The sequence below is a fragment of the Sprattus sprattus genome (assembly GCF_963457725.1).
Source record: "Sprattus sprattus genome assembly, chromosome: 6".
NCBI lineage: Eukaryota > Metazoa > Chordata > Actinopteri > Clupeiformes > Clupeidae > Sprattus > Sprattus sprattus.
In genome coordinates, this window is record NC_137925.1 from 32,929,940 (window position 1) to 33,001,088 (window position 71,149).

The following is a 71,149-nucleotide window of genomic DNA, read 5'->3' on the forward strand; positions in this document are numbered from 1 at the left end:
TACGAAATTGATCAACACGTCTTGCTCACAAGAGTCAATGCTGCTCCTGGAAAGTATTCCCTTCTCCATCTTGAAATATTCTGAGCGGTATTATTCCAACACTCACCATATAAACAAAGACCATACCTGTACATTATCTCCTTGCACATCTCACATCTCACATCTCATTCTGAAATTCCATCACTATCTTCCAAAAGCCATAGTTTTAGAGATTTCCACTGTTTCGCATTTTTTTGCACGTGACAAACATGTAAGTTGTTGTACATACAACTCTATGAATGCTGAAGCTGACAACCTATTTCTTACATGTCTTAAACCTGAATCACCAGCTCAACTACATTCACATTTAACAGTATTGGTTAGGGCAATAAACACCTGCCCAGTATTGTACTTGGACCGATGCTAGAAATGACATGCGATTTCAGAACCACTGTTTTAAGTTGCTGATATTTTCAACCTCAGGGTGTAACACTAGGAACATATCTAAATTAGTCCAGCAAAGCCAGGAACTTTCATACATTAGTCCTGACTCTGAATGTGTCACGCCAGCTTGAGATCCTGAACCTGCCACTCCCCCTCCAACTCGCTCAGCGGCACCACTTCCACAATCACCTGAATACTAATGACCAGCACCTGTCACGACCTAACTTAAAACCCCTGACTCCTTTCACTCTGTGTCTGGCCTCGTTCTAAAAACGGACTAACAATCCCGCGACAAGCAAGTTCTGGACATTCCAAGCTCCTCTAAGTACGCTAGTCCTGTCTTTTGTCCTAGTTCAAGGTCGATATTATACCCTACTCCCTTATTCTGCGCTCCTGCGCTTTGTTATTCCGAGTCATGCGCCTATAGTCAGTCTGAGTGTTTTTGTCAGTGCTATTTTGAGTTTGAGTTATTTCCAGCGCTTAAAGCCTGTGATTCTGCTCTCTCTTCATCCTCCGCCATTGTGGTGACAAGACAGGGGAGACGTAATGTCGTCCCACAAAACCTACAGAATCAAGCGCTTTCTCGCGAAGAAGCAGAAGCAGAACAGGCCAATTCCCCAGTGGATCAGAATGAAAACCGGCAACAAGATCAGGTACAATTCCAAGACGAGGCACTGGAGGAGGACAAAGTTGGGTCTGTAGAGTGGCCCATGACACTCTTGGCATCTTCTGAACCCTCAGCAGGACCACCAACTCGAGCCTGGAGCAAAGCCACAAATTGTAACAAATTAGTGGCCTACCAAGTTCCTTATTGTGGAAGTGGTGGGATTAAATACAAATTGAATCAGAGAACAGCATTTGAGTTGAAATCCTTTGAAACATCCGCACCCATAGCCTACAACTCATAATAATAACAGTCAACCAGTTGTTGATAATAAATCCAATAGGCACATTTTGCTTAGTTTATTCTCATTGAAAACAAAAACAATGTAACCTTACAATGAAAAACGAACCTAGCAAGTCTATCTAAACTTCCCTAAGCATCTGTGCTTTATAAACAAAACAGCATGACGAAAATCAAGTGTGTAAAACCAGGCGTCAGTGAAACAGTGAATAAAACAGCATAATATTCACGTGACGTATGGTGAGCTTGATTGGATGTCCAGCCTCGCTTTCCTTCAAGTCGCAGCGAGACGTTTTTCTCCTACCGGTGAGCGAACGCTCTGCAATCACTCACACGTACTGTTTATACAGTATCTAAGCAACACCACCAGAGCAGGGGATTGAAGTGTTTGGAGTATATGAAAGACGACGCACAATAAGTGGGTTACTGCTATCTGAGCCTAGTAAGAATACCGGCAAACTCAACTTAGAGTGGCTAGCGAAGTCATTAAATTAAACTTAACGAATAACTTACTATATATATAGGCAGTGTTGTACCTGTGATTGTGGTGCAAAGTATTGTGTCAAGTAGTCACATTACGTAGCGTCTGTTGTAACGATAGATGTATCTGTAACAGTTACAATACAACTCTTTAAATCGAATTAGCGTTAGTTTAATAGCATATAGCTTGCACGTTTTGTGCTGGTTTTCCTGCTGTAAAGTGTACGTTTTATTGGCTAGCTATCTTCAATTTGTTTTGAGTTATTCTACCAAATGACTAATATCACCTTACTTTAAAACAGCTGGTCAAATCATGGACAGTGGACTATCCCCATCAATGCCCAATCCCCGTGTTCATGTTGAGAGGACTTTTGCGGTGATAAAACCAGATGCTGTTCACATATTTGATGAAATAGAGGACATAATTCTTCAAGCTGGATTGTGTATTTTGCAAGTAGGTCACCTTTAAATCCGCAGATTTTCGAAACTGTTGTCAGATTGTTAACGTCGGTTTACTTTTTCAGGCTTGCCTTGCCACTGACCCTGCCTGACCTTTCACAACCAAACAGCCAGGCTTAATTAACGTATCGTAGCGTTATTTAAAATCACATTAATTTGATTTACTATTTGTAAAATTAAAATAACTGCACGATGAAATGGTATGAAAATGTGATATCACTATCATGGTGACCAAAATGATCACCATTATCAATATTATCACATTAATAATTCCAACAAGTTTTATATTGAAAAAGTTTGCAGTACGCATAGGCATAACAATAATAAAATAAACAATACAATTGATCTTGATTGACCTTGGTGTTTCCATCGGCCTGCAGTACACCTACCGTGTACCATCCATCTGCTCATGATCTGCGCTTTTCCATTGCTTTTCACCTGCCTCCTTTCTCCAATCAGCCTTTCTATTTTAACTGTCATCTTGACTTGGCTTGGCCTTCTTAACTGTCTTACAGGTCGTTTACATGGACCTACATAGAAACTACACATAGAAACTACATATCTATATCTTTCCATGCCATAATTATAGATTACCTCAATGAGATTCAATGTATTCTCTGCTGTACTCTTCAATCCTTCCCAAATTCAATCAACTGATGCAATTCCATCCCTTGACTTCAGAGGCCCCTGGTCATCTTGCCTTTGGTTTCTGCCCACTACACGTTTCCTTCTTAGTCTGCTTGGTTTGTCCTTGCTGTTCGCCAGCTGCATGACGCCCACTATTTCTGTGCAAGTGTGTGGGGTTCTCCTACCGCTGTAGCAGGGGCACTCAGATCCTGTGGTCTTTGGTGCTCAACTCGCTACTGACTTCTGCTACTTTCCTACAAGTAGTGCTCAATGATCAAGACCTTGAAGGTACAAACATTTGTAGCCTACTTTTCATGTAGTGATATAAAGAATGGATCATAAGGCCAAACAAAAACAAACAACTTGGAACCTTGAACATTTGGACACTTTCATTTTTTTAGCCTTTTATTCTCCACATTTGCCAGTTCTCTGAGGGAATTGGCATCAGCTTCTGTCTAAACCTGCCTTAGCCAAAAGCACAACTCAGACTGTCACAGCAGCGCTGAGCCCTGCTCCTGCGACGCCCCTCCTGACTCAACACACCTGCCTCAGTTACCTTCCCAATCCCCTGATAGTGTGTTTACCCGCTCCGGTCACTCCCTCCATCACTTTATAAACTGCTCACTCCCTTGACTCCCTTGTCTGGCCTCGTATAATTAAGGACTGGCAACCTGACCACTCCATGAAACAGACAGATGAAACTTCGCTTCGATTCATATCCCGATCCCAACTTCCAGGTAGCTCCTTATTTGCCCCTAGTTTTCCCTTGTTGATTGTGTTTGAACTTTTATCTTCTCTGCGTTCCTGTTTGGACTGTAACTACTTCTGAGCTTTTGTATCCTGTGTTGTTAGAATGCAAACTAGGAATACATTCTGGCAGCAGCAAAGGGTCAACCAGTGCACCCTCTCTGGGGCTTTTCCACAGTAGCCCCTATAACCTTCTCCCTGCCAACTTCTACTCCATTTGATCGTTCACGTGGAGGATTTGCCGCATTAAGTGACATCCCAAACCAATTAGTGGGGAGTAGAAGTGGGTCGAAGAGAAGTGGACCTACATAAAACAACATTTTTGGGTATACATTTGACAAAATATGGAGTTAGTTAAGCTCCACACACACATAATACAAATGGTTAAGAGGAAAGAAATCCTATATTTCCCTGGCTTCCAAAACATACAGCCTATTTTATGGTATTGTATTTATTTATTTATTAGGTTCATTATTTCAATGAAAACGAGTCTGACATCAATTCATCATCAATTTTCTTTTTCTGCTGCTACTATATCACACCCTACCCCTTCATTATGAGTGCCCTCTGCATGCACAAGTGTGTCTACAAACAGCCATATAAATAGAAAAAGAAGAAGACAAACAACGACAAGCATGCTGCAAGCATGTTCAAATGTGTTCAACGCTTTTAAGGTGTAACTTTCGTTATGTTGTTACTTACAGTCCTCCCATTTGGTTTGTTTTTGTTCATTTGAATTAAATGTTTTTACAGAAATGTCTACAGACACACATTTTGTACTAGTCATAGTCTCCTTCTTTATATCTCTCTGTATGTGTGACAGAAACGGCAGGTGCAACTGAGTCCAGAACAATGCAGTGACTTTTATGCTGAACAGTATGGAAAGCTGTTTTTCCCAACTCTGACAGCTTTCATGAGCTCTGGACCAATCATTGCCCTTGTGCTGGCCAGGGAACAGGCCATTGCAGTGTGGAAGGCGCTGATGGGCCCAGTCAACAGCATCAAAGCAAGAGAGACACACCCTGACTGGTAATGTTAAAATATTCATTTAGGCTTTTTACTACAGCCATCTGTAAGGGGTGAAAGATGGGCTGGGATGAGTTCAAGGAGATGATCCTTAGCCCAGTCATGTTCCACTTCCAATAACTCTGTGTGGTTGCCATGAATTCAGATTTACAATTGTGCACTTGGGCTTGAGTGTTTAAATGTTTGTCTTAGATTTAGACTTTGCATAGGATATGGATTGACAAATAAAAAAGTTGTCCACAGATTTTTTTTTTTTAAGTATCTATCTATAAATCCAGGAATCTCTGTGTGTCAGGGTGTCAGTCTGTCTAGGGCGTATCTCCCTGACGGTAGTTACGTTAGTTATGAGATTTCGCATGTAGCTTACGCATGTCATGAACCTGTGCATCCTTGATTTTGAAGATTTTTGAATGTACAGTTTGCGAGATATTTGTATTTTACCGTTTCCCATAGGAAACAATGGGTTATCGTTTCCCGTCCCGTCGGCACTATGGGTAGTGACGTCACAATCAAACGCGTAGCGTTATTAAACTATCCTGCCTTCACTCAAAGTTCAGAATAGCGTTGGATATGATACAGATATGATACAGGAGGATATGGATATGATACAGGAGGTTCGCATTCAAATTCTTCTTGGTGAACAGATACAGACTTTTGCTCAGGTAATCTTAAGACAGTGATTGATTTTATCTATTCGTTTATTTTTAAGCTTCTTTATATTAAGTTTCAAAGTAATGTATGTTGTACAGTCATCTAACAGACAGGGAATAGTAATCCATCAAAAATATTCATATTGTTTATTAGTATACCGTTTGCCGTGCATTGAAATGCATTGGGTTTAGCGACGCGATTTCTAAACCCAATGCATTTCAACGGGAGCCAATACATTGTGACATTGCGATTGCGATTTTGGCGTAAAATGTCCTATAGTGTGTAGGCTATTCATGAGGAACACACACTTCGATGAACACACACTTCGACGTCTGGAGTAGGCCTGCTCATCTGTAAGTAAATTTAACCTGTTCACGTTAATTGCTGTGAAATTAGCTAGCCTATTGACGTGCATCGAACGTGCACTGTGCACTGAATTCGGGTGGGGGATAGTAACGCCATCTCCAGTCAGCGCAAATCTCGCTGTAAATTATGTTGGCCCACGTTGTCATGTTATCCTCCCAGTCCTGCACTGAATTCGGGTGAGGGATAGTAACGCCATCTCCAGTCAGAGTATTTAAACTGTGTTCCCATTGTAAGGACATTTATTAGCTTACGATCTGTCTGAGAGTGGGCTGTCAAAGCTAGCATCATCGAAGTCATACAGTACAGTAGGCTACATACATTCAATAAAATTAACCTACATTTGAGTCCAACTGCATGACCATTCTTACCCTACACTTACCCTTACAATAAAGAAGTGATCCTATTTCATGACACTTTATGACATTTAGTTTATAGTTTAGACAGCAACGTTGACATCTATATTCAACTGCATCCACTACATAATCTCAAACTTTATTTGTTGGTATATCTCCAAAAAGGCTAACATTAAAACATTTCTTAATGAAAAGGAAACATGCATCACAATAACACTTCAGTGTAACCTGTAGCCTACCTATGTGGAGTGCAAATATGTCTTGCTATTACACTACCCAACAGCTACACCTACGTCTGCTAACACTACAGAATGCATAATTCCTACGGGCACTGCACTAGTCTATCTATAAATCCAGGAATCTCTGTGTGTCAGGGTGTCAGTCTGTCTAGGGCGTATCTCCCTGACGGTAGATACGTTAGTTATGATATTTCGCATGTAGCTTACGCATGTCATGAACCTGTGCATCCTTGATTTTGAAGATTTTTGAATTTATTGTTCGCGAGATATTTGTATTTTACCGTTTCCCGTAGGCCGTAGCCACTAATGGGTTATCGTTTCCCGTCCCGTCGGCACTATGGGTAGTGACGTCACAATCAAACAATATACGCGTAGTAACTATCCTGCCTTCACTCAAAGTTCAGAATACCGTTGGCAGTGTTGCCAACTTAGCGACTTTGTCTCTATATCTGGCGACTTTTCAGACCCCCTTGGCGACTTTTTCAAAAAGCGACTAGCGACAAATCTAGCGACTTTTATTTTGGTCATTTGGTGGATTTTTGTGTTGACAAAGCACTGAAAAAGCATCTCACATATCCTGTTCTGCAGTTCATGTTACAACTGATCTCACGAGAGCTGAGAACAGCGAGGGCTGTCATGGTCTCCTCTCCAATCACATAGCGCAGTCTGACGAAATAACAGCAACATATTAGAACTTTGTATTCGCGGGAAAAATATTAGTGTTACCCCGTCAGAATTGCATATTGTGCGCATCCGCAGCTTATTTACATATTATGCAAATTAGTTGATTACGTCATCTAGCGACTTCTGGCGACTTTTCAGAGAGCTTACAGCTACTTTCCTCACAGAAAAGTTGGCAACACTGGTTGGATACGATGAGGTCCGCATTCAAATTCTTCTTGGTGAACAGAAACAGACTTTTGCTCAGGTAATCTTAAGACAGTGATTGATTTGATCTATTCGTTTATTTTTAAGCTTCTTTATATTAAGTTTCAAAGTAATGTAGCTTACGCATGTCATGAACCTGTGCATCCTTGATTTTGAAGATTTTTGAATTCATAGTTTGCGAGATATTTGTATTTTACCGTTTGCCGTACGGTGCAAACCCATGTCACCGTTGTAGCGGTGTAGTACTCCACTCTTGCGTTGTGATTTTGATTGGCACCCAGCCTTTTATTCATACACTCTGACAGGTTTAATGAACACAGAGCAAAGGCGATCACACACAGTATCTTCCGAATGACAGCCTCTCCCAGCCAGGGTAAATGCAGACTGAGGTTTATAATATTGTTAACCTTTCCTGCACTGTCCGTCTCTGACCGTAGTCGGAGATTGCAGGGGAGACTGACTGCTCCAGGGCCGAAGTATCAACTGTTTATAACTTCGGGGTTAATTCCCGTACTCTTACTGTCTGCTGCTGGTTAGCAAATAACGCCACTGTATTCTTTGTTAGAGGATTTATTCACTACACACCGAAATAACTTTACAGCACATATGTTTTTCTCCGGTCGCTCACACAAAAACCATTCCACAAAATCACCTCTCTTCTCGCTCTCTCATCCTCGCTCTGCCACACCCACCCTGTACGTACGGCTCTTAAAGGAGCCGCACCATTTTACAACAATATTGCAATAATGAGAAAACAAAGTAGGCCTACAAACGAATTACAACAGATACATCGGGACACTTTTTTGTGAATGATGTCATAGTCATAGAACAGTCGTCGTCATAGATGTTACCCCCTACGGGCACTGCACTAGTACCTTATAAAAACTAATCAAATCTTTACATTATGTGTTTCTGTTACAAATGAATATCGGCTGATATATCATTATTCGATTTTTTAAATCTTCAAATATTGAAATTTGTATTAGAAATCCTATGTCAGTTGGGCTTTACCAACTACCAATACCAGTTTTTAATATAAAACATTGCAACCTTCATAGAGCATTCAGAATGTCGTAATTGAAAGCAAAAATCCAGAGTTCAGATCTTTAACTCTGCTGTTAGTCAGATCCTGTACAACAATGTATCCTTAAATAAAGGATTATTTGGTTGTGGAACTGTTTCTAAGAAAAAAGGTGGAAAAAAATCCAAAAGACAATATATTTACTATGTCTCACTATTACTGTGTTAATTACAAATGCGTTGGTTTTAGTTATGATAAACATTCCTTCTATAACGTATTTACTGATAGTTTCTAATTGTTGTCTTCACAGCCTTAGAGCCAGATATGGGACCTCTGACATTCGGAACGCTGTGCATGGCAGTGACAGTTTTTCTGCTGCAAAACGAGAGATCAAATTCATGTTCCCAGATTGTGAGTTATACATTTTTAAACACACACATGCACACACACACACACACACACACACACACACACATGGATGTTCTTGTTAACAAGTATACAGGGGTTCATTCTTATTTTTCATTTGGTGCGTGCTGATTTGTATATGGGAGAAATAACAGTACAATTTCCTTGAAATTGTAACAAATGAATGTCTTGAGTTAAACCATCAGAAGGCCTTTCACACTTTGTTGTAATGGAAAGTTATTTGAATTGACATGGTTCCTATGTTGCATTCACTCAATAGGTCCAGCAGTAGCCAATGGGGATGCATGGGGAAGTAGCTTTCGAGCTGTTATCTGAGATAGATACAAAAATAAGATTCAATTCCACTGGGATATGAAGTTTGTATTATCTCTTTGTTGCCCTTCCTTTACTTGCTCACAGCTGATCATTTGTATAAATGAATTACAGTTGTGTGAAAATAGTTGTTGTTGTTCATGGAAAAACAAACCTGCTAGATTGCCAGCAAGCTTGTCGATGTAGTAAAATTACCCATTTTCCAGTACTCCTTGTATGTACCTTGTGTCCTCTTCCCTGCCTCTCTCACAAAATAAATCCTGCGAGGACATCATAAGTGTCTCGAACAGTCAGTGTGGTTGGCGTCCATAGCCCAAAGCTATCTCCAGCTGATCTTCCTCATCTCAACACCATGCCAGTTCATCCATTGCCCTTGCTTTACTTGAGAAGCTGCTGCTGGTCTACTTTCCTCTTCTTGCTCGCGAACGAAGCTAGTTACTATCTGCCTCCTCTCTAGCAATGTAGCCCCACCCCACCCTTTCAAACTGTCACTCTGTACTTGCTTGCTTTTGCTGGCACAACACACAACCTCTTGAGCCTGGGCAGGCCATCGTTCATTGGTGATGACCCAATCTCTCCCATTGAAGGAATGCCTTCCAGTAACACAAGATCTAAATGCCTCTGATTGTCCGTATGTAGATGTTGAAGATACTCTTCTAGTTCCTCTCCTTTAACTCTCGAACTTCCCGTTTCCCATCACCAAAAGATTGTGAGAAGATGGTCCATACTTTTAAATCTTCCAGACTGGACTGTTGCAATGCACTATACTCAGGAATAAGCCAAGCATCAGTTCATAAGTTACAAATGGTTCAAAATGCAGGAGCTAGACCATTAACTAAGACCAGAAATGTGACCACATTAGACCTGTTTGAGCGGTCCTGCATTGGCTCCAAGTGAGGTTCAGGATTTATCATTTAGATCTTATTGTTTGTTTTTAAGGTTGTGAATGGTCTAGCTCCAGCCTATATTTCTAATCTGCTGACCCCTCACACTCCATCAAGGGCTTTAAGATTCTCCAATGAGCTTTTACTGGTTTCACCTTGGTTCATTTGAAATCAAAGGGTGGGTCGAGCTTATACTGTCATTGGTCCCGAATCAAGGAAAAGTCTCCCAATTTTATGTTAGATGTGCTGCCTACGAGGACACTTTTAAAACCAGATTGAAAACTCACTTTTATACGCTTGCTTTACCTGGGTTTGAGCTAGGTGATGCATTATTTTAGCTGCTTTAAATATCAAATATGATATGACCTTATGTCGATTTTGCATGTACAGTATGTATGACATAAGGCAGACTTTATGATTTGATGACTTCAATAACTGTTCTTGTGTCCTCCGTCACAGCCATAATCGAGCCCATTCCCACGGGTGTGGCAGGTAAAGATTACCTCAGTAGACACGTCAACTCAGCTCTACTTACTGGCCTAACAGAACTTTGCAAGAGAAAACCAGCAGACCCTTTTGTGAGTATTCTACTTATTCAGTCCTTGTCATTTATTTTACATTTTCTTTAGCTAACTTTTCTCTTTGTCTCTTAAGACATGGCTCGCTGACTGGTTGATGAACAACAACCCCAACAAACCGAAAATAAGCATCGGTGGAACCCTGGCATGATCTCTGATCACATCGATTTACCTGGGATTGCATTGGTTCATATCTGAGTTTTTATTCTAATGTATGGTTGTCTGCCACCTTCCTACTGTACCGGAGTTCACACTTACATATAGTAAGTATTGATTAAAGGTCTTTAATATCATTTTATTGTGTGACTCACTTTAATCAGTACAAATCTGAAACGAGGGAAGGAAAATGATGTACTGAATCTTCAATATCTTTAGTCAACCGCAGCAAGTTACAAGTTTTCATACTTTGAACTTCAGACAAATTACAAATGTGCTCTAGTAATATGAATCTGTTTTGCTGCCACACCTTAGTAAGTAAACACACATAAACAAGTAAAAAACAGTCTATTTGCAAACACCTTTAGTGTGGTTTATGCACAGTATTGGGGCAATTTCTACCTGTGCTTTGGAGTTCAACGCGTTTATAGACCCTCATGTATTCCTTAATATGGAAATAACAATGTTGTAGTAATATGCCACCAATAATGGGTTTGTTTTGGAAATTATTTTGAACAGGACATAAGTGGAGCAGGGGCTAAGCCCAATACCAATGTAGTGACTGAAGAGACCCCCCCCCCTGCCCTTCTCAAACCATTAGTTCAGTGGGTGTCAGCAGTAATTCATAAATCAATGGTGGCATTCATCAAGCTAACATGTGTGTATGGAGACGGACACAAAACATTTCACAGCATCTACAGACCCTGAAATGATACAGTATCACTGATCTACACTAGCACTACGCACAAACTCACTACGACAACAGAGTTATTCTTCAGAAATATTTATTGAAGACAGGAATCTCAGGAAACCTTTATCGTGTTTCAATGGTGACTTGCCACACTCTGATGAGGTTGGCAGTGTAGCCGGCAAACGGGGTCTGTTGTAGGGAGAGAGTGTTAATAAACCACCATGTACATAATTCGTTTTTTTTTTTCAAGATTTTACAAGACTTGGGACCTGATGTATGGAGGATGTATATGAATAAAAAGATGCTCATTTATCATCACAGAGATTCAGGATTAGAACAAAATGTATACATCATACTCAGACATTAAATGGTTAGGGCAGTACCCATAGTATGACAAGTTACCTTTCCACCTGAAGCACAAAGAGAGCCATCAGGGGACACGGTCACCGCGTTCAGGTACCCAGTATGGCCAATGTGGTTAGTCTTCAGCTTGCCACACTCTGATGAGGTTGTCAGTGAAGACGGCAAACAGGGTCTGTTGTAGGGGTAGAGAATGTAAATATACCACCATATACATATTTTTTTTCCTAAAGGTTTTCCAAGACTTGGGACCTGATGTATGGAGGATGTATATGCATAAAAAGATGTTCAGCAATTAAATGGGTAGAATCTGTATTTGACAAGCCCATAAAATAATGTGCACCGCTTTGCACCTGGGGTATTGCAGGTTTTCAAAGGAATTTGTGATTCAATGCCAAGGAAGGATTCAATAACCTTCTAAACAGAGATTCAAGTGCTGTGATCAAAAATCTGTGCCGTTTTAAGACTCCCAGTCATGACTTAAAATCACAAGAGCAGATCAATATTGAAGCAACATGATGGAGAATCCCTGATTTGAGGCACAAATGTATTAGCCATCACGTTTTTAGATTCTACCATCAGTGGCCATTCAGACGTTTACATTTTATTGAAACCAATTTAGGTAGTGTTCTAGATCCTTCATACATGAGGCCCTCAAGTTGGTGAATTAACCCATGTGGTCCCCCTCATATTTGCAGGACTATCAGCAAAGAAATTCAGATAATCAAGTGATTAAGATATAATCATAGGAGGTACCCAGAATGCACTGGGGCAATGATGAACATTATGGGCCATGAAGAGCACCACAATATTGCTACATCCAAAGTCATTCCTACAACCAAAATGACATACCTGTCCATCTGCAGACCAGGCCAGGGATGTGCACTGTGGCAGCACAGAGCCAGTACCAGTTGGGGTTGAAGCATAGATGACATCTCCACTATCCAGGGTGTAGAGGTGCTTTCCCTCATTCAGGTCCCACAGCATGGCCTGACAATCCTGTTAAACAATGTGACCTAGTCAGTAATCACAATTATTGTCCACATCAGGAAAACTTAAATAAATCTGAGTCAGAAACAGCCTCTTTATCATCACAGAGATTCAGGGTTAGAACAAAATGTATACATCATACTCAGACATCAAATTGTGAGGGCAGTACGCATAGTATGACGAGTTACCTTTCCACCTGAAGCACAAAGAGAGCCATCCATTGACACCGTGAGCGTGTTCAGGACCCCAGTATGGCCAATGTGGTAAGTCTTCAGTTTGCAACAATCTGATGAGGTTGTCAGTGAAGACGGCAAACAGGGTCTGATGTAGGGGTAGAGAATGTAAATATACCACCATACACATCATTTTATTCCTAAAGGTTTTCCAAGACTTGGGACCTGATGTATGGAGGATGTATATGCATAATATGATGCTCAGCAATTTGACGGTAGAATCTGTATTTGAAAAACCCATAAAATAATGCACACCTCTCTGCACCTGGGGTATTGCAGGTTTCAAAGGAGTTTGCGATTCAATGCCAAGGATTCAATAACCTTCTAAACAGAGATTCAAGTGCTGTGCTCAAGAATCGGTGCGGTTTTAAGGCACCCAGTCATGACTTAAAATCACAAGATCAGATCAATATTGAAGCAACAAGTTTGAGAATCCCTGATTTGAGGGCGAAAATGTATTCGCCATCACATTTGAGATTTTACCATTAGTGGCCATTCAGAAGTTTCAGTATTATTGAAACCAAAGTTTTGATAATGTTCTAGATCCTTCATACATGAGGCCCTCCAGTTGGTGAATGAACCCATGTGGTCCCCCTCATATTTGCAGGACTATCAGCAAAGATATTCAGATAATCAAGTGATTAAGATATAATCATAGGAGGTACCCAGAATGCACTGGGGCAATGATGAACATTATGGGCCATGAAGAGCACCACAACATTGCCATATCCAAAGTTATTCCTACAACAAAAATTATACCTGCCGTCTGCAGACCAGGCCAGGGACGTGCACTGTGGTAGCACAGAGCCAGTACCAGTTGGGGCTGAAGCATAGAGCGTTGATGACATCTCCGCTATCCAGGGTGTAGAGGTGCTTTCCCTGCCAATCCTGTTAAACAATGTGACCTAGTCAGTGATCGCAATTACATTGTCTACATCAGGAAGACTTCAATAAATGAGTCAGAAACAGCCTCTTTATCATCACAGAGATTCAGGGTTAGAACAAAATGTATACATCATACTCAGACATCAAATGGTGAGGGCAGTAGCCATAATATGACAAGTTACCTTTCCAGCTGAAGCACAAAAAGAGCCATCAGGGGACACGGTCACCGCATTCAGGTACCCAGTATGGCCAATGTGGTTAGTCTTCAGCTTGCCACACTCTGATGAGGTTGTCAGTGAAGACGGCAAACAGGGTCTGTTGTAGGGGTAGAGAATGTAAATATACCACCATATACATATTTTTTTTCCTAAAGGTTTTCCAAGACTTGAGGCCTGATGTATGGAGGATGTATATGCATAAAAAGATGTTCAGCAATTAAATGGGTAGAATCTGTATTTGACAAGCCCATAAACTAATGTGCACCTCTTTGTACCTGGGGTATTGCAGGTTTTCAAAGGAATTTGTGATTCAATGCCAAGGAAGGATTCAATAACCTTCTAAACAGAGATTCAAGTGCTGTGATCAAAAATCTGTGCCGTTTTAAGGCTCCCAGTCATGACTTAAAATCACAAGATCAGATCAATATTGAAGCAACAAGATGGAGAATCCCTGATTTGAGGCACAAATGTATTCGCCATCACATTTGAGATTCTACCATCAGTGGCCATTCAGAAGTTTCATTATTAATGAAACCAAAGTTTTGATAATGTTCTAGATCCTTCATACATGAGGCCCTCAAGTTGGTGAATGAACCCATGTGGTCCCCCTCATATTTGCAGGACTATCAGCAAAGAAATTCAGATAATCAAGTGATTAAGATATAATCATAGGAGGTACCCAGAATGCACTGGGGCAATGATGAGCATTATGGGCCATGAAGAGCACCACAACATTGCCACATCCAAAGTTATTCCTACAACAAAAATGACATACCTGTCCATCTGCAGGCCAGGCCAGGGACGTGCACTATGGCGGTTCAGCCTTGTGGTTTCGTGCTGATGACTTCCTGTCTCAGTTCATCAACAATGATCTTGCCCTCAAGGTCCTGTTATATACAAAAATATATACCAATATTAAATAAGGGCCGTGTTAATATAATTATGAATTATTAAGAACCATGGCTCTTTATTGAAAACTTTGCTAAGCTTTACTATGTATGCTAGAGTCATCTAAAATCCTTTAACACAAATGTTGCCGTGGTAGCAAGGATAATGGAAGTCAGGGCTCAGACTGTGAGTGATCAGTGGCATTTTGTGCAACCTGATGTTGCGCAACAAGCCTGGTAAGTAAATGGATTAATTCATGGGTAATTATGTTTAAGGCTTGCTTTGATGCCACAATAGTATAGAACTGAGATTACCTACATTTCAGACGAGCAATGAGCATTGAGGACATCGCCGCTATCCAGCGTGCAGAGGTCCTTGCCCTCATTCAGGTCCCACAGCATGGTCTGCTCATCCTGTAAAACAATGTGACCTAGTCAGTGATCGCAAATACATTGTCCACATCAGGAAAACTTAAATTAATGAGTCAGAAACAGCCTCTTTATCATCACAGAGATACAGGTTAGAACTAAATGTATTACATCATACTCAGACATCAAATTGTGAGGGCAGTACGCATAATATGACAAGTTACCTTTCCACAGTCTTCAGGTACCCAGTATGGCCATAGTCGTTCGTTTGCAGTTAGTACATCGAACCGTCATCTGTTCGGTCATTTCTGCGATTTTAAATGTGCCTCTGTAAAGAAGATTGAAACAGATTCGGTTGGAGAGACCAACCCCCCCTGTTCCTCTCACTATCAGGCATGAGTTAAAGGAAGTTCTAATCAGGAAGCACACGGTTTTCAATACTTTTCTGAGATGGTCAGGCATGCACGAACTATGGCACCATTGACAGCGCCCCCTTAAGAGTTGGAGAGTTATAAAGTAACGAAGTAATGTATTTGTATATGTTTGTGCGTACCGATGATGTTATCTCACATTAACGAATCACGATATGATATATTACATATATAGTCGTAAAATTCTTTCAAAATACCACAGCGAGAAAATCTAAGGAAGTTACATATGCGCACATCTATGACACAAAGCATTATCACCTCAATGTCTAAACCCAGTCAAATTAATTATCTTGCCCTGGAGGGTTCTACATAATAATTATAAATGATTGGCTTCAGTTTTTGCTAATAAGGCAAAAATGTCTCCAAAACTGAAGCTTAATCAGACGTTATAAGCTGTATCTTCTTTAAATACTGTTGCGCCACTAAAGACTTACAAGAGGTTAAATGACAGAATCTCCCCTTGGTTAAACCATAACAAAGTTAATGAGATTACGAGAATCTGCCAGGCAGCTGAAAGAAATCAGAACCACTATTATTTCTGATGTAAATGCAGATGGCCTCAGAAAACACCTCCACCTCATGAAGTGACCCTGTACGTACAAACAAATGTAAGCGGGAGTTTGACAGTGTTTCAAGTCATGTCCTGAAGATTATAAATACAAATCTATAAATCTCTTCAAACAGGCCTCTTCCCAGATGCCTTAAAAACAGCTGTTGTAAAACCATTACTAAAATACCCAATCTGGATGGTAATGCACTGAGCCTATAGGTTGATTTCCAATCTTCCATTCATTAGTAAAGTACTTATCAAGATTTTTCAGTGCAAATAAATTCCTTTCTTAAAGAAAACAATATCCTGGATAATTTTCAATAAGGCTTTTGAACATGCCACTGTAACGGTTCTATTGCAGTCAGGGACGGAGACGGATTTGCAGCTTTTCAACTTTATTCTGATGATAAACAAACAACGGATGACATACGAGTATCGCTGACAGGCATATTTCTTCTGTCTCGCTATATACACATTATCACACAAAAGCAAACCAGTGCACAAACAAACAATTAAAGCAACAATGCACGCATAACACACACATGTTGGCATTGGAGCGTCATACCTGATGATAAACAAACAACGGATGACATACGAGTATCTGCACAAGTGAAACAAAATAGAAAACACGTCAGGTTCAGTATGGCTATTAGTATACTATTCTATATTTAGCTAGCTTCGGAACGTGAGTAGTGGAAGGTTCCCAGTGTTCTAGCTTGCTAATCTCCGTGTGAACGATGAACCTCGTGTTCAAGAAATATTATATAATCAAACTTTCTGCCCATTAACAAACTTACATTACAAACCATCACATTACATACTTATTATAGAAAATACAAATTACATGTCGAACTTCTCGACATTTATTGCATCTAGCTATCTAAAAATGTACAAATTGTGATGGTCATTTTTCGTTATGGACCTACCGCTGACAGGCATATTTCTTCTGTCTGATTATGACAACGACATATGAATATAATAACTTGCAGACCTGCAGTACGTCACATCCCCAAAGGTGGCTCCAAAACACCAACAGTAATAAAACACGCTTATTTATGGCGAAACTCAAACTCTATTTACATTTAATCTATTTGCATTTATAACTCCGTTACACCCACCCCCTCTGAAATTCGCCAAATACAATCAGCGACCGCAAAGCATTTCCAAAGGGAAACCAGTACATTCCCTGTCAACACTAGTCAAAGGGTCACCAATTACAGGACAGCCAACCACGAAGGTATCCAAGACGGATGAAGTGGAGGAAGAGCGCATAAACTCTCCAACCAACCACTGGCAGCAGGGTGCCTTATACACCCCACAAGACCCATTTACAGTGTACTTAAAGTCAATAGCCAAGCCAATCTCCTCAAAACTATCCAGACTTGGACTACATCACATTACTAAATGTGTTTGAACATGACTTCAAACGACACTGATTAGTCATGAAATACCTGAAAGACTAACCTGCAAACAGTCTGCATGGATGGATGTGTGTGAACGATGTCTTGTCTTGACATAGTTTGGATCAGTCTGTCAACTGGCTTGATAATGCGGCCAAACCTAGATCTCACCTGTGTGGATAAACTGGGATTTTGAGACTGTGAGACAGTAGCTAAAGTGTCAATACTATGTGTGTCGGTAGCATTGTCTGTCTGTGTCACAACAGTCCGTTCATCAGTCTGTGTAGGTGTGAGCATGTCTGAGTCACAACTATCTGACTGTCCATCTGTGTGTCTAACAACATCTGTACTAACGTCAGTGTCGGTCACTAGTCTTGGGCCAGAGGTGACAGAATGGTCTGTGGGGCCTTCAGACATCTCTGGATTGTTCTGAGGGATAAGGGGGGCTGGTTCTGTTCCTCCATTTCCAACTGACTCAACTTCAGATGGTTCGGGGAATGGTGATTGAACGACCCACTCGACAGTTCTTCCCTCAGCATCCACAGGCTCTTGACCAGTCTTCCTCCGTGTTCGCTCAGATCCTGAGCTAGGAACCCGACCATCACGGTCTCCATCCATACCATCCGGCAAGGAGTCTTGTCCATTAACTGAGGCAGAGTCGTCGCTTGACTTGGACACTTGAACGGAAGGCAGGGATGAACCTGGGTCAGAGAACACACTTGTGTCGTCTACAGGCAGGAAATTCACCAACATCAAGAGGTTTCGGTGGACCACTCTTTCCCGTCTAGTGACCGTGTCCTGTATCTTGTAAGTGTGCGTTTCAGTGTTCCTACCCACCACGGTATACACAGTTGATTCCCAGCGATCAGCAACCTTTCTCTTTCCTCTCTCCCTCTTGTTGGCTACCAACACACGGTCACCAACATCGATGGTGGGCCCTTTTGCTCTCTTGTTGTAGAGCTCAGTGTGACGGTGCTGTTCTTTTGTGACATGTGCCTGGGCTATCAGCATGGCATCCTTTAGATCTTTTGTAAGGGACACCACATACTTGTCATAACTGACCACAGCTGAATCATTCAGGACAGTGCGGAAAAGCACATCAACTGGTAGACGAGGAGTCCGTCCGAACATCAAAAAGAAAGGAGCATATCCTGTTGTCTCATGAACCGTGCTGTTGTACATGAATGTCAACGTCTGAAGACGCCTTGGCCAGTTGGCTTTCGTGACAGGAGTCAGTGCACGGATCATGTTGCCTAGAGTCCTGTTAAAACGTTCCACGCTTCCATTGCCCATAGGATGATAAGGGGTGGTATGTGATTTCCTTATACCAGACACTCTGAGCAGCTCACTGATCAGCTGACTCTCAAAGCTGGCCCCTTGGTCGCTATGGATACGCTCTGGGAACCCGTACACACAGAAGAACTTGTCCCAGAGAATTCTGGCCACCTGCTTGGCTGACTGGTCTTTGCAGAGGAACGCCTGGGCCATTCTTGTAAAATGGTCGGTCAACACCAGTACATCGACCGACTTGTTGCTTGCATCTTCAGCCGACCAAAAATCAATGCAAACGAGCTGGAGTGGCCTGGTGGACGTGATGCTCTCCAGGGGCGCCCTGTCAGCAGGTTCGGCTGCCTTGCTGACAATGCAACGCTTGCAGCTGCGGACATAGTCCCTCACCTCTCTGTCGAGACTGAGCCAAAAGAATCTCTGCCTAGCCAGCCCGAGACTTCTGAATTGGCCCTGGTGACCAGCATCGTCGTGGATACCCCTGAGGACAGCAGCTTTAAGTGACTCAGGAACCACGTATTGATGACGTTTAGTCTTGTTAGACAGGTCTCTTGAAACTCTGAAGAGTATTCCATTGTTCAAAACAAGCTTCTCCCAGTGCTTCAGGTATCTTAAAGCTGTGACTGATTCTCTAGCTCGTTCTCTCCTCGAGGGTCTACGACGTCTTTCTACATAATACAAGACTCGAGAAAGGGGTCTGTCTTTGAGCTGTTCATCACGTAGTTCCTTCTCTGTATAGGCAGGGAGTGAATCTTGACCTCCTGGGATCAGCTGTGGCACATGGTGCAGAGCAGCAACGGCACGGGTTCTTGCTCCAGTCTCCCACTCGTTGTGTGACTGCAGAACAGCAGATATCTCATCCCTTCCAATGGACTGAGTGTAGACCTGTAGAGCAGCGGGCATACTCTCAGAACTGTCTGGTTGTGGGTCCCCATCACGGGCAGCAGAGCAGCGGAAGGTGTCCTGAACAGAATCACTTGTCACACCCTGGACCTCAGAAAGAAGACTTCTGAAAGGCTCTTGAACAAGTCTGAGACCGACTCCCTGCTTCACAAAGGGCACACGGCTTAGAGCATCTGCAACAACATTCTGTGGACCTGGAACGTACTTGATATCGAAGTTGTAGCCGGCTAACTTGGCCACCCAGCGTTGCTCACAGCAATCCAACTTTGGCTTTGTCATGATGTGAGTCAACGGATTGTTGTCTGTCCACACCGTGAATGTATGGCCTTTCAACCAATGGCTGAACTTTTCGCAAATGGCCCATTTTAAGGCTAAAAATTCTAAACGGTGTGCTGGGTAATTTTTCTGAGACTGAGAGAGTGACTTGCTGGCAAATGCAATGGGCCTTGTCCTGGTTTCTCCCTCCCTGATCTGTGACAAGACGGCGCCAATGCCGTCAAGGGATGCATCGACAGACAACATGAAAGGACGGGTAAAGTCAGGGTGGGCCAATACAACTGTGTCAGCCAGTGACGATCTCAGCTTCTGGAAAGCCTGTTCCATGTCGGGGGTCCAGTCAGATGCACTTAACTTCCTGCTTTGTGATCTTTGTTTATGTTTCTGTTTATCTTTACTTTTACGTTTCTGTCCTGACAACAGAGAGAAGAGGGGTTTGGCAACGGCAGAGTAATTGGGTACAAAGTGTTGGTAATAATTGATCATTCCCAGGAAAGACCTGACCCGTTTTGCTGAGGGCGTCACGCCATCTGCTTCCATGAGGTCAGCACTCGCCATCTTCATGATGCCCTCAATCTTACTAGGGTCAGTTGACACACCTGATTCATCAACTATGTGGCCAAGGAATTTTACAGACTTGCGCAGGAAAAAGCACTTCTTGGGGGCCAGTTTCAAGTTGTGGTTGCGCAGTCTGCTAAACACCATCTCCAAGCGTTGCAGAGCAGTCTCCTCATCTGGAGCGAAGACAAGCAAATCATCTAAGTAGCAAAGCAGACTCAGATAGTTTTGATCCCCAAAAATGCTAGTCATCATGCGCATAAAACTTCCAGGGCTGTTGCAGAGGCCTTGGGGCAAACGATTGTACTCATACAAGCCTGTTGGAGTGGTGAAGGCAGAGTACTTTTTGTCATCTTCGTGCAACGGCATGTTGTAGAACCCAGAGGTCAAGTCCATTGTACTGAAAAGTGAGTTTCCCCCAAGCGCCGCTAAGCAGTCTGCCTGGTGAGGGAGAGGGTGGGCATCTTTAAGAGTACGCTTGTTTAACCAGCGGAAATCGGTACAGACACGAAGATCCCCATTCTTCTTCCATACTAGAACTAATGGAGATGCATACTCACTGGTGGACTTCCTGATAATCTCTTTCTCCTCCATCTCACTCAGTACTTGGCGCAGCTTCTGATATTGACTGGGAGGCACACGTCTGAATGGTAGGCGGAACGGCCTGTTGTCTGAGAGGTGTATACGGTGGACGAACCCCTTTGCCTCTCCGCAATCTAGATGATGGCGTGAAAAGATATCACTATAGCGCACAACCAGTTCAGTCAGTTTGTCTTTACACTGTCCAGACACATCATTAAAGCTTATGTCAACCTCACTCAGTCCGACTGAATTGAGCCTTTCTTCAGCAGAATACGATTTGTTCTCAGAGGGACTTTCCACTAATGAACAACTGTTTAATGGGAGTTCTGCTGTGTGTGTGTCATCCATGTCTTCAAGAGCAATGCAGGGGAAAACGTCAGCTAACTTAGCGTTGCGTCTCACCAAGACCGGCTTGTCTGAGGTGTTAATGAGCTTTAATGGAATCCATCTGTCGCCCCACAACGACGTCACCATTCTCGCCACCAGAATCCCTCTCGGAGCTGAGCGGCATGAAGTGAGCTCTGTCATCACAGTACTACCAGGGGACACAGGAGTAGACTTGGGCAGCTTCCCCCACAACAGGTACTCACGACCAGGTTCAAGGCACACAGCTGAGTTGCTTCTGACAGTGCCTATCTTGTATGGAACCTCCTCACCTCTCCAGCGGTCCATACCAGCGAGCATAGAGAGGAACCGCTCAGACTCTGGGTCGCCAGCAGGACAAGGGGCAGATACAGCTTTCCAGTAGGCGTCACATTGCTTATACTGGCGAAGAATATGCTTGATGACGTTGGTGCCCAATATCATCTCATCATGCTGGCCTTGGACGACGAGAGTGGGAACCGTGACCTTGCAGCCATACACCTCCATCTGCAGATAGACAGCTGACTTAGGCATGACACGGCGACCACCACAGCCAATGAGGACGACATCTGTGCTGAACCGATCATGTGCTTCAATTACACCAGCTTCTCTTAGCTTAATTTCGGCAGTCTCACTGATGGTGCAAGCCATAGAGCCACTGTCTAGCATTGCATTCAAAGTCACTTTATCACCGATTGACACAGGTGTGTAGAAAAGACTGTCACTGCCACCAACTTTGTGTATGTTCTGAAAGACAACTTGAGTGTTATTACATGAAATCTTGTTTGTTGCGTAGATGATCTCTGCATCTGAAATATCTTCACAGTGGGAGGACGTTTTAAGACCCATACTTTCTCCCCTTGAATATGAGTCAACTAGTTTCCCTTAAACTGAGAGGAAGACTTGGTGGGGCATACTGTCTTTGTATGACCCGGGGCTAGACAGGCAAAACACAGCTTCTCTGACATGCAGTGGGTTACGGTGGAGTGCTTACTGTCATTACAGACACGACAGGCCTTCTCACGATTACCACTCTGGAATCTTCCTCCACGGGGAGCGATACCACGCTGCTCCACTCTGCCCATCATCTGCTCTAACATCGACATCATGCGAGAAACAATCCTTTCCTCAGCCTCTTGAGTGTTCTGTAAGATAGCTGGCATAGAAGAGTTAGAGGGAGGGCCTGGTGTCTGAGGTGAGGCATGGCTCTGACTCAGGGCAGTGATGGAGGGGGAACCCTGTGTGTGGCTCACTGGGCTAGTAGCTGTGGCAGAGGTAAGAACGGGGCACTGAGTGTCACACTGCTCAGGCAAAGTCCAACTGTATGCTGCCGGGCTACACTGGCTGGCTAATGTTGCAGTATTGCTTTTTAACCCTCCACAGGCTCTGCGGGAGGCTCTCAACTCCCTTTGATGTTCATTAATTCTCAATTGTATGTCCTGAGCACTCCACTCATGAATGGGCTTACACTTGAACATAGATGAAAGTTCAGGGTCGGGGCAATGCTTGACAAACATGCGAGCTATCTCCTCATCTGAGCTGTCCATCTGCCTACCTTGTCTACGGAGGCCTTCGTCAGCAAGGTCAGCAGCTCTGTTTATCCTCAACCAGTAGTCAACTGGGCTCTCGCTAGGTCGAGGCAGGGTGGAGTAAAAATCTGCTAATGGAAGACATGACGATGCATCACTGAAATACTGAAGGAGAATATCAAAAATACGGGTGGGGTTCAGAGTCACATCAAGAGTTTTGTCGCTACGCAAGGCAACCTTCACAATATCTCTTGCTTTTCCCATCAGCTTCCCCATTATCTCTTCAGCCTGCTCTGCCACGGGACACTTATGCTTCTTGAGATAAGCTTTAGTCATGTCAATCCAGTCCTGGACAGGGTATTTGTCAGAACCGTCACCTCTGAATAACTTAGGCTCTTTGTCTGATTTTACATGCACAGTAACGTGTGAGTCTGTCTGTCTAACAGTGCTTGAGTCACTGCCTGTGTGTGTGGGTGATGTGTTGAGAGGTGCGCCACTCTGGTGTACACTGTCTACATTAACTACACCAGCAGACAACAACCTGGCTACAATGGACTCACCAATCTGAGCACCCAACTGCCCCATCATACCTGTGAGATGGTCAATAGCGGCGGCATCAACATTGCTACCGGGTGTGGATGTGAGAGGACCCTCCCCCATGAACTGGCCAACAGGAGTACAACCTGGGTTTTGACTTAACCCTGTACCCCTACCGCTGTCAGCTAATGACTGGGAATAACCTGCCTCCCCACTGAACAACCCACGTCCCACAGCACCACTATCAAAACCTTGCCAGGCACCCAACATACCCCTCCCTTTTGGTAGAACTGGACTAGCAAAGTTATCTCCTACATTACTGTAACCTAGTTTCTCAGCCATAATGGCAAGTATCTGCGTTGTGTATTTTTTTTTTTTTTTTTTTGTAAAACGAAAATAATTAATGCCAGAGAAAATAAATTCTATATTACTGGATAATTATATAAAAACTATTTTTTTTTTATCCAAAAATTAGAACAATATATACATATCCCTACACTGCACAACCATATACAAAGTTAATTCGAACCACACTTGATCTTGCACCCTTGATGTTGGATCTCCACACAGCATCCACGGCGATCGGCGTTCAGGCTGATCTTTGAGATCGACGGGTCACGGCACCAGTGTAACGGTTCTATTGCAGTCAGGGACGGAGACGGATTTGCAGCTTTTCAACTTTATTCTGATGATAAACAAACAACGGATGACATACGAGTATCGCTGACAGGCATATTTCTTCTGTCTCGCTATATACACATTATCACACAAAAGCAAACCAGTGCACAAACAAACAATTAAAGCAACAATGCACGCATAACACACACATGTTGGCATTGGAGCGTCATACCTGATGATAAACAAACAACGGATGACATACGAGTATCTGCACAAGTGAAACAAAATAGAAAACACGTCAGGTTCAGTATGGCTATTAGTATACTATTCTATATTTAGCTAGCTTCGGAACGTGAGTAGTGGAAGGTTCCCAGTGTTCTAGCTTGCTAATCTCCGTGTGAACGATGAACCTCGTGTTCAAGAAATATTATATAATCAAACTTTCTGCCCATTAACAAACTTACATTACAAACCATCACATTACATACTTATTATAGAAAATACAAATTACATGTCGAACTTCTCGACATTTATTGCATCTAGCTATCTAAAAATGTACAAATTGTGATGGTCATTTTTCGTTATGGACCTACCGCTGACAGGCATATTTCTTCTGTCTGATTATGACAACGACATATGAATATAATAACTTGCAGACCTGCAGTACGTCACATCCCCAAAGGTGGCTCCAAAACACCAACAGTAATAAAACACGCTTATTTATGGCGAAACTCAAACTCTATTTACATTTAATCTATTTGCATTTATAACTCCGTTACACCACAGCACTGAAACTGCTCTTACTTAAGCGACCTCAGACTATATTGGGTTGCAAATAAGGTCTCAATCCTTGTCCTCTAGACCTAAGTGCAGTGTTTGATCATGATATCCTTATCAATTGTCTTGAAAAGTTAGTTGGGCTTTCTGACTGTTAAACTGGTTCAGAACATACATCAAAGGGGAGAAGTTTTACGTCAGGCTTGGAGGTCATCATGTGTCAGTAACATTTCGAATTTATTTTAAGGTCCTTCTCCTTATATACAAAGCCCTTAATGGGTAAGGACCAAGTCACATTGCAAACTCCCTAGGCAAATACTTGCTTTCAAGAACCCTGCGATCATCTCATGCTGGTTTATTGGAGGTTGCCAACAACAGCCGTAAGAAAATCGGGGACGCAGCCTTTGTCAATTACGCCCCAAAGCTATGGAACATACTGCCTATAGAAATCAAGGAAGCCAGATCCCTGAACTAAAAAAATCATCTCTTCACCTTAGCCTTAGCCTTTAACCTGTGAAAAGTTTAGGGTCTCACAGACAATTTGTTTTCCATGAAAACTCAAACTTTTATTTATCACATGAGTTGCCAAATGAATAGAAAATAGTCAAGACATTGACAAGGTTAGAAATAATTATTTTTATTTGAAAAATTCATTTTGTTCTTCAAACTTTGCTGTTGTCAAAGAATGCTCCATTTGCAGCAATTACTTCATTGCAGACCTTTGGCATTCTAGCTGTTCATTTGTTAAGGTAATCTGTAAAAATGTCACCCCACGCTTCCTGAAGCACCTCCCACAAGTTGGATTGGCTTGATGGGCACTTCTTGCGTTCCATACGATCAAGCTGCTCCCTCAACAGCTCAATGGGTTTGAGATCTGACTGCGCTGGCCACTCCATTACAGACAACATACCAGCTGACTGCTTCTTCCCTAAATAGTTCTTGCATATTTTGAAGGTGTGCTTTGGGTCATTGTCCTGTTGTAGGAGGAAATTGGCTCATATCAAGCGCTGTCCACAGGGTATGGCATTGCAAAATGGAGTGAAAGCCTTCCTTGTTAAAATCCCTTTTACAACTCTCCCACTCTACCAGCACCAAAGCAGCACCAGACCATCACATTACCTCCACCATGCTTGACAGATGGTGCAGGCACTCTTCCGGCATCATTTCCCCTGTTTTGAGTCTCACAAATGTTCTTCTTTGTGATCCAAACACCTCAAACTTTGAATTGTTTGACAACACTTTTTTTCCAATCTTCCTCTGTCCAATGTCTGTGTTCTTTTGCCCATATCAATCTTCTAAGGCGATTTGCAAACACAATGTACCATTCAAACACTGGAGGGATATTTGCTACAAATGGGCCTCTAAACACCTATGCAGATATTTCATTAAAAACCCCAGACGTTTCCACCTAGATTAGTCATTTACCACATTAACAATGTATAGTGTATTTCTGATTAATGTAATGTTATCTTCATTGAAAAAAACAGTGCTATTCTTTGAAAAATAAGGACATTTCTTAGTGACCCCAAACTTTTTTGTATATAATATATGAATATATATATATATAAACATTTTTTATTTGATTTGTTGATCTTCATGGTGATCTTACGTGATAAAGGGGTTAAACTATATCTCTGCAGTTTTATTTTATTTATTTCTGTTTTCATGTTCATTTTAGTTGATTATGTTTATTTGATGTCTATTTTTATGTTGATCATTGTGCACGTCATTTCTTTGCTGTTACGCACTTAGAGCTACATTGTTTTGTATGTAAGGTGCTATAAAAAAGTTTATTATTATTATAAGAAATAAGGACATAACCATCACTCATTGTGTTCATTGAGGCCTAATCTGTTAAATTCTGCAGACCTGTAAAAACATACAAAACAAACCAAGCACTTGTTTGAGAAGTCTTTGTTTCAAAAACCTGTAATGAAAATGAGCTTGAAGAAATGGCTTGATATAACATGCTCAAGTTAACCAAGTGCAGTCTTATACACCAGTCCAGCAATACAGCTTTGGTTAATGAAGGTTACAATATTCCGTATTAGTTTAACTTATTTAGATAGCTGTTGATTAAACTGTGTGTTAATTATGGAGGCAGCAGTTTGTAGTGCTGTTTAATTGTATTGTGTTGTTTTTTGCTTCGATTTTAAAAAAATTACCAAAAATAAGACACTGTGCAATGTAAAAACCCCGTTACTGTAACTGAAAAACACATCTTAGGTGTCCGAGCCAGTTATGTAATTTTAGCATGCTGCTACCCACAAGGTAAACAGCGATGGATTGCATCAATCACAGCCCTGCGGTCATCGTCATTTTTACGGATAGTAAGAACATTTGGGAGGTGCCGATCAGGTCAGGGAGAAGTGCTCGGACTGGTTTTGCAACGGGGCAGAGGGCTCTCCGTGTCTGCTGATACGGACAACCATAGATCATGCTTGAACCTCACATACGAATCCCATAAATGAGAAGTGATACATTTCTCACTTTTCCATAACAATAAAGAAACAAACTCACTTAGACAACAGAAGTTATTCTTCAGAAAAATTTATTGAAGACAGGAATCTCAGGAAACCTTTATCGTGTTCCAATGGTGACTTGCCACACTCTGATGAGGTTGTCAGTGTAGCCGGCAAACAGGGTCTGTTGTAGGGGGGGAGAAAATAAAAAAAAATATACCACCATATACATAATTTGTTTTAAAAAGATTTTACAAGACTTGGGACCTGATGTATGGAGGATGTATATGCATAAAATGATGCTCAGCAATTTCATGGGTAGAAGCTGTATTTGATAATTTACAACTCTTTGCACCTGTGGTATTGCAGGATTTCAAAGGAGTTTGTGATTCAATGCCAAGGAAGGATTCAATAACCTTCTAAACAGAGTGCTGTTTTAAGGCTCCCAGTCATGAATCACAAGATCAGATCAATATTGAAGCAACAAGATGGAGAATCCCTGATTTGAGGCACAAATGTATTCGCCATCACATTTAAGATTCTACCATCAGCGGCCATTCAGAAGTTTCATTATTATTGAAACCAGAGTTTTGATAGTGTTGTAGATCCTTCATACATGAGGCCCTCAAGTTGGTGAATGAACCCATGTAGTCCCCCTCATATTTGCAGGACTATCAGCAAAGAAATTCAGATAATCAAGTGATTAAGATATAATCATAGGAGGTACCCAGAATGCACTGGGGCAGTGATGAGCATTATGGGCCATGAAGAGCACCACAACATTGCCATATCCAAAGTTATTCCTACAACAAAAATTACATACCTGTCCATCTGCAGACCAGGCCAGGGACGTGCACTGTGGCGGTTCAGCCTTGCTGTTGGTGCTGATGACTTCCTGTCTCAGTTCATCAACAATGATCTTGCCCTCAAGGTCCTGTTATATACATAAATATATACCAATATTAAATAAGGAGCATGTAAGTATAATTATAAATGATTAAAGGCCATGGTTCCTTAGTGAAGACTTTGCCGAAGCTTAATTATGTAGAAGCGATAGACCCACTCAAAGTCCATGAACACAAATGTTGCTGTGGTAGCAAGGATAAAGATATGGAAGTCAGGGCTGAGACTGAGTGTGATCAATCGCAATTTGTGCAATCTGATGTTGCGCAACAAGCCTGGTGGGTGTAACTGCCATTCATTCATGGGTAATTAAGCTTATGGCCTGCTTTGATGCCACAATAGTATAGAACTGAGTGTACATTTTAAAAACACAGTGCAGTTTAAGTTCCGCCGCTCAAAGCAGTCATCTAACTCCAATACTTGTACAATACACCATCATCTTGAATTTAAACAAAATGTTAAGCGAAAAGGAAGACTAACCGGAATCGAATAACATCTTTTACATGTCAGACGTAAAAGAAATGCTAGCAGAGTTGAGGATAAAGCTAAAAGCCAAAATGGTTATCAAAATGCACATCCCTAGAATTTGATCATAACAGTGACAAGCAATCCCTAGGATCTGCTTCAACCACCATTTCAAACTCCTTCACCAAACAGGGCAGTTGAGCTGCGATCATCTTACCCAAATCTTGATGCTGGGGCCAGTGGCAGCACAGAGCCAGTAGCGGTTGGGGCTGAAGCATAGAGCGTTGATGACATCTCCGCTATCCAGGGTGTAGAGGTGCTTTCCCTCATTCAGGTCCCACAGCATGGCCTGACCATCCTGTAAAACAATGTGACCTAGTCAGTGATCGCAATTACACTGTCCACATCAGGAAGACTTACATAGATTTGAGTCAGAAACAGCCTCTTTATCATCACAGAGATTCAGGGTTAGAACAAAATGTATACATCATACTCAGACATCAAATGGTGAGGGCAGTAGCCATGGTATGACAAGTTACCTTTCCACCTGAAGCACAAAGAGAGCCATCAGGGGACACGGTCACCGTGTTCAGGTATCCAGTATGGCCAATGTGGTTAGTCTTCAGCTTGCAGTTAGCCAGATTCCATACCTGTAATAATATAATTAAAGAAGTCATTGCATCATACAGAGCACCGTCATTCTTATTTGATAACCATACATCTGTAAGATGCAAATATGCTGTTATTTATTACAACAAACATCTTCATCCAACCCTTTTCTCAGGAATAAATTAAGGGTAGCTCTCATTTTTAAGGATGATCATATTACAAATTATAACACATTAACACATAGAAAAACACATTTCCAGCAAAAATAAGTTAAAATCGGTACAAATTCAGTCAGGGAGGTAGGTGACCATAGATTGAAATTGTCTGTTGTAAAGTAGAGAACTGATTTTAAGAGTGTGGAAACAATATGCAGACTGTCCCCAGCTCAAAGTGTACACAAGGGACCTTAAGCACAACACATCACTGAGATATAAGGTAGTATAGGGAAACAGAAACCATGTTTTTTTAAGCCCTATGCTACCATAGCCATCACCAGCAAAATATCTGGGAAGAATGAGACCATGTCCAGGGGTTTAAGGGAAGAAGCAGCATTCCTATACATAACATCTACATAGTCCAACAGACATGAAAACTGCTTCATATGTACTGAACAACTTCACGTGCTGAGTGACCCATCTGACTTTTTGTAAATGTGACTTGACACCAGCAGTCAAAACCAGCACCCATTATGTGTTAGCTTTTTACACATTACACAGGTCTCCACAGCCTGCTCTTTGCCAAAAACAGGGCTCAACTACCCTTAAAAGTGAAAAAGGGCTAGTAACTATTCAGTACCTAACAGCCACAGTAATAATGACATCAGGAAATCATAGCTGGGCTCTTCCGGGAGTGCTTCCTTGGTTTAGCCTTGTTTTCCATTTTCATGTTGAAATCACAATCAAATAACTGACCAATCATATATAGATGATACAGCCATTTCACACTCAGCATCACTCACCTTGACCATTTTGTCCCAGCCACAAGACACAATGATGGGGTTGCTGCTGTTGGGGGAGAAGCGCACGCAGGACACCCACTCTGTGTGGCTCTCATCCTGCAGAGTGATTGTTCAGAAAAAGCATTTCAATGCAACACATCCATCTTAAAATTGAAGCTGAAGCACAAGACAATCATCTTTCATTTTGGAAGCTTAAATGGTGTTATTGACTTCTATTGTTTTTCCTCACTTGCGTCAACTAAACACATTACAGTTCCAACTCATCTGACTCACCTGAATGGTGTACTTGCATACTCCCAAAGTGTTCCAAAGCTTAATGGTCTTGTCCCGAGATCCAGAGACAATCTGGCGATTGTCAGCAGAGAAGGCAACACTCAGCACATCCTTGGTATGTCCCACAAAGCGGCGGGTTGTGGTTCCACTGCACACATCATATTAAAAACAGCATTTGAACAGTTTCTTTTCAGTGTTTGCATATAATGTTCAATGTCTCAAGTTTGTGCTGCCACACAGACACATCACTTACGTAGTAAGGTCCCACAGGCGGAGGGTACTATCCCAGGAGCCAGACAGGGCAAACTGGCCATCAGAGGAGATGACTACATCACTCACAAAGTGAGAGTGACCCTTCAGAGCACGCTGGGGGATTCCGTAGTTGGTCTCGTCACGTGTCAATTTCCACATAATAATAGACTTGTCTGCAAAAAGACAAATCCAGAAACAATCAAGATGGGTTCATTTTAACCAATCCAAAAACTTCCTGAAGGCAGGATTGGAAAAGTGATGTATATTTTTGGCAAACAGTACAGACAAAAGCAAAAGTTTGGGGGAGGCCTTACAAAAAGTGTAACAATGTTGGCATTCACGTTTAGACATGGAACATGTGGACACCACTCAATCCAATACCGAAAAGTATTAAATATGCCCAATTTCAGCCGCCTAGTAGACAAAGTTTCTTTCTCTGATCTTCGGTTGCCTTGTAACATATGGTCACTAGCAGAAAGGGGGATGAAGAGCCGCTGAGCTATGAGAGTATTTAAACTGGGTAACTAACTTCTCAGATCAAATTTTAGGGCATTGGCTTACAGACTCAACACCACGTATGTTATAAGTCATGCTACGGTAATGTCGTTTGTAAATGTATCTTGAAGGTTTCAAGTTGGCTATGGACACAGGACGTGGGAGCCTCAAGACTCTTAAAGACCAGACGAAGTTGTGGTGCAAGCACCAGCATCCCAACCATGTCCAGAGCCCACTGGGACCCTGGTTTGAACCTTAGTCCCCATCTCTCCCACCCATTTTTTGACTCCATCTGTTCCAAAAAAGGGACTCCAACAGGGTAAAGAACTACAGCAAAATGTCCATTATGGCCAAATTAACTTTATATCCTTAACAATGTGAAAATAGGCCCAGAAACAACCTTCCTTCTAACTCACCTAGCAGGTTGGTAACTGTCCCTTGACTAGCCTTGCAGTAAAATGAGCTTTGAACTGCTACATTATACATACTCATATTTCACTATTCTCAAACTCTTATTTTCTCAAATGTCAGGAATCAGTTTTATTCTTGAATCAGAGATAAAGTGATTCACAACTTTCTATTCTTTAGCCAGAGATGCACCAAACCGGCATCATAGAACTAGCAGCAACGGAAGTTGACAGTTGCATCACCTAATTTCACCTGGCAGAGGTGAAAAATAGAGAGAAACTGCACTAAATATTGATTTCAATTCTACAGCAACAGGCTAAAAGGGCTTTTCAAAACCTGTGTTGAGAGCCAGAGATAAACAAAACCTCCAATTCTAAAAAAGAAATCCCTCAGCGCTTTCCTTGTTCAGTTCCACATGTTGAAGGAACTGAACAGGCCAATCATAGTGATGCCTCACCAACACGCTCTGCTGTCAATTCAATCGGCAGAAAAGCCAGTGGTGCTGGACACACCTCAAAAACTAAGGTCAGAGTCAGACACTCAGTCATTGGCCAATAGTCAGCTTTCCATTTCAAACCCTAATGAGGAGCCCAAAACACTGCCTCCATGAAAGCTGGCGAAGACGGAATATAAAAAGTTCGTTTGGCAAGGTCTTTTGACCTACTCAATATAGCAAAATGTGTTACTCCATGTCAGATTTACATTCCCTGAAAGCATATAATATATAAATATATATATCTTTACCCATTATAAAAGGTGGGTGGGTGGGGGCTAGTTTAATACACCACTACAGCTACAGGTTAACTTTCACTTATGCTCGAGCTGGCAGAAGGGAGCCTGTCAAACGAGAGAGTTAATGATTCGGTTAACATCTGGATAGGAATGGCTGTTAAAGAATTCTGTTTCGCCAACACCATGTAAAATTGTCATTCGCTTAAGTTGTTTAAGTTGTGCGCACAAGCTTTGCATTGTATCGAAGTTTGAGCCTTCACCCGATGAAGTTGTTGCAACGTGCATGCCCCATAGTGCAACATTAGCTTGTATACACATTGATTGAATAAAATCTGGCAAGTGTAGGTACATAAGAGTAATCTTCACGTGGCAGTAGCCATCAACAACTCCTCAATATCCACGATGCTACTGCAGATGCATTTAAGTCATCTGGCGTTACTGAGCTAACTTATGCCCCTAGCTAAGGTTGCTAATAATGACGTCCACCATGCCGATTGAGCTATTCGATTTAGCTAGCCAGAAATACAAGACAACAATGCGACGTTTACCGCTCGACATGCAAGTTGATAGACAGAAAGGAATATATAAGAGGAAAAACACAAACATTAGATTCATACTGAAGGCTTGTCCCATGGTCTTGTTTCCCCCAAGCCTCAACCAGGCAGGAACCGACCGCGCATGATCCTCACCGCGAAAAACTTACCTCGAGATGCGGACAGAATCATGTCTGGAAACTGAGGAGTTGTGGCGATTTGGGTGACCCATCCACTATGCCCTTTAAGGGTACCTCGAACCGTCATCTGTTCGGTCATTTTGGCGAGTGTAAAGGTGCCTCTGTAAAGAAGATGGAAACAGATTCTTTTGGAGGGACAAATCCTCCCTGTTCCTCTCACTATCAGGCACGAGAAAAAGGAAGTTCAAACCCGGAAGCACATGATTTCACTAGGATGGCAATTTTTCAGAGATGATGGGGCATGCACGACCTATTGCACCATTGACAGCGCCCTCTTGAGAGTTGGAGGGTTACAAAGTAACGATGTAATGTATACCAACGATGTCATCTTACATATACGATATATTAAATATGTGATCGTAACATCCTTACAAAATACCACAGCGAGAAAATCTAAGGAAGTTACATAAAAAGTACCCATACTGAGGTGAAGTCCTGTCCCCATCTGACACAAAGCATTATCACCTCAATGTCTAAACCCAATGAAATGAATTATCTTTACAATTTGTGCACTGAAGGGTTGATATACATAATAATTATAAATGACTGGCCTCAGTTTTTGATAAATGGGCAAAAATGTCTCCAAAACCATAATATATGAAGCTTAATTACACTTTATTAGAAACCAGGATATATCCATGATGGTTAAACCATCATTCATTGTGGCATTTTGTTCATTGAGGCCTAATCTGTTCAATTCTGCAGACCTGTTAAAATAGACAAACCAAACCAAGCACTTGTTTGAGAAGTATTTGTTTCAAAAACCTGTCATGAAAATAAGCTTGAAGAAATGGCTTGATACAACATAACCAAGCTGAAACTAGTGCTGTCTAATACACCAGTCCTGCAATAAATCTTTGCTTTATGAAGGTTATAATATTCTGTATTAGTTTAACTAATTTAGAGAGCTGTTTATTAAACTGTGTGTTAATTATGGAGGCTGCAGTTTGTAGTGCTGTTGAATTGTATTGTTTTGTTCTGACAAGTATTTCTGTAATTTTAACAACATGTCATGTTTCATGAACAAGCATGCAAACATCGAGGAATATGAATTTTAATTTGTAAATGTGTGAACTTTAGTCTTTCCATCTTGCATGGTAGTTCCTAACCAGTGGTCCAGACTTGGTCCACTGAGTACCTCAGTGCCAAGGATCCCTTCCTTTACATTTCAGTTTAGGGAGGAACGTGTTAGTGAATATGTAAATACATTTGTAGTAAATGTGTTAACAATTGCATGCCTGTTCTAAGGGATACTTCAATGGAGCCATGGTGAAGGGGACAAGCGGAGTGAAGTGTGGGACATGTCCTGATCTGCTTTGTGTTGGCTGGTCTGGTTCTTTGGTTGTTGTGCTGCTTAGTTTGCCTGGTGTGGGATACAGACAGTCCATGGATGTTGCTATGGTTCCCAAGTGTGCCTCTCTCTAGATAAACCTGAGGGAAAAAAGAAACACAATAATTTATTAGCAAACATTATAAAAATGCCAGTCTGTACAATACCAAAAACATGACACTGACTCCAATGAAGCTTATGATGAATCAGTTGCATGTCATGACTTTCAAGGTGTGCAAAACAATGAGAAATTGATGTTATGATCGGCACAAGTGACTGCAGTGTGTGGAGGTTGAACAAACACTTTTGAGAACTTCTGATCTGAGAAATTGTACCGAAGCGACTGAGAAAAACTGTAAAACAAGTATTGACCTTTACCTTTGAATAAAAAGAAATGCAAATAAAGTGCCAGTTGCAAAATGCATTGTCATATTGCATGACCAATTTGGATTCTTATCGTGTAGTTGCTCTCGCCTGTAAAACAAGTCTTCAATGATGTCAGTTTGTGAAAGGGGCTTTCCTGAGATTTAGCACTCTGAGATTCTGCTTGAATGAAGAGTGCTCAACAAATAAAATTAATTATTATTATTATTATTTCCTGAAATGCTAAAGCTCACTATCAGAAGTAAAATGCATCATCCCAGGGACAGAGAGATCAAGGTTAATGTTAATATTCGCTGCCTCAGAACAGCCAATTTATCATTGACCAATCCGTATCACATATCATGGTTTGAACCTCTTAACAAATTAGGCCATACGTCAAAATGTGACTGATCTATGACCTACTCTAGCAGGTTGTATACTGTACCAAGTTGCATACCCACACAATCACTAATCTTTCAACTAAAACGGCATTGTAACTGGCCATTTATTGTGTGAGCCAATGGCATCATGTAATTAAAAATAACTCTTTCAAACCTTTTAAAAATTAGCTTCTACATCTTTAGAGAGATGCTTTGGACAAGTAGGAAGGTCATGGTCGATTTATGGTAAAGATGTTGCATTGTTTGTCATAGCCTACCTGATGCAGTTCCACTGTCAAACCATGTGGGTGACAAAAACAATAATTTGACTCACATGGGATAGATATCTTTACATGGACCAACTGCACCTCAGGAGACCACTCTGTTAAACTCCTAAAATTGGCAGACAACACATCAGTCATCAGTCATCGGCACCAGCACTGCCCCCCCCCCCCCCCCCCTCACCATACTCAACAGTACTGTGTTAGCTGTGGAATCCTTCAGGTTTCTGGGATCCACTATCTCCAGGAACCTGAAGTGCGAACCCAACATCAACACCATCATCAAGAAGGCCCAGCAAAGGATGTACTTCCTGCGCCAGCTTAGGAAGTACAACCTGCCTCAGGAGCTGCTGATCATGTTCTACACCGCAGTCATAGAGTCTATTCTGTGCACTTAAATAACTGTCTGGTTTGGATTGGCCACCAAACTGTACAAGAACAGACTCCAACGGACAGTCAGGTCTGCAGAAAAGGTCATTGGTGCCAACCTGCCCACCATCCAAGACCTGTACACCTCCAGAGTCAGGAAACGGTCAGGAAAAATCACTGCAGACCCCTCACACCCCGGACACAAACTATTCAAACGCCTCCCCTCTGGTAGACGCTACAGATCACTGTTCACAAAAACCACCAGACACAAAATCTGTTTTTTTCCCCTTCGCTGTCTCACTACTGAACAACTAACCCATAGTAGCATATATATTTATCCACTGTAGCATATATACTGTATTTATCCCTGCACTTCTTGCAGTCTCCACTTCTTCTTTGCACTATTGTTGTAACAATTCACAGCTCCTGTATATACTTTCTTAAACTTCATAGACCATTGCACTGTTTGTTTTTGTATTGTAATTGTTTTGTGTTGTGTTGTAATGTATATTTTGTGTAAGCACACTGAGAGCCAGTTTACCAAGTCAAAATCCTTGTTTGTGCAAACTTACTTGGCCAATAAACCCTGATTCTGATTCTGATATGATTATATGACAAACCTAAGTGTTGTAAAAATCCATGTTGTTTTCATACCTGAGATTCTGAAAGTAGACTGGGCAAAAACCAATGAGAGCAGCTAAGGGAAAGTGTTCAATGAAACAAAATAAACTATAAACAAGTATTTTACTAAATCTAGTAAAAAAAAATACAGTTTCTGAAAGATTTACAGGTAAGACACACAATTAATTAAAACAGGACAAATTGGGGTTAGAACGGGAAAAAAACTGTAATCATAAAGGCCGAATTATGCTCTGTTTTAGACGTAACGCGTAAGCACGTAAGATACACAACCCCCCCTTACGTGCTTAAGTGCGTCACCCAAAATTCCTGACTATGCGACTAAAACACTACGGCCCTACACAGCTCGCAAAGGCTGTGATTGGCCGGCTACCACAGCCTTTCACAGAGTCTCACGTTTCCAGGTTAATAGCATACAGTCTTTTTTAGACCAAGATATTTTTTTAAATCATGAATACCCTGCAGACCTCTCACAAGCCTTTTCTTATGGATTAGGAACAAACATAACAGAAGAGGTCCGAAGACATGAACTCCTTTACAAATCCTCTTTAAACACTTATAAGGACGCTCAAATTACCGTGAATATCCCACTCTCACCCGCGATTGTTTGGAGAGAATGTGGTCATTCACGAACAAAGGTACTTTCATATTCATTTTCCGCCACTTGTGAGTCATGGCGATATCTTTCATTGAGTTCATATTGACGTGAATCCATCAATTGCACCAGCGAGTTTGATAGAATGAGCCCGGTCTGCTCATATACAAAAGTTAACAGTAACCTGCCGTTACCTTGTGGCCAGCACCATTGTAGTTACAAGCATTGGCAACATGATGAGATTCTCTCGCCGTTTACCACCTCATCTTTGAATAATGTAACTCATAAACACATCGTTTTAAAGCCTGTCGCAGTCATTAAAAGATGTCAATAAACAAACTTTTGCGTCATGTGTCTTTTTCGCCACTGGTACTGAATTGCCAACATTTGTATTTTGTGTAACACATGTATTCATAACATCAAGCCTTTCGCCCACTACACTTTCATCCCCCGGTAAGTTTTTTTTCCTTTGTCCTGCTGCAATAAATAGGCTTACTTAACTCAAAATAAATCTACAGTTCTGGCGTCAATTTACTTTGCAACACGCAACACGGCTCACAAGCCTTGCAACACGGCTTTGCGTCTACAACGAACCTTAAATCAAACTTGTCTAAAACAAGTTCCTTGTGTAAATTACGTGCTTACGCGTTACGTCTAAAACAGAGCATAATTCGGCCTTAAGGGTCCTATGGACGTCACATAGTACCTCATAATTATGACTTACTATCTTATAACTATGACTTAGTATCTATTTTGTATGACTTTAACTCTCATAATAAAGAATAAATAGTTCAGTGGCTGCCCTAATTACCCAGCTGGGTTAACATTGCAACCCATTTTGCTGGATTAAAATATTTTTTTAGAGTGTGCTGCTCAGGTTTGTGGTTGGGCAAGTTGCTGTGTTAAGCACTTTTGTGCTACAGACAGCGCATGTGGTACCGTGAAGGAAGGCCTTGAAGGATCCCGGATACAACATGCAGCATGTGTTTTAGGCTGTCACCTGCCAGTTGAGTGTTGCTGTTGTATCCTGCTGCTCAGAATCTTTGGTTGGGCAGTTGTTATATTGGTTAGGTTGTTATGAGTACTTGCGTACTTGTTGGCTAATGTGGTAAATCCCCAGCCAAATTACAACGAATGTAACATCTTTTCCTGTGTAAAACTACAATTACAAAATGTACCACTGTAGTCTGGCCATATCATTGCTTGAGATTATTATATTGTTTAGTACATCTATCATGCTTGCCCTTGCCTGAACTACTCTTTATATCCATGCTCAGACTGGGCCCATAGTATCCACAGTGGAGGAGAACACGGGATAGAGACAGAGGTCACTATTTCTATTACTTGTATTTGAAATATGTGTTTCAATGACTTTGAGTATTTTGTAATTTGTATTTGTTAGGGCCGGGAAAAAAATCTAACGTAATTTGTAACAAAATACTTTGGAGTGGAGTAATTTTGTATTTAAAATACAAAATACTTTCTCCAGTGTTAAGCAGAAGGAGATTTTTTTTCTGTCGGATTCTACCACTAGACCGTCTACAATTACTCTGAATGTCATTGTCGAATCGGCAACAGTCAGGCAAAAGTGGTGCTTCAAATGGCCCGCCCCTTTTTGGGGCGAAATGGAAATCGCCCCAGATCTCTCTTATTGACTCTCGTGTTAAATCAATTTTTTTCACCGAACCGGGCTGTTTTCAAAAACTTAGACCCCGTTTACACGGTGGGAAAACATATATTTTTTCATGCGGTTTGGCCTTTCATTTACACGAAAACGGAGGTTTTATCACGGAAAACGATCATTTCTAAAAACTCCAGCCAAAGTGGAGATTTCTGAAAACTCTGTTTTTGTGTTTGCGTGTGCACTGGGTCAAACTGAGTTTTAGTTTCTCAAATGTCACAGTATGCGACTAAAAATGCATCACGTCATGTGAGCGTCCTATGTTTACAGTTAGTTTGCTTACTGATCATGGATGCGGTTAAGGTAGTGCTCATTTATACGTTATTGCAAACGCAGAATTGCATTCTTTCAACTCTATAACTGAATATCTCAACCCTTCCCCAGTGTGAGACTATTGGCTTTAACAATAGTATCCCCTGCACTTCCACCAGTGGACAACGAGTTTTACATTCCATCGTGTCTACCTGTTGTAGTAGCCCGGATAAACTTAAAGGATCCACCTAAATATAGGACTCATAGCCAATTTAATGGATTAGCCTGTAACATGGTGTTCTGGGCCTGAGGGTGGTTTGCAGTGTTTCACGGTGTGTTTTAAGTGGTGTGCAGTGGAGTGTTTCACCTGAGTGGAGTGGTGATTGGCACACTTTAAATGAGCACTTAACACAAACCTTTTCTATCGCATATTGTGTTGCATGAGCACTTATTGATCACAGGTGCGTAGCATTATGCCACTCCTCTCTCTATGTGTTTCCCCATCACAATGTTTCTATTTATACCCGGGTCCACAAGCTGACGGGAGATCTGTCTTACACTGTGTGTCCGCGATTTAAGGGTGGTACAGATGAGATTGTGGCTGAGGACTGCAGGCCATTGACCCTGTCCAAGCTGTGCCGTGACTGAGAACCAGAGAACGAGCAAGAGCGTCTTGCCGGGCCGTGTCCCGAGTGAACGGGACTGACGTGCACGACGCTGAAACAATTACGGACCTACCTGGACAACAGACAGACCCACTGAACTTTGAGTGCTGGCACTATTTTAGATACGAGCATTTTAATGTTTTATACCTCTTGTTAATTTCCAAATAAATCTATTTTATATTAAGAACGGTGTTGTGGTTTCCCTCGCACGCACTCTGATCTTTTGTCCGAGCCTCAGCCTCCCTTTTAGGGTGCGTTACAAGCCTACTTAAGCAAACCTACAGGTTTGGCATAATTCTGATGGCGCTTGGGGGCGTATATATGTGGGTTCATGTGAACAGAAACTTTTTTGAAAACGACCTTGTGTGTATGACGTTATTTTTGAAAACGGAGGGGCAGAAATATTCGTTTCTGTAAATACCCGGCTATGTGTAAATGTGGTCTTAGATAGCTGTCTTGATCCTTGTCAACTTATCTTCACTAGTACGCAGATTTAAAGGAGGCTCTTTCAAAGAGCGATCGAGTTGTTGCACTGAACGTTAGCCATATTGACACATGTGGCCGTTTCTATTACCGCGCACTTTACGATGTATACTGCAATACAGTGCGTAGTGCACACTAAGTACTTGCATCTGTAGTGTGTTCTGTCGCTGATTAGTGTTGTCTCAAATGGAACACTGCTGGACACAAAAGTGCAAGCCTTTTACCCATAAATCTGTGCACCAGCTTCCTCCAGCCAACTGAAAATTTTAAACAAAGATGGCGGACCAAACTCAGCTGGCAGCCGTGTTTTGTATGTAAATGTACATCTTTTGGTGTTTTCTCGCTTAGATTTTTCAAAAGTTACCGAGAAATAGGCACTGTACTATCAGATAACACCGTTATTTGGTAGAATGGTAGAAGTGATTTGCAAAGCGTCAGTCAGTCGACTTTCCAAACTGAAAAGCTACATAGCCAAGATGGCGTCCCTTTAGGGCGAGTAGTGTCCATCGCTTCACACTGCATTTTCTGACCGTTTGCAGTGCGCCATCCGGGTACTTTCAGTGCCCTGAATTCAGCTGGTTCTGTCAGTGGTTACGCCAAGCACTGAAAGTCAGTGTTTGAAGTTTGCAAGTGCGCAGTAACAGACACGGCCTGTGACTTGATCAAAGCCGTATGACGTCCTTATAGCAATTACGTATGACGAAAGCACGGTGGGGCGAGCCCTCCTGGCGGCATAGAGATTGCATTGAGAGCCCTTTTTTGTGATAACATGAGAGTCACACAGCTGCTGCCTGCAAACATATATATATATCAAGTTGTTGTCTTTTAATAGCTTTGCTTAGTTACACTGATATTCTGTGATTGTTCTTCCTTTTTGTGGGGTTCACCAGAGCTTTGTGTACATTATATAGCCCAGTACGTGAATGCTCTGCTATAGCCTACCAAACTGAAAAAACGGAAAATTTAAATACAAAATACATGTATTGTATTTGGCACCAGTATTTTGTATTTTATTTTGAGAGGTATTTGGTATCAAAATACATTTTGATGTATTTTTGCCCATCTCTGGATAGAGAGAGACAGAGAGAGAGAGAGAGAGAGAGAGAGAGAGAGAGAGAGAGAGAGAGAGAGCAAGAGAGATATGAGGAAAGAAAATGGGAGAGGGAGAGGATAGTAGGCAGAAGGAGTAGTGGAGAGAAAAACAAAAGTGTGTTGAGAGACAAGAGGAGTAAAGAATATGAGGCAGATGCGGAGGGAGGACATGAGATAGAATCGCTCTCCCCCCCTTGATTTATTTCTTAGTAGGCCCACAACCACTGCCTTACAATGTAATAGGCTACTTTATAGGCTAGTCTTTGACTATAGCCACGACAAAGCGCGTCGAGGATTTATTTTGCGTTATACATTTCTTCTAAAAGTAAATTAATCTGAGTGGATTAAGGCTAATAATAGGCCACACCTCCAATCGAAGCGTTGGTGTGTTCATATCATGGTTCAACTGTAGCGCTGGAGGTGGGTATTTTAGGCACTTACAAGAGCAGACGTTATTGCTGGTCGGCGTGACTGACACTTTGAAGCAACGAATCACAGCTTCCCTTACTGCAAGAGCTGTGTTTCCCCCGGTAGTATAAGACCAACCATACGCGTTATCAGCGTATGAGAGACCTTATAGGAGACCGCTCTTTTTATCTGGTGTGTGATTGTAGCATTTTTTAGAATATCCGTCCATAAGGAGATTTACGGCGAACTCCGTTGTGTTGTCGTCTGATAAGGTAAAAGGTGAGTTTTTTTAATCAAATGGTTTACCAGTCCGCGTTTAAATTCATTATTCGGCTACAATCGTGGCCTTGTCATTACGTAATAAGGCCTATGCTAGGTTAGCTTCAGCCATTTGAGATGTTTCAGTGGAGCAACATAGGCTACATGGATGGCGTTGGTTAGGTTACATTGTCTCGCCGAGTTTTGTAACGTAATAGCCACACTGATGCCGGAGTGAACTGTAAGTCGAACAAAGCCATTTTAAAATAGATAAAGGCAAAGATCGTTTGTTGATTATTTAAAGACGTTTAAAACTGAGATGTGCGTATTTATTCACAATGCTGTGATTGAGGCAATGCGGGGGAAAGATCACTGTTAGCACGTATCGGCTTTGTGGCGAAGCATATAGCCGTAGTTATGTAAGTCACATCGTTTCGGCTACCTCTGTATAGCTACACGTTCTGCAGTTATAATTGTTGTCATTGTTTTCCGCAGATAGGAGAGAACTCAACCCTGCGATGTCGGACACTGAGCAGCAAATCATGGAAACTTCAGAAAACGGACACGAAGAAGAGGAGGACTTGAATGGAGCCGAGCCTACCGAAGAGACCGATGGAGCTGAGCCTACCGAAGAGACGGAAGAAGCTGAGCCTACCGAAGAGACGGAAGAAAATGTAACCCTGGACGAGGAGGCAGAAGTAGACACGGAGGAAGTTGGAGAAAAGGCTACCGAAGAAGATTCGCAAAATGGTGCGCCGGACGGCGGACAGATTAACGCCAGTAAAGGGGAAGAAGACGCAGGGTAGGCTACTGTTTTAAACATTTTGTTGGTTTCATTGTCGGTCTTTGTTCGGTGAGCTCTTTGTTGGCGCCATGTGCTCCACGGAGGGGGGATGGGCCCAGTGGTTTGCCCAGCGTTACGTGATTCTCTGTGTAGCTGGCATAGTGTAGTAAACTATGTATTGGTTCTATATTTTGTTTGCCATTTGCACTTATGTGGTGTGTGTGTCTGTACTTCCTGTAGGAAAATGTTTGTGGGAGGATTGAGCTGGGACACTAGTAAGAAGGATCTTAAAGATTATTTCTCAAAGTTTGGAGAAGTTACTGACTGTACCATTAAAATGGACCAACACACAGGAAGATCAAGAGGATTTGGTTTTATCCTGTTCAAAGAGGCTTCAAGTGTGGACAAAGTGATTATTTTTATTATCATTATTATTTTCAGTTTAATTGTAAGTTGTGTCTGAGTTTCTTGTTTTAGATCAGTTGATTTAGTATGAATAGTTACAAATCCTTTACATTACCTGTCCCCAGGTGCTTGAGCAAAAAGAACACAGACTTGATGGGCGACAGATCGACCCAAAGAAGGCAATGGCAATGAAAAAAGAACCACAAAGGAAAATCTTTGTGGGTGGCCTTAACCCAGAAACGACCGAGGAGAAGATCCGGGAATATTTTGAACCTTTTGGAGAGGTATGTCCTAATATTGAATTGATGTGTTATTGCAGAAAACCCTTGTGGGAATGCCAGGTACTCCTAGAAAAGGATTTTTGCTCCTACCATCCCAAAATATGCCCATTACCTTTTTCCAAAGTGACTACTAGAATGAAAACTTTAAACTAGAATGTGACTTGACACTAGCTTCACAGATGGTTCGACTTAACTATGTTGTTAAAACGTGATTGCAGATTGAAGCCATTGAGCTCCCTTTGGACCCAAAGTCAAACAAAAGGAGAGGGTTTGTCTTCATCACTTTCAAAGAAGAGGAGCCAGTCGCAAAGATCCTCGAGAAGAAGTTCCACAACGTGAGCGGCTCTGCAGCAACAAATGGCAAAGAAGGACTGGTATGTATTGCATGTCTAATATTTTTGATGTGATGTTTCACAATTTGCATTACTTATTGTGGTTTGTGCCAAACAGTAATTTAATCAAGACATAATTTGTGTGTGTTTCAGTGTGAGATAAAAATTGCCCAGCCCAAAGAAGTTTACCAGCAACAACAATTTGGGGGCCGATATGGTGGCGGTAGAGGACGTGGGCGTGGAAGTGGAGGTAAGTTTCTCATTGCATTTTGTAGTGCTTTGACACCTGATTTAAAGAGTCAGGTTGTTGTAATTCATTGAGAGTTGTGGACAGATGGAATACCTTTTCTTGTCATTAGGCTGCATTTTGCTAGTTTTCATTCTAGTCTATTAAGTTTGGTGTCCAACACAGGAACCAAGTTGATCTGGACAGTTCCAGTATATAATGTGGGGTTTTTAAATGTTAAGATGCTGCTAACACTGATCTCTTCCTGCTCATTCTTGCCCAAAGCCCAGACTTAACATCAATGTATTATCTCTGAACAAATATGAATTGCACCAAATTACCTAGTGTATGGCCTGTTACACTGGGAAACTAGATGTTGTGAATAGTGTTTGGGATTGCCTGTTGTCTTTCACTAGTTAAAGTGAATATTAATAGTTATCTTAATAGTTTATGTTCCATTTGTGAACGTCAAATGTCATTTTATATTGCAAAAGTATTTTGAATTTGCCAAAGTTAAGCACCTAAATTGTACTCAATTGTGCTTTAATTTCTATTTAATTGAGCCATCAGGCTTGTCATATAGCGGATATCAAAAGTGAGAATTTAAGTGCCCCTAGCATGTTGATTTTGAAGAAAAAAAATGTTGCTAATTCTGAGTTTCTTCTTTTTCTTCCCAGGTCAGGGTCAGGGTCAGGGTCAGAACTGGAACCAAGGCTATAACAACTACTGGAATCAGGGCAACAGTAACCAAGGATACGCCTATGGAGGACAGCAAGGCTATGGAGGATATGGTGGCTATGGCAACTATGGAGATTACTCAACCGGTTATGGATATGGATATGACAACAGTAAGCATTGACTTGGAGAACGTTTTGTCTTACCCATCCGTTGGGGTCTTTGAGACACATGAAGAATTGAGAAATGCCTGCCTTCACCTCTTGTTTTCATCCCTCAGACCAGGGCAACGCAAGTTACGGGAAAACTCCAAGACGTGGGGGCCATCAGAGTGGCTACAAGCCATACTAAAAAAGTGCAGGTAATGTGGTTTGAAATGCCATCATATTTCCATGTCTGTATAATGTCAAATGGTCGTCACTTCCCGTCATTTCTTTATCACCCCAAACTCATGGAAATGAGTCACCCTAAACATAGCAGGAAAATTGCTCTGTCAGTTAGCATTATACTCGCTTCACTGCGTTTTAAAGCTGTACTACTTAAAGCGGAAGTTGAGGAGTTTAATGTGAGGGCTGTGTCAATAAAACAAACAAAAAAAAACAACCAAAAAAAAACTGGTTCAGCTGTTGCGCAGCTAAAACATCTGAAAACCGCAACTCTGATATGCAGACCGTACAATGATGCAAGAATGCCATTAAATGCTGTAAATAACATCAAGTTAGATCCGTGCAAATATCAATGCTATGCTATAAAAAGCCTATATAGGCTAATAATACAATCAACATCACATCCACAAACAAATGTAAGATTTTTTTTCTTAAGCAAATAAAGAATATAACTGTTACACTGTCACCATTGTTGTGTCTTTTTGGTTATCCACAGCCTGATCATTAGGAATCAATATTAGAACATATAAAAAAAGTAGGCTTCATAAAGTTTAACTACGGTAAGCCTACTCATTTTGAGAACCTCAAATTTAAATGAAGCAGCCCAAGCGAGTGGTTTGTTTGAACGACACAAATCAAATGATGTATCAATATTCCTAATAGCCTATGTATGGTGAAAAAAAAAAAAAAAAATCTTCTAAAAAAAAAAAAAAAAAAGACATGCATGGGTAAAGTAAGACATCGCCTACAACCCTACCATCTGTTTGGATGTAATATCAGGATACATTTGGGAGGGGGTCGTTCTAATCTCTCCTCAAAACACCATCGCACCTGGTTTTAGTTCAAACCTTTTAAAGTGACCTACTGCCAGTTAAGGTTTTGTGCTGACACAGCAATTTAAACCAACCTAAACCTGAGCTATAGTTCAAACCACAGGTGCTTATGCAAGTTACAGGAGTCGTGGATTTTTAAGCCCCATTGTTGCGAGTTTAAAACTGTTGAACTCTACATTGCAGCTAAGCTAGCAACAGAGCAATTGCTCCAACACATTCATGGCATGAACAGGCTGTATCTTTTCCATAAATTGAAGTGGCTAGGGCATAAAGTGAGGTTGAGTTAACCAATTCTCAACTTGACACATCAAACACATCACATGCTTAACTGATTAGACCTCACATGGATAAAAGTTTAGTATTGCAGAGGCTAAAGGGTACATGTAGCATGTAAACATTTGTGATTTTAAGATGACTCCGCAACAATTAGTGTCTATATATATTCATGCATTGTGGGTTCACGTTTACGATACCAGAGTTTAGGCAGATACACCTCTTTAGATCTCCATTTACACGTTTGAGATGACATTAGCCGTTAGACGGTCAGCTAAGTGACACGCTTGCTAGCAAAGGTATGTATTCACACCACAACTACACTTACCCATATTTGCTTGCTGTTTTCAAAATCCCGCTCCCAGAGATAACATTGCAAGCTGTTTTGCAGTAATGGAACCCCACTATTAGCCTTATTCTTTCGTTTTGCACTTGTTCATGTGGAGTTGGAGGGCGAGGGGTTTCCTGATTTCCCCATCTAAGCTTGGGCAAAGTGGTAGGGCTACAAAGCCCTACAAAAGGAGCGTTTTCAGCTGTAGTCAAAACCAGGGGTATGACAGATTTCCCAGAATGTCTTGCATAAGCTCTAGAACCCATGAATACAAATATTTTCTTAGTAACAATTGTAACATGCAAAACAAAAATGCTAGTATCAGAATGCTTAATGTCAACTAACTAAGGTATTTAAGGAGGAATTGTGCATCACTCTCCTGCATTTAAATGTTTCCATGTCGTATGTACGCCCTTTGATGGCATATGATGCTCTACAATGCTGGGCTGGCTGGCAAAGGTCTTTAAGGGCTGTCCCATTTCATAGATGTATATTTTAACCACTTTCCCCTGTAATTTTGTTTTGAAGGGCAACTCCAAAATGATGGGACACTCAAAAACAAGGGGTAAGTTTAAAAAAAAAATAAGACATGGGGTTTGGGCCTAGGTTTCTGTGATGAAGATGCTGGAGATTCTGAAACCGTTTCAGCAGGAAAGTATCTCATTAAAAAAATGTCCTTGTACAAAGGTATCCTTCGAGTTGGATTAGACTAAATATGATTCTGTAAAGACCACTTGAGGCATGCACCCTCTAGATTCTTGTTCCTGAAACTATACATTTGCGTGAGTGCGTCATCATCCACAACCCTTGTGGGTATTATTTAAACATATTTCAATACAAAACACACAGCTAGCTCAAATGAACGCTGTTGATATTCATCAGATTCAGACTGCATACTACTTAATGCAAATTTCTTGCAAGGAACAATTTGTATATTATGATTGCCCACGGTGTATGCTAAATAAGTAGATTTAATCAATTAAGGCTGCAAGAACTTGCTATCTAACAGCAAACTGACCATGTTATCTGGTTTAACCTGTGATTGATAGCTAAATTAACTTCAATTCCAGTGGCCATTTTAAGGGGCATCAATAGGGGAGTCTCAGGGCTCTACGCTAAGGTTTTTCCCAAGGAGCACATGTGCTCCTAAATGAAAAAATGTAGGAGCACACAAAGAAATTTAGGAGCACAGCAGGTTTTTTTTACACGGAAGCAAAGCATGTCATACTCATTTGCGACCTATAGTTCCAAACATTGTATTTTCCAACTTTTAACCCCATTCATGTTCAGTTATTCCAAAGCAATTTAGCTGGTAAATTGATCAAATTATTCAGTATCTAACGTAAGCAACACTTTTACTGTATAGCTAGAGAGCACGTGTATCACATTGGTTTATAGTCTGTCAAATTAGTTCTAGTTATTGGTGTTCGTTGGCATACAAAGTTAGTCTTCTCTTATAAGCCTAGTTAGTACATCTGATTAGAGCTAGCAACAATTAATTGCAGATGATGGGGTCCCCTATCTCCATGTTCATTTTGGCATATATTTTAGATTCAGTCTTAAGACAAAAATGCATATTAGTTTTAGTCACATTTAGTCATAGTTATCCTTCTTAGTTTCAGTCTAGTTTTCGAAAACTCATTACAATTTTGTCTAGTTTTAGGCACATTTAAAATTCCATATTATAGCCACATTAAACTCCTTCCCTTCTCAGGCCAAGGGACCTCCTGTGTTGTGTCTACTGCATAGTAGTCTAGCTTGCAGTACCAAATTGTGGATGCAATTAGTCTCCAAGATACAGATCTCATGCCTACAGCTGAATTCCAATTAAATCAATGTAAATAATAATTTAAGGCAATACTTGACTAACAGAATTATCATTCAAATATATGAGAATACATGTTCTCCTCATGTTTAATATTTATATTATATAATATTGTTGGCTAATCTCATGGGCTGTTTGCAATAAAAAAAAAAAAAAATTCCCCACGTAGGACTACTAGGCGAATGTTTAGCCTAAATGCACGTATCGTATAGCCTACTGTTGTTTATCTGTAACGTTTTAGTTGGCTAGGTTACTTTTTCCAGAAGGGATCATAAAGCAGTAGTAGACTTACGTAACTTTTATATTAAATTCAAAGAGATGGTGTATGCTGATTGCTGAAGAACATTCGGGAGAAAAAGCAGCAAAGAAGTTTGACATTGAACCGAGAGGAATGCGATAGGCTACGACTAGCAGGTGGAGGTAGAAAGAAAACTAGGCTGGATATCAAACCAGCTCGTTGAATAAATGTTTTCAGTGCGCGATAAGCATAATAGTGTCTAGAAAAATGATTTAATTCAAGGCTTTGGAAATCTTTTCCTCCGTGACTGACAGTGGAGACCATAACTCCGATGTTTATTTTTTACGTTGACACCCCGACCTAAAGCGTTACGCGATGTGCAGGAAGTGTTGAACGCATATGCAATGAATTCCATAGCCTACTGCAATTATGCCCATTATTTAAATAATTCAATTCTATAACAGAAGATAAGTAAGAAATAAAGTCCTGCCCCAAATAAAGGCCGGTGCGCTGTGCAGCCTAAGTAAATACAAGCCCCAGCCACTATTTGAGGATTTACGGTACTCTCTTTTTATATGGCTCTGGCCCATTGGTTGCGAATCGTCGTTCTCATTTGCAGGAAGTTCAGCGCGTCATCTTGATATGTTCACATCAGTCGCAACCCTGTCACTTGTTTCCATGTGAAATCAATGGAATGCTTCACTTTTTGGCGCTGTATTGACAACTGTCTGTCACTCGCACACTGTGCTCGTAAATAATTTTTCAAGTTCGCACGTACCTATTTTTAGGCGCATATGCGAGTGAAATACTCGCACTGTAGAGCCCTGAGTCTGATGACATCTTAACGTTATGGGCAAGTATTAGGACAATACTGTGCCCAATGGTTGAAACGCAAATGTTTTTTGTTGTGGTTTGAGACCCCAGGCTATTAGCCTGTAGATAGCCCTGTCTCGCACTGTGCTGATTGGCCTGTAGATAGCCCCGTCTCGCACTGCACTTATGGTGGAAATAGGGCAATTGTATTTTTACTTATTTCTTATTGGTCTTTTGAATTTATTTATTTTATTTTGAAACCATTAGTCCCCTACAGTCAATTGAACATGGGCCTGCTGGGGACATCGGAATAAACTACAAATGTTATTTCCTAGTTACTTTAATGTCTGCCCTGAAAGCAATGAGTCATTTAAAAACTGGGGGGCTGTGCTGTAGCCTTACTCATACCCCAGAAATGTAACTACACGGTGACAAATATCGCAACAGCTGTAATTGGTCCCCTTGCCCAAAGTTTGGGGGTGTTTTGAGCAAGCCTTGGTAGTTGTTAGTGAGATTAAGCAAGGAATTGCTGACCGCTGTAAAATTAAGCTGTCTACTTTGTCGGTAGTTAGCTTGCTATCACAAGCTTATATGCTAACATTGTTAGATAGTTGGCTGACTGAAGGTGTCTTATCAGAGATTTTACCAAACCTTAGATGTAAAATGATTGAGTGTGTATCATTCAGGCTCTCATTTAAACGTTGCCATTACTTTTACATACCTAACTGTTATCAATGGACCCTTCCGCAAACTCCGCCCCCTTAGCAACGGTTGCTATATCAGTCAAGCATTCACGGTTCTCAGCATTGGTATGAATGGCGTGGCAACATGTTTTCAACCGTGTCAATTTCAGCTCTACCCAAAGAAATCACAAGCATTTTTTGGAAAAACGGCAAGATCTCAGATCGACGCAGGCAAAAGAGTCTGCAATATGCTTATATAGGCTACAACCACGACATTACATGCCTTGTTTGTAGACAGACAAATGCTAAGGCTTACAGGTTCATTCCAGCTATGTTTATTTGTTCTATTATATACAGTCGCCGCTACGCAAACCTGTTAGGTGGTTAAACGGAATCGTATTTTAAGCAAGGGTTTTCTCACGTTTTCGATGAAGTGGGCAGATTTTAGCGACATAGCTTCTTGGAACAAAGTAGGTGCTTCTGTTTACGTTGCTGACATTCAGCTGATGGGGGGGGGGGGGGGGGGGGGGTCGTTCACATTGTTTGATCCACAGCAGGCATTTCTCTCTCTGGGTCTTGGGTTTCGGGAAGGGATAAAATGTTACCCCTCCCTCCAGCCTTTTTGGATATCGGCTGTCAGAATTACACACTCCATAAGCGCAACGTTTAATTTTCTCTTCTCGAGCAGACGTCTCTCTCATTGACTTCCATTCATCAAAATGGCTCGCTTGACTGAGGTCCCGAGCTTAGTAACCGTTGCTATGCTATGATTGATCAGTTACCGTTTTGGGGAGTGGTCGCGGAAGGGTCAATTGAACAATATAAACTCAGTGGGACTGCATACCTTCTGTGCTCTGACAACATATAGATTTAACCTAACATTTCAACCGACTTCATGGCTTAAAGGGATAGTTCGGTTTTTAAGACATGAATCTGTATGGCTTCCCCGTCACCAGTGTCATGCAATCATGCATCACTTACCCCCGACAGCGTCCTGTGAGCAGAGTTCTCGTCAAGTTTTGGTCAAACCGAAAGTAGTCCGGCAGGTTTGCTAGACCCAGCAAAATAAAAAGTTTCTCTTCCCAAAACATTATGTGTTCAAAAGAGTGATAAATTTGCATCCCAAAAACATTGTAGTGGAAAGTCACACCTCGTTATCACTTGGCCCTATTTTCAATACGCTCGATAATGCAATCTCACAGCTAGAGTCTACCTGTTTGATTCTCGAAAGTTGATTCGCGAAAGTTTGATTCACCAAAGTTGCCTGAGAGAAACGTCCATCACAGGAAAACGATGCTTTATGTCAATTTTATCAAATGTTGTCTCAGTTTTCATTGTTTTCCTGTGATGGACGTTTCTCTCAGGCAGACAGATTCATGTCTTAAAAAACAAACTATCCCTTTAACATCTCAGGGCTCGAGACTAACTTTTTGGCTTAGGAGCACTGCTCCGAACCCAGAAAAATTGGGGGCACCAGCAAATATCTAGGCACACCACTATAAAAGGCTAGCTGGAAAACCGTTACTCTGTCACTTCCGGGTTTATAAAATACCTTTAAGTCCTCAGAGTGACGGTCATTTTTCAAGGTAGCAGGTTGCAGCCTTGAAGCTGCCTATTACCTAAAAATATGTGCGCCAGCTCCCTCCGGCAACTGCAAATTGTAAACAAAGATGACGGACCACACTCCGTTTACAGATGTGATGTGTTTTTTTTTTTTTTTTTAAGTTACCGAGAAATAGACTCTGTACTATCCGATAACACCGTTATTGTAACCAGCAAAAATGGTTGATGTAATTTGCGAGGCGTCAGTCAGACAACTTTCTAACACCAGTACATTAGCCTAACGTTCTTTCAGCTTACCAACATCACATGTTCTAGTACATGCCGTCTTAAAACACCGCTTGAATTCACCCGTAAATATATCTCGCATCAGACATCTTCTTAGCGAGACATCAAGGTAGTAAGACGGCTATCTTACTTTTAAGAGTTAGGGCAAGAGCTGTTAACCGAGAACAAATCATATGCACAGAGTGCTTTAGAGTTGTGTCTGTGCCGCATAGCAATACAACTAGCTTGTTCAACCACCTGAGATTTCACCACAAACCACAGCATGATGAATGCATTAAGGCTGAAGCTAAAGTTACCTCACTGAATCACCGTCCATCTCCAACGTCAACCCAGAGAACCATAACAGCGACCCTGCATAGCGCGACAGAGTATTAATCCCAAATGTATTTATATTTTGCTTTAGATGAATAAGAACCGTATAAGTTTTATTTTGATGCAAAGATTTGTACATTAGACCATTATCTAGGCGCAGGCCTTACATTTTTGCTTATTTCTATAGGCGCACGAGTGCAACTGTGATTTCAAATCAAGTCACACAGCCAAAATTCCAGTCGCATATGCGACCAGATCAGTCGCAGTCACGAGCCCTGCATCTGTTGTATCTAAATAAGTGAAACCACCAACACTGGATGCTTGTGCAATCACATAGCGTAGTATGTAAGTTATCGGACCGTGTCAAATATCGGCTATTGTTTTACAGTCAAAATGCTAAGTTTAATAATGGATTAACAATCAATATTCTCAGTTTAATAATGGGTTAACATGACAACGCAAACGTTTGCCCATAACACACGCCGTCCGATAATCAACAACATTACGATATTATTCTTAGTTTTATCATTATTCCACTGTCTTTTCCTGTTTCCTGTCTACCTGTTTTATGTAGTTACGGCTCATAAACTGCACTGCCGATTACACCGCTTAATGCTGCCTTAATGAGATAATGGCGTGATGGTTAACAGAAAAGTAACTAGAACAGGTCGATGTAAGGATGAGACAAATCTCATACAATCAATTGAATTTATGATGTAGTCACTGCATTCAAAAGAAACAAACGTTTTCCTAAACTTTTGTCATTGACTGTAGTAGTGACCCAGTGTAAGACGCCTCCAGTGCTTTGCTTGATCATATATACTTCAGTATAGTCTGACTGGACTTGATTTCAGACAGTGTTTGACAGGTTATGATTTTTTTCAAAATGGCAAAGGGCGATGGTTTTAAGACTAAGCCCAAACCAATTTTGAATTAGCTATGCTGTTCTGTAACGCAATATTAGACTGGTCACTAGTGCTGGGTAATTTAATATCAATTTCAGTTATGATTATGGCTTCCAACGATGATGACAACGTAACTGTATTACGTTAAGCCTGGGGTCTTCAACGTTTTTCAGGCCAGGGACCCCCAAACTGATGGCGAGATGAGCAGGGACCCCCTACTATATAAATTGCATAACATTTTGTTTATAATATACTGGGCCTAGTGCCAAATAAACATAGCTACCCTGTTATTGTGTATTCAATACTAAGCTATTCAAATAATACAAAGGTTAATATATTCATTAACATTTTTATTTTTTAACATTGAATTTAACCTAACATTTTTTAACATTGAATTTAATTTAACATTTAACAACATGAAAGGTACAGGGTGGCCGTGCCACTGCCATTTATAAACATACATCTTGCAAACAACTCAGAGCTAACAATTAATAACAACTTATTAAAATAATTCACAGATATGTTTTTATTTCATCATACATAAAAAAGGGAAAGTAAATCCTCAAGCATCTGTCGATGGCACGCATCCTCCCACATTAGTGAGATGTATCTTCTTTTCAATAACTCCTGACTGACACGATCCAATGGATGACGGAGAAGGAGTCTGGCGCATGGAGTTGTGTTGACAACATAGATGTTATAGTGAGATTGACAGGTCAACAAACCAATCACACCGCTAGCAAGTTGTTAAGATTGTAGGTAGTAGCATGCTAACATTAGCCTGGGGGGTCATACACCTCGCAAATCCTCTCAGACTTATTTTTCAGTTACAATTAATGTTTTTTGACTTTGTACAGGGTCTATTTCTCTTTATTTATTTTTTAAAATCTAAGCAAAAAAATGTCAAACTAACAATTTATAGGTACAAACAAGACCAGCTATGGAGTTTGGTCCGCTATCTTTTATTTTTGATCTTCACGCTCTTTAGACTTGAGCAGAAACGCGATCTGATTGGCTAGTGCCTGTGCTGTCGTATTTGCATGAAAGGTGCTGTGAGTGAACCGGTGCCCAGCTTGAGAGAGCTCCTGTGGATAGCTGAATGTGTTGATTGGACTGAAAGATAACGTCTTCTCGATCAATTTATACGTTCGCTACAATATGTTGGATTTATGTTAATGTAAATGTAAAGGGAATAAATACAATTCTGATTCGGAAGACATTTAAATTTGTGGGAAAAAAAATTGGTTGAATTTTTTTTTTTTTTTTTTTTTTTTTTTAAATATTAAAAAAAATTATCTTGTCAACCAAAGATTTCGCGACCCCCCTGCAGTACCTCCGCGGACCCCCTGTTGAAGACCCCTGCGTTAAGCAATGTTGATCTCATTGTGTTGTTAAGAATCCTTTGCTCTCCTTGTGCTGTTACAGCGGTATGGTCTTTGCTACTCCCTAAAAGCTTAAAGTCACTAGCCAGGATGTGGCATATTTAGTTCAGCTTGAGCCAAAATGGTCTAAAGAGAGCCTGTGAATAGGTATTGTCACTACTGAAATGTCATAAAAAATGTTCATGGCAAAGCATACTGTTACATTCATTAGCAAGCTAAAGAAACAGTTAATGCTACATCTGTCTAAATAACTTTATGCGAGGTGGAAGTTGTCGGAGTGCTGAAGCCTATATAAAAACACAATGCTTGTAAAGGGAAGAGATCCACTCTTGATGTTATCCCCTACACCCCTGTTCAAGACTGTTTATGTTCTCAGTTATAATGGCATATTAGTTTTAAGGCTTGTCAATCCCAGACCTAGCATTAGCATGTCATCTGTCAGCACGTTTAGTATGAAAAAATGTTTTCCCCACTTGTCCTGACATAAACACTGACAGCTCTGTTTGTACAGTGGCTTCATGTAGCATGAAAACTCTTTGACTGAACAATATCCACGCTATCATCAGTGTCTTTCAACATTGATTGCCAACATTGATTGACAGCCTCTCGTCTGCCATTCAAAAAGTTATAAATAATTGAGATTAGATTTAGATCACTAATTGCATTTTTAACTGGTTAATCTAATTTATTACTTTCAAAAGTAGCCTCCCCTACTCTGGGTATAAGCAATGAGCTGAATAGCAATAATATTGTGGTTGAAACAGTTTTCTTAAACTACTTTGAAAAGGCAAAAAAAAAAAAAAAAAAAAAAAAAATCCATTTGTCTTTCAAAATAAATGTACTGATTAATAAATTGCTAAATGTCTTCACCAAATTTGGCATAGATGATCTTTGGCTGTACAAAAGTTATTTAATATCTGTTTTAAATAATCTTTTAAACATATTTTTAATCTTTTTTTTCATATTTTGAAAAATCTTTGGTCAATTAACATGCAACTTTGTGTGATGTTTGGCTGCCTCTTCGCTGGTTCATATTAAAATTCATGGTTTTGAAGTAATGCTGTATGCTATTGTAATCTGATGACTAATGTTACTATATGGCTCTCTTTCTTTTTTTAAGGTCTGAAATAACTGCTGAACAGGAGCCCGGGGTGTGGTCAGAGGAGGAACCCATTTTCTTTTCCCCCTCTTGGAATGAGTGGCAGAATGTGGGTTCATTGGGTTCATGTCTGGACTGAACAACTGAGGAATGGGGAAGCAAATGTCTCATTTTTTTTTTTTTTATTATTTTTTTTTTTACAACATTATTTTATCATTCTTCAATTTCCACATTACATTTCCGTGATGGAAGTGTTATTTTTACTGTACTTTTTGGTACCTTTTGATTGTAATGTATTGTTGTATTTTACATGTCTGCTGGACTTAACAGAGGTATACTCAGAACAATTGGAATGCTTTTGAAATAAATGTTTTGAGTTTCTTTTCCCCTTTTCCCGTCCTCCAACTGTCTTCTTCTTCAGGCAACACAATGTAGTTTAAGGTTTGTTTTTGTAGTCATCTAGTTAGCACATTCTTAAAATCATTGTGATGGAGCCCTACATGGCCCTGTGAAAAGGAAGCATGGCTGTCGTGCCCTTGAGCCGTTCACCACTTCATGGGCATGCTATGACTAAAAAAAAATCATATTTATTGAATTCATTGCAAGAAAATCGCATACCTTTTATTAGCGACCGCTATGCAACTGCTGTTCTCAAGGTAAGTCTGTTTCTGAATAGCTTGTGCTGTAGTTTTTTTTTTTAATTTCTTATTTCCTTATTTGCTTGGTTGCACGTCATGTGAGTTTTGCAAGGATTTGAAGGTGGATGAGATGGATATTCAAAATATCTGGACTGGCTTACAGGGTAGTTAATATAGTGACTCCTTTTCCATTTTTCTTGCAGGAAGAGTATGTTAGGGTTGGTAGATGTTACCAGAGCCGTATTTGGAGTTGCCACTTACTGTCAAATATGTGAGAATCCCATGGCGCCAAAACCTTTAATGCTCGTGTGAGTTGCTGTAATCTTCTCAACGAAAGGTGTAGCTGCTGAGAAAAAATGCTACCTACACCACTAGAAAGTGAAATGTGCTGATTTAGAGCAGTAAAATATACATAACTGAACTGCATCACCAGTATTCATTTGTGGGTTAACCACTGGAAGCGGCTAAAGCCAGGTAATGTGCCAAATAGAGCAAAGTGAAATAGCCTAGGCTATATGACATGACCGTTAAACTGGATCACCTTTGTTTATATGTGGATTAAACGACTGGATTAAAAGTTTCTGGTTGGTGTTTTATTGCTAGTCACCAACAAAACTAGCAACTTTAGATGAATGTAACAAAAGTGGCTGCAAATTCATTACGGAACAGTGTTTTCGTCCATAAAGTATGTTACGTTTTGGCCTTCAGGTCTCCATCACACCTGGTTCAGATAGACCTGCGATTCAAGTCTCCAAGTCCTTCATTTGGAATATAAACCAACAGGTTATAAAAATTGGTAGGTACGCTGTCAGCCGAAATGACACCAACACGTGCAATCAGGAATGCAGTTTTTTTTTTATTTTTTTCACATGCCGCCATGCAGAAGGACTTGAACAAAAAAATTGTGATACGTCATGGCGAAAAAGAAAATCTGGACTGTTAGGACAGAAAAACAATTGCTCAACAGTTAATGTAAATCAAAGTCCACAGGAAGAATACCTTCCTAAATAGGTTATGGATAAATGATGGACGATCCTGTCTTCATTGGTCTGTCTGTTCCCTCTGAAATGCCCCATGTTGTAAGCACTTGTAAGGGAACTGGCAAATTAATATGCTACTATGCGCTATTAAAAGTCAAAACATTTAAGTTTAACTTTTAAGTCAAAGTTTTTAAAAACTTTATCTGGTAACATAGGCCTATTCAGCTCTAATATGCTACAAAAGGTCCAGTTATGTTGGTCTAGCCTAGAAAGAATGACAGTATTTGTACTTGATCAGTACATGGGATGCATTCCATTTTCACTGTTACATAATGGTATGTAAATGTGGGTTTCTGTCTTTTTTTGTATGTTTTCTTTGGGCAAACTGAGGTGGAGTACTGAGTGCACCATCAGTGATGTGACCTGGGGTCCTAGGTGTCTGGGTCTCTTAACATCAGACACCCTCACCCAGGCCACCCAGCCGTGGCCCTTTCACTGACTTGTGTCCCAATAAGCGGCCTACAAAGCATCTGCAGCCCACCTATGAGTTTGTAGTGTGTCTTCCAGCCTCTGTCCTGGCACTTGTTCACCAGTTACCGGTACTTTGTGTGTTCCCTCTCGTTGGCTTCTTCAATACGGTCTTCCCAGGGCCCTGTGAGTTCAAGCAGGATCAGTTATTTTGTCGATGTTGTTGATGATGTCAGGCCTTAGGAAGAGGAGGAGGAAGAGTAGAGTAATCTCCCATCATCCTCAGCTGGGTAAGTATGTTTGTGTTTGTGTATGCACGGCACATGTTTAGTTGTAAGAGTAAGAGAATTGCTTATTATAATAATACCAATAATAACAGTGGTAATAGTAAGTGAGTTTACATATATTATTTACTTTTCAACCTTATTATTAATATACCAATAAGCCAATTTCTTGTCTAGGTTCAAACACAGGCCTCCAGGCCTAGAATCATAGTGGAAGTTGACTGGTCAAAACCCTACCCTAACACTTGGGGTCTCTCTTCTTGGTCCTGCCCCTTTACCCATAGTCCAACCCCCTGGACAGGAATGCAGGTTATTACCGTCAAAAGTCCATGAAGTCCAAGTCCTTCCTTGCCTTCGGGGCACCCCTCATAGACCAGCATAAACACTTCTGCTACACCCAAATGAGTGGGTCCAGCCATGAGCAAATGTTAAGAAGCCTGATTACTTAGTACAGATGTTTGTCATGGGCGTAGGGGTATAAACAATAAAATGACAGTCCAACAAGACCTAAGATAAGAGGTTGTGTAAACACCCATTCTGTGTGGTTCTTTGTGATTACTCTTTTCTTCACAGGCAAGTTTTATTGTTCTCTGTTTAAGTGTAAAGGGTTCATGCTAGTATATATTTGAAATGTATTCGAATCTAACTAATATATTGTAGTATTGTATAATATAATAAATTGCTTGTATATTTTAAATATAAATATTTGCAACTACCTTTTACCAGATTACTGTGATATGGTTCCCATGTTTTGTTGAACGTTGTTATATTGTTGTCTCATTATTGTTGTACAACCCGCATTCCGGAAAAGTTGGGACGTTTTTTAAAATTGAATAAAATTGCAAAGGCTTTGCAAATCTCCTCATCTACAGTGCATAACATCATCAAAAGATTCAGAGAAACTGAAGAAATCACTGTGCGTAAGGGACAAGGCCGAAAGCCTTTATTGGATGCCCGTGGTCTTCTGGCCCTGAGACGACACTGCATCACTCATCGGCATGATTGTGTCACTGACATTACTAAATGGGCCCAGGATTACTTCCAGAAACCACTGTCGGTAAACACAATCCGCCGTGCCATCTGCAAATGCCAACTAACGCTTTATCATGCAAAAAGTAAGCCATATTTGAACATGGTCCAGAAGGGCCTTCGTGTTCTGTGGGCCAAGGCTCATTTAAAATGGACTATTTCAAAGTGAAATAGTGTTCTATGGTCCAAAGAGTCCACATTTGACATTCTTGTTGGAAATAATGGACGCCGTGTCCTCCTGGCAAAAGAGGAGGGAGACCTTCAATCGTGTTATCAGCGTTCAGTTCAAAAGCCAGCACCTCTGATGGTATGGGGGTGCATAAGTGCATACGGTATTGGCAGCTTGCATGTTTTGGAAGGCACTATAAATGCTGAAAGGTATATAAAGGTTTAAGGGCAACATATGCTCCCCTCCAGACGACGTCTATTTCAGGGAAGGCCTTGTGTAGTTCAGCAGGACAATGCAAAACCACATACTGCAGCTATTACAACAGCATGGCTTCATCGTGGAAGAGTCTGGGTGCTGAATTGGCCTACATGCAGTCCAGATCTTTCACCTATAGAGAACATGTGGCGCATCATTAAAGGTACAATAAGGATTAATAGCTATTCACTTAATGTATGCTAGCAGCTAAAACTAACGAAATCTCTTGAAATGTGCTGACTTTGACATTATGACAAACTAGTTACTCAACGACTGTCCTTACACAGTCAAACATCAATCAAGTGCAACACAAGACTAAGCAAGACGGCAAATAAGCTACTTACTAGATCAGCAGAAGGTGAACAAGTCAGGTCGGCGGGCTGCGGCAGGCAAAACTACAGAACGCAGTTTTATGCCTATTGACCCTGCTATGCCATTAGCACGGACGCAATTCTCCATATTATTAAAAGTCATTGTAGCGCCCCAATTTTTTTTAAGCTGTTATTTTAAGGTTAAACTGCTTATCCTAACCCTAATCCTGAAGCATAATTGTTGCATATTGTACCTTTAAATGAAAAAAATACGTCAAAGATGACCACAAACACTTCAGCAGCTGGAAACCTATATAAGGCAAGAATGGACCAAATTCCAACACCAAAGCACTCATAACCTCGATGCCCGGACGTCTTCAAACTGTTTTAAAAAGAAGGGGAGATGTTACACCATGGTAAACATGCCCCGTCCCAACTATTTTGAGACCTGTAGCAGGAATCCTCATGCTCATTTTGTGCATAAAATTGTAAAATGTCTCTGTTTAAACATGTGTTATGCTATCTATGTTCTATTGTGAACAAAATATTGGCTCATGTGATTTGAAAGTCATTTAGTTTTCATTTTATTCAAATTCAAAAAACGTCCCAACTTTTCCGGAATTCGGGTTGTACTTCTAATAAAGTTACTATATGTTTATAAATAAAAGATAAATCAATTGGGATGTTCATACATTTTCATTATATATTTTTTTTATATTGTGGTTCTTAATGTGAAGCAGTCACCATCAGCTAGAATCTTGTCTTCTCTCCTGCATTACACCTGTTATTACCATTATAGCACCACCCAGTGGCGGCTCGTCCATAAGGGCGATTGGGGCAACGCACTGCCTATGGGAAAAGGAAGAAAATAAAAAAAATGATAATCCCTGATGTATAAATTCAATTGCACGACTACATGTAAATGTAAATTTCATATTTTTTTTCTGTCGGATTCTACCACTAGACCGTCTGATATGCCTCTGTATGTCTTTGTCGAATCAGGTAACAGTCATTCAGTCAGCCTAGAGTCGTGATTCAAATGGCCCCGCCCCTTCAGGGCGATCTTGTGCGAAATGAAAATCGCCCCAGACCTCTCCCATTGACTCCCATGTTAAATGCGTTTTTTTCACAAAACAGAGCTCTCAATGCATTCTCTATGGCTTCCGGGAGGGCGAGCCCCTCCAAGTCTAGTCATAAGTAAGCGACGCAAAAGCCTATGGTAAAACGCAATGAGGACGTCACACAGCTTCGACAAAGACATGTCAAGATGGCACCTGTTCAGCACAACAACTCCATCCGCTCTTTGACAGAAACTTCTTTTTAGTAAGCGTAATATTGAAGATAAATTGACCAAAAAAACAATTAGGACTTCCTAGACCAAAAGTATCCATTCAACAGTTTTCTACAAATGGAGGGAAATTGGAACCAAAGAAAATCGCGGTCGTGAAGTGGCTAACGCGGTCTGTATCTATATACCACTGTCACCTATCATAGGTTTCACAGTGTGAACTAACTTTAAATCATTTTTAATGTGATGACTTATTTTGCTTTTGTAAGCCAATACTTTCAAGATCAGTCAATAAATATCGTTGGTTTTGACGTATGTTGCCCCCTTCTTTATGTTGTTAGTGGACATATCATGTGTCCTGTTCAGCTATGTTACATCATACAACATTTGAGACGTGTGGATAATGAAAAAGTGGGATCATTTAATGTGGAGCCGCATCATGTTTGCTTATGAAGGCTCCTGAATGTAACTTTCTTCCATAGCGTTCCACTTGTATCTTGCTACTCTAGCTATGTAGAAAGAGGGGAGATATTACTGTTGGTTGCTGCCAATAGTGGACAAAAAGGTTTTGCTGTATGAGTAAATCGGATAACTTAATGAACCTACTGAATAGGTCGCCTTAATCATTATCAAAAAAATTGCCCTCCCTGAGAATTTTTTCAGGAGCCGCCACTGGCACCACCTACAGTACAGTAAGCTACACCGCATCCAGTCTTACATCTTGCTTCGATGGTTAAACAAATTCATTTTGCTAAACGACAATTATGTCTATGTATTATGGATGAAATATCAAATGGGGTAATGAAAATATTCTACTTTTTCAACATTCTTCTTGTTACCACAGCTTATACAGTTTTTTGGAACATTCTTGAGAGCCGTGTACTAAATTTGATTCAATGCATGTTTGGATTTTGACTTCAGCATTTTCAATAAACTGTAAAAAGGCCTTTATTCCCTCTTCTTTTCCATAAATTCACACTTACTTTGCAAAATGATTGTGTAGTGAGCAGAGAGGGCAGTGAAGAGTGGGGACTTATCTGTGTAACATCTATCTCATCCATAAGTATGATATATAGTCCACTGATTTAAAAAAAAAGTGTCACTGCAAACTTATAGAAGTTTAGTTACAAAACTACATGAAACTGATTAATGTTTTAACTGCCTCTATGTAGCTAACAATCAATCTTCAGAGCTCAAAGGTCTTGGCGACAAAGGTTGACTTACAAAAAGCGGCTTAATGGCGGTTGTTTTTAATGACTTTGGGGAAATGCCTGATAGCAGATAGAGCCATTAACTATAAGTCAGTTGCAACAGTGCTAAATAATATTTGAAAAAGTCAGATGGCAGTGTGTCAAGATGATTTTAAATGTTGAACTGTTTCCTTTGGAGTTTTTTGATTAATTGTATTCAATTGTGAATATTGTTTCTAGATTATCAAAAAGATGGCAGTTTCATTGTTTGACTGTGGTGTTAATGTTTCTCTGTGAGTTCTGGGGCCAGCTGTTTGGGGGGGATGTTGAGGGTTGTAAGCTTGTCAACAATGACAAGTCAAGTGTGGGATGTTGATGTTTCAGTTAAACAGCAAAATGTAGTTGTCTAGCTAGCCCTTCCGAACTCAAAGGCTCAAGGTCAATGTATTTTTTTCTGCTTACGCTTTCTGCATTCTCTTTTCAGGACTTTTACCATTTTGGTGAAGTAAAAAATAAAACATGTTCTAAACAGAAAAGGAGTTTATTTGAACACGTGGAGTGATCAGTAAAGAAGACACATACATGATTAACATACATGGTGAACAGTTTTTTTTATCATAACAGAAGAAAAGTGGCAAACCCTTTAGAAATAACCAGATCCAAAGTGTATAGGGTCTTTCACATGTTGCGAGAGACAAAAAATGTAAAGTATTGCAAAAAAGTTAAAAAAAGTTATTTGGCATTATTGTCCATGTTATGATAAAACAGTTGTAATCAATGGAGATGACTTTGCTTAACTACTGTAAGTTATCAGTAGCATTTGCAGTATCTTGGAGGTCTGCAAATAGTTATAAATACAATTTTAGGAGTAATCTTCTATATAAAACAGAGGGATACAAAGAAGTAAAATTACGTAATTAAGTGTACAGTACTGCAGAGTATGCATTTACGTACACAGTTCTGGTCCATAATATATCCATTACCTATTTGGAAAGGTATTCTTCCTGTGATCTTTGCTTTAAAGTAACTGTTTAAGCAATTGTTTTTCTGTCCAAACAGTCCAGCTTTTCCTTTTTCGACATATCAATACAATGTTGATCTGTGGCTGGGACACAGTACTCCAAAGTCATTTTTTTACTCTAAGAAGGTTGCTAAAGCTTTTCTTAGCTTTAGCTCAGGATACAGGGACATAATTACATTCAGTACATTTAAAAGAAAGTTATTGTCTTCATAACAACAGGTTGTTATTTAATGTAGCAGATAATTGTTGATGTGAGGATGAGAATTTTAAAAAAATCGACAATGACAGGCGATTTGTACAACCACAGTTCTGTGAATTCATTGGTCCTCAACATCATGAAGTGTTTATCAGATGATCCTCGATGAAAGACTGTTGAATTTCATCCTTGGACCATTCTGAAAAAGAGCCGTCTAAACAATGTGAATAATGGTTGTACATTATTTTCAGATTGTGAAAACATTTAGTAAAATCCCAACTATTTACTACATTGCTGTTAACTGGAAAAGCTAAATTGTGTGTATATTATAAAGAATATCTAGTTAGACCCACTGGCACTGCTGTTACCTTTAAGAATCTGATCAATTGCCTTGGCAACCCGCTCTGCATCTTCCATACTAAAACACATAGGTGGTTTGAATTTTATGACACTTTCCCAAGGACCATCAGTGCTGACACAGATCCGTTCATCTTTTAACCTAAGTGCAAACAAACAACATTAATCGACATGATGCATATCCCCTGTTCCACCATGTCCCAACTATGCTCTATTGGATTGAGATCAGGTGACAGTGGTGACCATTTAATTGTAGTGCACTGATGATATGAGTTTTGTGACATGGCGTGTTATGCTGCTGAAAGTAGCCATGGTCAGCAGCAAAACCCAGCTAGGCTGTGGCATATAAATGATGCTTAATTGATGCTCAAAAGCGGCCCAAAGTGTGCCAAGAAATGATCCCCCATACCATATGCCATCAAAATGAATTTGAAGATGATACCAAAACTAGTTGCCTGATAAAACCATATCTAATGTTGCGAAGATGAGCAGCTGAACAGGTATACTCAATGAAGTGGCCGGTGAGTGTATATATATACAGTCATGGACAAAAATATTGGCACCCCTGTACTTCTGTCAGATAATGAACCACTACTCCCAGAAAATTGTTGCAATTTCAAATGCTTTTGTATTCACATGTTTATTTATTTAGTTTGCATTGGAAAAACACAAAAAATCTGAGAAATAATGTAAAATCTGACTTTATTTCACACAAAACTCAAAAAATGGACTGGACAAAATGATTGGCACCCTCAACGTAATAATGTGTAGAACACCCTTAACAATAAAGAAATACAAATATCTGAAATCAATTGCTTCAGGATACCATGAATGAGGTGTCTTTACACCTCTCTACTGGGATTTTGGACCACTCTTCTTTTGCCAACTGCTCCAGGTCTCTCACATTTGAAGGGTGCCTTCTCCCAACTACTGATTTGAGATCATGCCACAGTTGTGCCATGGGATGAAGATCTGGACTAATCTCGGACACTTCAGAACTCTCCAGTGCTTTGTCTTAACCATTTCTGGGTGCTTTTTGAAGTGTGCTATGGGTCATTGTCCTGCTGGAAGACACATGTCCTCTGACCCAGTTTTCTGACACTAGGCCCTACATTGCGCCCAAAAATTATTTGGTAGGTCTCAGATTTCCTGATGCCATGCACTCAATCAAGGCATTGGGTTCCAGAAGCAGCAAAGCAACCTCAAAACATCGGTCCAGCTCCACCATATTTGCCTGTAGGGACTGTGTTCCTTTCTTTGAAGTCTATAAACTGCTTTACCAAAAAGCTCTACTTTAGTCTCATCTGTCCACAAGACTCAGACCCAAGACATTCTCCCAGAATGATTTTGGCTTCCCCAGGAAGGTTTAGGCAAACTCCAGTCTGGCTTTTCTTTATGTCTCTGTGTCAGCAGTGGGGACCTCCTGGATCTCCTACCAATAGCATCTCATTTCATTCAAAAGGCGACGGATAGTGTGAGCTGACATCGTTGTACCCTGTGTCTGCAGGGTTGCTTGAATTTATTTGACAGTTGTTCTAGGTTTTTTATCCACCATTCAAACAATCTTTTGTTGCATTCTGTCATCAATTTGTCTCTTCCTTCCACATCCAGGGAGGTTAGTGACAATGCCATGGGCTGTAAACTTCTTGATGACACTGTTCACAGTGGACACAGGAGCATTAAAATATCTGGAGATGGACCTGTAGCCTTGAGATTGTACAATTTTGGTTCTCAAATCCGACAATTCTTTTTTTTCTTCTTTCTTTTCTCCATGCTCAATGCGGTATACACAGACACACAACACAAAGGTTGAGTCAACTTTGCTCCATTTTAACTGGTTGCAAATGTGATTTTTATATTACCAGCATCTAAGATTAAAGGAGCATTACATGATTGAAATACAATTATTTCTTACAATTTTGAAAGGGTGCCAATAATTTTGTCCGGTCCACTTTAAGAGATTTGTGTGAAATAATGTCAGATTTGGCTTTTCTGTGTTGTTTCAGGCATTTAGAGCAGTTATTTGCAGAAAAATGACAATTGGTCAAAATAGCAATTTTTTTTATTCCACCAAATAGTGATTTCTGAACTCTTCTTAAGTTAAAACATTAGTATTGCGTTGTTTAAAAATGAATATGAACTTGTTTTCTTTGCATTATTCGAGATCTGAGAACACTGCATCTTTTTTGCTATTTTGACCAATTGTCATTTTTCTGCAAATAAATGCTCTAAATGACAATATTTTTATTTTAAATTGGGCAGAAATGTTGTCAGTAGTTTATAGAATAAAAGAACATAACTTTTCAATTTACTTTAACACATTCCACTAAAAAGTAAAACCAGAGAAACTGATCATTTTGAAGTGGTCTCTTAATTTTTTCCGTGGTTGTATATTCAAGGCTGACAACTTGCTAGATAATGAGTGGCAGGCCCATGTTGTTAAAGAGGCCCCTTCGTGCAGGACAAGAATGATGCCAATGACAAGACCATGGGTGTCTGCATGGACCCCCAATCCCTCCTCCTCTGCCCCAGATTGAAAGCATAGGCTCTTTACTACAATACAAAACTTGCCGTCCACAACTTTACAATGTATGACGTGACATGGAAAGGGCATTTAGAATAAAATGTCAGAACACTAATCCATCTTTTAAGTGTCCAGTTTTGCTATGGTAGTTTCTCATCAAGTGTTAATGATGCAGATTCTTTGTGGATGAGAATCCCATTGAACTGCATGGTCATGGCTTCGGTGGGATTTTTTCTTCCTTTCCCCATATATCCGGCCACGCCCCTTGTTCAGAGATGCGTTGCCAACAGTATTTCTTGCCCCTCCAAACCCCACCCATTCCATGCCAAAGCAGAGACAGTAAGTTCACATTGAAAAGCAGTTATAGTTCCCCAACACGCTGGTAATTGAACTACTGGTATATTTTGCAGGGCACAGTTTCAAACCGCTCAAGCGAACCTTTCATTTTGAAAACTTTACTTCATGTAGTGACTGGGATGTTTGTGCATGTATACATCAAGAGCAGAGCAAGAGGTGGAAATTGAAGGATCTGCTAGAAATAAATCATTTTTAAATTAATTTTAATAAGTTTGTGCACATCCAAGTATTGCAAAAGGGGTCCAACCAGTGGCGGTTCTAGGATTTTTCTGAAGCAGGGGCCACAATGGGGCCAAATGTAACCTTCAGGGGCCAACAGTGTCATCACCATCTGATATCCAGTGATGACGCTGCTTAAATAAACATCAATTTGCGACAAGGCAATACACACATACTGACAGTAAAGAACATCTACTTCTAGTCAACTATCCAAAAGCAACAATGAATAACTCAGTATCCCTTTTGAAACTGAAATAAAAAAATCATGAATCAGTAATTGTAATATATATATATATATATATATAAATATATATATATATATGTTTTAATTCAGTGTGCATAAAGGGCACATAAAACACACAAAACATAAAAGATAGCAACAGCTTTTAACTGTAGGCCAATATACAACAACATATTCTCTCTCTCTCTCTTTCTCTCTCTCTCTCTCACACACACACACACACACACACACACACACACACACACACACACACACACACACACACACACACACACACACACACACACACACACACACACACACACTCGAGCATGGATCGGGACGAATTTTTCTGTCCGAGCCCGGCCCAGTCCGACAGAATAGTAACCGAGCCCGGACCGAGTCTGACAGCCATTCAAATTTTTTTTTTTTCGAATGCGAACTGAGCCCGACGGAATCAATTTCTCAACTGTTCATAGCTACTAATGCCACATTGACGTTTTTTATGAATAGCCTGGCTTTGTTAAACGGGGGCACCTACAGCTAAATGCTCTCTCACACAAACAAGTGTTGTTAAACGCACAAGCGTGCACAATAAGGCAAATAAGCATATTAAAATAAATGATTCACATTGCAAGAACGTTTAGTAAAATGATGCGGCTCCTTTAAGAAGAGCACGTACGGGAAGTGACAACGGTGACGCATAGTTTGGACAGTAGCGACAAACATTTATGTGCTGTAACAGTGTTAACCAGTACGTGAGTTTTATTAAAGCATAGCGTGTGTAATGTGTAGCTATTTCATTCCGTTTGTTAACCTTTCCTGCTGTCTGTAATTACTAACCAGCAGCAGACGTAAAGGACAGGGAATTAACCCCAAAGTCAAAAACATGTAGGCTAATCTACTTCGGCCGTGGAGCATTTTACTCCCCTGCAATCTCCAACTACGTTCTGAGACAGACAGCAGGAAAGGTTAACAAACGGAATGAAATAGCTACACATTACACACGCTATGCTTTAATAAAACTCACGTTTTATGATACCCCAGTGGAGGCACAACAGATAGGTCTTACCATTGAAGATCTTTTTGCAAGCCGACAGTCGTTCTGAAACTATTTACATTTAACCATCGAGGTTTAATCCATGTTGTTGTGGAGAACGAGAGTTGCATGAATCATATTTCATTAAAACATCACACTTCTTACATTGGACATATCCAACAGCCTAATTAGAATCTGCATAGTCTACTAAGCAGAAATATCTCCATACAGTAGATTTCCCGCTCTGTGTAACCTCTGGGTACAAGTGCACCATTTGAGATTCAGAACAGAACGCTTCTTCTTCTATTCACTTGTATTGACGCAACCGGCGCACTGCCACCAACAGTTTAGGGGTGGAACTGCAGCAGTGATCATTTAATTCTCCGCTTGGCTTTCTCGCCAGGTGATTGGCAGAACAGGGGCCAATCAGGGGCCAATCAAATTAGAGGAGGGGCCTCGGCCCCCCTGGCCCCGCCTCTAAATCCACCCCTGGGTCCAACTAATGGCAATGGTCCGGGACACACTGCTAAAGCCACAGATGCTCACCAACGTCCCAATATAGGCCAAAGGTATAAGAGCTTATTCCTCACAAATGCTGTGTTCAAATTCATATTGCGAATCAGTCGTGTTGAATCCTGCTTAATGCACTGCCTGAGCTCCTACATCAATGCTGGTTTCCTTACGAACCTTTGCTCTGTGCTAATGCTTTCATTATTGCATAAATATTTCTGTATCCACCATATCAGTATCTAGCATATCTACCTATATCAGTATAAAGATCTTACTTCTGAACCAGATGTGCTGCCTCCAATGTAGCTGGGGTTCTTTCTGTCTTGTCTTTCACCATCTCAAACCCAAGAAATAACCCCACGCCCCTAGAAAAACACAGCAGTCAAAATCACAATTCCTTACAGGCACAAACACAAGAAAAACGAAATGACTTAATGGGCATACACTTTTTATTGCTGAGAGTTGTTTCAACGTTGTTGAGAGCCAGGGCTCGAAGTGGGCTGGTATGCCACAGTGCGTATTACCAGAATTTCTTTGATTTTCCTGCAGGTTGCGCTTAATAGGAGGCAATGTTTAAAAATGTTAACTGCATATGGATACTACACAGACACATCTGGTATTGAGTCAGCCTTTACACCTCTTCCAAGCTTGGATGTTCAATCAACAGCACAAGAAAACAAACATCTTTGTCCTGTGTATAACTGAAATGTATGGACTAGCTAGCGGAATGTGGTCTAGATAGCTAGTTGTCTGTAATCTCTCTTCGTCTGCCAGATTGCACCTGAACCACCAGAAATATGATCAAAATGGTAATACGATCAAAACTGACTAACATTTCCTATGTTTAAATATGTTTTTTCTTTAACACCACACTGGACTTGAACCTGCATCTTTGGACATAGAAGGCAGGAATGCAAGCAAAGACACTAAACCTATGCGTCCACATGTCTGTCACTAGCATTTTACTTACTTTACTGCTATTCTCTGTTACATAAGCAAACACACTTTATTTAATTGTAACCTCATGTTATATTCACAGCACTTACCGCACCTCGCCGATTATTGAGTGTTTTTTCTGGAGTTTTTCGAGGAGTTCTTTTAGATGGCCCCCAACCCGAGTGGCATTTCCTCTGAGATCCTCCTTTTCTATGACATCAAGAACAGCCAGTCCAACAGCACAGGACACAGGATTACCACCGAACTGCATAAATATAAGCAGCAATACGAGGAAATAACTATACAATATTTAATTTTTCTGAAATAACATTTAGCTAGCCTGGATACCAGCCTGAACTCCGCCCACAACATTTTTGGGCTGGGAGATTCAGTCTGGAATCGAGTTAGTTGGGAGAGATTTAACGTTTCAAAAAGGTTGAAACGCAATCTAAACCAATCAAATTGTAAGGGCGGGCTTTATACGTTGATGGACAGATATAGATAAAATATACCGGAATATACATCGAACAAAGATGGCGCCGTCTCGGGAGCTTAGTGGGACATATTTTATATGATTTAAGCTATCTACACGACTTTTTTATGTCTACATTGACTCGGTTAGTTGTGTATACGCAAAACCAGTGTTGCCGAGGATTTTAGGTTCTAACTAAAGCACTCTAGACCATTATTGATCGGTTATGCTAACGCGTTGGCCAAAATAATCGTTGAAACTAATGGTAGCTTCTAGCCTTGAGTGCTAATTAAGTAACGTGAGCAGGCATATCTCAGCAGATATTGACAGCGCATTCATTTTGAAAGAGGAACAGAGAAACGCGATCAAGGCATTTGTCGATTGAAAAGATGTTTTTGCCGTCCTTCCTACGGGAGCAGGTAAAAGTTTAATCTGTCAGATGGTAATACTACGTTGCGCTGATTGGTTCTAGGTATCCAATTCAGCGAAGAGGAATTTTCTTTCCTGGTTCGTTGAAACACGCCCCATAATCACAGCCCAATTGTCCGATCTCAGACTCATATTCTGACTAGAATTATGAGTATGACATCGTCAGGCTAACATTTAGCAGGAGACATGATTAAAAGTTACTTTCAGACACAGCATTCCAATGCTGTCCTTTAGTTTGCCTCAACGGACTCTTTTTCATTTATTATTCTTCGACGGTTGTGGGTGTTGCAAAGCAATACAAAAAAAAACCTGTTATTGTAACTGAATAAAACGTCTGAGGGGATTTGCGAGGTGTCTGAGCAAGCTATGTAATGTTAGCATACTACTACCCACAAAGTTAACAGCGATGTATTGACAGAACATTATCAACTCAATGACTATTTAAATGCCCATGAAAGTAAATAGGAGAGAAAATGACAAACTAACTGTATTGAAGTATTCCACCCCATTGCCCGTGAAGGCTTCTGCTATAGCTTCTGTTGTGGCCACACAAGCC

General features: G+C 40.7%; 6 protein-coding genes across 11 annotated transcripts in view; 3 read left to right on the forward strand and 3 right to left on the reverse strand.

Moving 5' to 3' along the window:
- Positions 1–949: 949 nt before the first annotated feature.
- Positions 950–1,138, forward strand: LOC308367245 (large ribosomal subunit protein eL39-like). The gene has a single exon (XM_080841094.1). It carries the CDS (start codon positions 970–972, stop codon positions 1,123–1,125), a length of 156 nt encoding a protein of 51 aa, XP_080697220.1. The 5' UTR covers positions 950–969; the 3' UTR covers positions 1,126–1,138.
- Positions 1,139–2,120: 982 nt separating this feature from the next.
- nme5 (NME/NM23 family member 5) lies at positions 2,121–10,535 on the forward strand (the record flags this gene model as incomplete). The annotated part of the gene is made up of 5 exons (XM_080841090.1): positions 2,121–2,261; positions 4,464–4,669; positions 8,495–8,595; positions 10,266–10,384; positions 10,461–10,535. The coding sequence occupies 5 exons, from the start codon at positions 2,121–2,123 to the stop codon at positions 10,533–10,535; spliced, it is 642 nt and encodes a 213-aa protein (XP_080697216.1).
- An 828-nt stretch (positions 10,536–11,363) lies between these two features.
- Positions 11,364–15,461, reverse strand: LOC308367242 (small ribosomal subunit protein RACK1-like). Of its 2 annotated transcripts, XR_013968706.1 has the most exons (9): positions 15,398–15,461; positions 15,124–15,218; positions 14,693–14,804; positions 13,882–14,014; positions 13,574–13,702; positions 12,770–12,902; positions 12,444–12,590; positions 11,634–11,766; positions 11,364–11,420 (listed from the first exon to the last, which is right to left on the reverse strand). XR_013968706.1 is itself a non-coding variant. In XM_080841091.1 (8 exons), the coding sequence occupies exons 4-8, from the start codon at positions 13,908–13,910 to the stop codon at positions 11,710–11,712; spliced, it is 495 nt and encodes a 164-aa protein (XP_080697217.1). In that variant the 5' UTR covers positions 13,911–14,014; positions 14,693–14,804; positions 15,124–15,218; positions 15,398–15,461; the 3' UTR covers positions 11,366–11,709. The 2 variants fall into 2 exon arrangements, 1 of the variants encoding a protein (XP_080697217.1); XM_080841091.1 differs by having other exon boundaries at positions 11,366–11,766.
- A 12,057-nt stretch (positions 15,462–27,518) lies between these two features.
- On the reverse strand, positions 27,519–33,459 carry LOC308367238 (small ribosomal subunit protein RACK1). The gene is made up of 8 exons (XM_080841087.1): positions 33,245–33,459; positions 30,908–31,079; positions 30,655–30,802; positions 30,382–30,477; positions 29,354–29,464; positions 29,032–29,172; positions 28,270–28,380; positions 27,519–27,630 (listed from the first exon to the last, which is right to left on the reverse strand). The coding sequence occupies exons 1-8, from the start codon at positions 33,351–33,353 to the stop codon at positions 27,565–27,567; spliced, it is 954 nt and encodes a 317-aa protein (XP_080697213.1). The 5' UTR covers positions 33,354–33,459; the 3' UTR covers positions 27,519–27,564.
- An 8,500-nt stretch (positions 33,460–41,959) lies between these two features.
- hnrnpaba (heterogeneous nuclear ribonucleoprotein A/Ba) lies at positions 41,960–56,793 on the forward strand. 3 transcript variants are annotated; one of them, XM_080841082.1, is made up of 10 exons: positions 41,960–42,084; positions 42,566–42,872; positions 43,095–43,263; positions 43,385–43,543; positions 43,759–43,914; positions 44,026–44,122; positions 44,776–44,946; positions 45,054–45,134; positions 47,125–47,161; positions 55,723–56,793. In XM_080841082.1, the coding sequence occupies exons 2-8, from the start codon at positions 42,589–42,591 to the stop codon at positions 45,122–45,124; spliced, it is 1,107 nt and encodes a 368-aa protein (XP_080697208.1). In that variant the 5' UTR covers positions 41,960–42,084; positions 42,566–42,588; the 3' UTR covers positions 45,125–45,134; positions 47,125–47,161; positions 55,723–56,793. The 3 variants fall into 3 exon arrangements, with proteins under 3 accessions (XP_080697208.1, XP_080697207.1, XP_080697209.1); XM_080841081.1 differs by having other exon boundaries at positions 41,967–42,091; XM_080841083.1 differs by having other exon boundaries at positions 41,967–42,091; positions 44,026–44,121; positions 44,781–44,946.
- A 6,065-nt stretch (positions 56,794–62,858) lies between these two features.
- The window catches only part of phykpl (5-phosphohydroxy-L-lysine phospho-lyase), a 14,028-nt gene continuing 5,737 nt past the window's right edge, over positions 62,859–71,149 (reverse strand). For 2 of the 3 annotated variants that reach the window (XM_080841075.1, XM_080841077.1), the window contains exons 8-12: positions 71,080–71,149; positions 69,803–69,957; positions 69,032–69,121; positions 63,899–64,029; positions 62,859–63,744 (exon numbers count right to left, since the gene is read on the reverse strand). The exon at positions 71,080–71,149 is cut by the window's right edge and continues 156 nt beyond it. In XM_080841075.1, the coding sequence (XP_080697201.1) occupies positions 63,668–63,744; positions 63,899–64,029; positions 69,032–69,121; positions 69,803–69,957; positions 71,080–71,149 (523 nt within the window). In that variant the 3' untranslated portion in view covers positions 62,859–63,667. The remainder of the gene's footprint in view (positions 63,745–63,898; positions 64,030–69,031; positions 69,122–69,802; positions 69,958–71,079) is intronic. The other variant, XM_080841076.1, reaches the window with a different exon arrangement.

What these genes read in the sequence shown, in the direction of transcription:
- LOC308367242 (XM_080841091.1), bottom strand. Translation starts at nt 13,910, where the DNA reads ATGGCTCTTTTTGTGCTTCAGCTGGAAAG. An exon ending in TTTGTGCTTCAGCTGGAAAG is followed by an intron (nt 13,703 to 13,881) that starts GTAACTTGTCAT and finishes ATTGTTTAACAG; the next exon opens with GATTGGCAGGGAAAGCACCT. An exon ending in GCCTGGTCTGCAGACGGCAG is followed by an intron (nt 12,903 to 13,573) that starts GTATAATTTTTG and finishes CCCCTACATCAG; the next exon opens with ACCCTGTTTGCCGTCTTCAC.
- hnrnpaba (XM_080841082.1), top strand. Translation starts at nt 42,589, where the DNA reads ATGTCGGACACTGAGCAGCAAATCATGGAAACTTCAGAAAACGGACAC. An exon ending in AAAGGGGAAGAAGACGCAGG is followed by an intron (nt 42,873 to 43,094) that starts GTAGGCTACTGT and finishes TACTTCCTGTAG; the next exon opens with GAAAATGTTTGTGGGAGGAT. An exon ending in ACGTGGGCGTGGAAGTGGAG is followed by an intron (nt 44,123 to 44,775) that starts GTAAGTTTCTCA and finishes TTTTCTTCCCAG; the next exon opens with GTCAGGGTCAGGGTCAGGGT.
- LOC308367245 (XM_080841094.1), top strand. Translation starts at nt 970, where the DNA reads ATGTCGTCCCACAAAACCTACAGAATCAAGCGCTTTCTCGCGAAGAAG.
- LOC308367238 (XM_080841087.1), bottom strand. Translation starts at nt 33,353, where the DNA reads ATGACCGAACAGATGACGGTTCGAGGTACCCTTAAAGGGCATAGTGGA. An exon ending in GATTCTGTCCGCATCTCGAG is followed by an intron (nt 31,080 to 33,244) that starts GTAAGTTTTTCG and finishes GTCTTTTTGCAG; the next exon opens with ACAAGTCTATTATTATGTGG. An exon ending in GCTGGGACAAAATGGTCAAG is followed by an intron (nt 29,465 to 30,381) that starts GTGAGTGATGCT and finishes ATATTATTACAG; the next exon opens with GTATGGAATCTGGCTAACTG.